General features: G+C 42.4%; 1 protein-coding gene across 2 annotated transcripts; it reads right to left on the reverse strand.

Annotated features, from left to right (window-relative positions):
• Positions 1-37738: 37738 nt before the first annotated feature.
• LOC136504153 (zinc finger CCCH domain-containing protein 65-like) lies at positions 37739-49305 on the reverse strand. Of its 2 annotated transcripts, XM_066499018.1 has the most exons (12): positions 48752-49305; positions 48466-48525; positions 43788-43838; positions 43297-43356; positions 43045-43086; positions 42884-42952; positions 42220-42279; positions 40442-40567; positions 39332-39634; positions 38475-38747; positions 38264-38389; positions 37739-38145 (listed from the first exon to the last, which is right to left on the reverse strand). In XM_066499018.1, the coding sequence occupies exons 1-12, from the start codon at positions 49157-49159 to the stop codon at positions 37990-37992; spliced, it is 1734 nt and encodes a 577-aa protein (XP_066355115.1). In that variant the 5' UTR covers positions 49160-49305; the 3' UTR covers positions 37739-37989. The 2 variants fall into 2 exon arrangements, with proteins under 2 accessions (XP_066355115.1, XP_066355116.1); XM_066499019.1 differs by lacking the exon at positions 38264-38389 and having other exon boundaries at positions 48752-49301.
• Positions 49306-72089: the final 22784 nt, after the last annotated feature.

Consider the following 72089-nt stretch of genomic DNA (forward strand, 5'->3'; position numbering starts at 1 on the left):
GAATCAGTGCATACTGTCAGTGGCCCTTAGTGGTTAATACAACTGTGGCTTAACCTGTTTATGCATAAGTTTGTGAGGCCTAATCTCAAAAACCTAACTTTCCCTTCCTCCAACTTTGATGAGGAATATAGAGGTGAAGAAGGAAGAACTCGGCAGTGCATGAGCCATGGTGAGGCAGCATCGGCCATAACAATTGATTTTCATATTGGCCATCTTTTCAAGAAGTTCTACAGAGGGTTTGATGTAGACATCCTAACTTGGCTACCATATGATGATGAGAATGATGAGCTGATCTTCCCATTCAAGTTTCGATTTGAGTTAGGTTGTTCAGAAGATGCGGCATCCACAATCTTCAATTCTTTCATCAAGCCCTATGTTCTTCCAGCTGAGTTTTGTTATGGCCGTGGCAAAATGGCTATAGGCTCTTTCCTTCTAGGCAACCTTCCAACTTATGAGTTTTACAACCCATCCTTTGTAGCTTGCCAGTTTGGTTTCGGTCAATTGCCTCCTCAGCTATTCTTCAAGAACATACTAAAGCCACAGGAAGATATCAGCGAAGTACTAGAAGCCTCCAGAGTTTTTCAACTGGGATCAAATCGTCCTTCCCTCTACTTGCATGACTAGATTAGAGTCAGCCTCTCTTCGACTCCTGGTGGCAAGAGTGGTGCTCCCATCTTTTCTGTGGATCGGTCCGTCCTTTGTGTATAGCCTTGGATGGAGAATTTGCTTCTGGTGGAGAGGTAATTTGCTATTTCTTTTCAAGAAAACTGCTCAACGAATTCCTCTACCAACCGTTCTAATCGACCTTTTTAGGATGTTGAATTTGATCCTCCAAGCTTGGATAGGAAGGGGCGTCCTATAGATTACCAGCCATCATGCCTGATTTCAAGAATGGGATCGGTCGTGCCTTCAATAAAAAAATTAATGAAAACTCATGCTGCCTCTACTATCGTGACATATCAATCTTCAAAGCGCAAGGCAGCTCAAGGGACAACCCAGAAAACTACTACTGGGAAGAGACTCCGTAGAACGAGGCCATCATCTGCTCAGGTAAACAATTCATCTTCTTCTCGAACTGATGTTCACCTTTCTGATCATGTTCCTTTATAGTTATCAAGTATTGCGTCCCAATCTGTGGAACTGCTATCCCAAGCATTTGATTCAACGCCAACCGAGCCACCATCGGTTGATCCTCAAAAGGTGCTGATTTCAGTTGAAATGACCAATGCTTCCACAATAGCAGAAAATGTGAGTTCTCTTCTTGCTGCTTGTCGGAGTATTTTCTCTAACTTTCTATTTATTCAGTTTTTCATCCTCTATCTGACTTCTTATCATGCTAGATACTTCATGAGGAAACACCTATGCAAGAGCAGGAGCCTGATAGTCCACTCAGTGATCCTATTGGCGTTGAAGGTGATCCAGTTGTTGTCGACACTCAGACTATTGATTCCCTAGTTCAGCATACAACTGATGGTAAGAAAATCATACATCCATTTTATCCTTCTGTAATGATTATGAACTAAAAATTTTCCTTGATACTTGTAGAAACCAATGTTGAAAGTTCAAAGTCAATTCAACTAGTCATCACTGGTGCATCATCAGTCGTCCCTTCTCTTCAGATGGAGGCTATCAAAGAAAAGGTATTGTATCCACTTCGCCATCCATTTTGTCATGAACTAATCAAAACCTTCTAATCAAGATTTATATATAGGCACTTGATCTCCCAGCTTTGAGCTATTCATTCAATCTTGGGGAATATTTGGATGAAGATGAGGTTAGTTCGTCAGCCACCTCTTCTAAGGAAGCTTTGTCAGAGGAGACCAGAAATCGACTAAGAGACGTATTACCAATGTTCGAGAAGAATATAGCCGATTTGGTCTAAGACACCAATTAAATATAGAGAGTCCTCTTGGCCATCAAGAGCAATCCATCCTTAGTTCTCTCTAGAGTCTTATCATCTTTATCCATCTTTGAGGTTTAGGCCCTGAAGGTGAAAAAGGCTCAGAGGAATGTGTCCGATCGTGAAACTTTACTAGCCAAGAGGAACTTCAACAAGCAAGAGGCTAAAGAGCTAACATAGTTGATTGATGATCTGAAGAACTCCTCCCTCAGGACCGATCTAGAATTGTCCTAACTAGAAATCAAGCGTGCAGAACTTGAGAGGGAGCTGGAAAACATGAAGGCTGCCATTGATCATCACAAGTCCACCCTGGCCCAAATACCTGATGCCATGAAATAGAAGAAGCAAGAACTACTGGCCAAAGTTAGAGAAGGTAGGGTTATCCGTAGCAGCCTTGAGGACATTCCTGGATGAGCCGAAGAAGATAAGCAATGAATTGCAGAAGCTGATGCTATTCGACTAGAAGTACTGAATGCAATCCAGGATGTTCTAGCCTTGTAATCTATATGTTAATGTGTGCCTTGTGTAGGATCGATCATACTCTCCATCGCCTAATTGTACTTCTTGTTTCGGCTAAAGAGCCAATTTGAAACAGTCGATCCTAGACTTCTAATCTGAATCCAATTAAGTCTAAAAACATGGCCTTCATTAAGCGAACCCCTCGATCTTCTGTCCTTAATCACCTAGCGCTGTATTATCTTCGGCGTTGGTGAAGTGGCGCTTTGCCTTCTATTAATTGTGGTTGCCCTTTGCGTGTCCTAAGGTGTCTGCCTCTTCGCTTCATGTCTTCAAATACTAGACAAGGGTTCTGGCCTCGAACACATCCGCACTCACAACCGTTCCTATTCCTTTGCATTTCTCCATCCTCATAGAACACTATAGCAGGCTTCCTCCCTTCTCATAGATCCGATCAACTTCATGGCCGGTGAGGAGAACCATGGCAAGCGTGCGGCGGAGGAGGTTTCGGAGGAGAACATGCCAGTGAATCAGCGCCTCCGGCGTATGAGGTGAGATCGACATCTTCTGCTTGCAACGATGAACTGTTCTAATTTGTCTATAGATTCATTTTGAATGATAGCCTCCATCCTCTTCCTAGGGCCACTGAGCCCTCTGACGCTGCATCTTTCATGCCAACCTCATCATCGGACTCCTCCAACTCGTACAACGGCGACGACACCTGGCATTTTCTCTCAGAGTGGAGGGTGGCTCAGAACTGCTATTCTGAGGCGACTCAGGAGAATGGCTAGCTCAAGCTCCGCCTTGGGGTTTCTCAGGCCACTCTTCATGCGACCAAGGAAGAGGCCAGCATCGTTTGAGCTCGGCTGGCCGAGTCTGACGCCATGGTGGCGGATAAGACAAATTCTAGGAACACTTTACTCTGATTTCCATTGTCTTTTATGTTGACAACTCTCATGTTTCTGCGATCGTCAGCCCTGATAGTGCAATTGGAGTCTCTCCAACTGGTGGTGAACGCAGCCATGGATGTCATCAATGCTCGGGGTTCCCTCATCAATGCTCGCCTCAATGATGTTCTAGCCCACGTTCAGGAGATCGCCCTCCATGGTGTTCGTCGTGGTGCGGCGGTGACGCTGACCGTGGCACAAGTCCAGACTGGGTACAAGCTCCACGCCATGGAGACTGGTTTTCCAATGGACAATGGCCCTAAGGAGCATGAGGATTTGCTTGAGGAGTTTGTCATCGTGGTGGAGGCCATTGTCGACATCACATCTTCTCAAGATGTGGTGAACAAGGTCTTCGATTAGCTTGTACTTAGCATAAACCAATGAATAAAGACTCATGTTCTTTCATGAATGTGTCTTAGTGCAATGCCCTTGTGTATGACTGTTTTTGTTTTTATTTCTTGCTCTGGAGGCGATACGTATCGTATAGGCTTTTATGTCTTTGTAGATTTTTATTTTTTTGAACTAGAGGCGATACCTTTCTGGTACCGGCTATTAGAGCCGATGACTAAATGAATCGGCTATCAAGTGTTGATCAAATGCTAGGATAACATCCCTTTAAATATTTTTGTCATAGAACTTTTCATACCAAAGGTTAAACGATTAATCAACCCAGGTCAAGCATCCTATTAAGAAAAATAGAACTTCCTTTAATAGATCTATTACTTAGCGTTCAGATATGTTGTCTTAAGCCCATCTCTAGGACCAATGCTTACTTTTTCCTTAATCCAATGGCTGACGTGATGCCATGATTATTTATCAAAATAAACCCTCAGAGCCGATTGCTTGCATTGGCTATTGGCTTTCATTGCTGATTTTAATGAAGCCTCCTTCCCATAACTTGCCAGAAAAGCATTCGAAGTCTCCTAGTTCCTAGAAGACTAGATCAGCTGTTGCAATGCTCACAGACTCATCAGCGCGAACCAGTTCGACATCATCTCCATGCCATTGAATCAAACATTGATGCATGGTCGATGGTACACAACAGTTCGCATGAATCCAATCACGACCAAGGAGCAAACTATATGACCCTTTTCCATCGATGACGAAGAATGTGGTGAGCAAAGTCTTACTCCCGATTGTTAGTTCGACGTTTATTGCCCCCGGGTCTTAGACGCATTACCTCCAAAATCCTTAAGCATCATGTCAGTCTCTATCAGATCTCCTAGTCCCTTGCCAAGTTTGTGAAAAGTGGTGTAAGGCATGAGATTAACAGAACCACCTCCGTCCACCAACATCTTGTTCATCGGCTTCCCATCAACCAACCCTTTTACATATAAAGCCTTTAAGTGCCGATGCTTAACTAGTTTGTCAAATATTGCTTGCTGTATAACCATCAACTTGGCAACTATCTCCTAATACTCGGATCCATCGAAATCTGAATAAACTTCTTGATCTGCTGGAGCTCTGAATTTAGACAACAATAAAAAAGCCATTTGAATATTAGCCGACGGTTGCTTTCTATCGGCTATTTGCTTAGCACGCCATACTTGAGGTTTGCTGGATGCCTGAGCTTGTTCCAACTCTTTATTCCTTAGGCGTTGCACCCTTCTCTTCTGGCTTCTTGTCAAACCTCCTAGACACCATTGGCCTTCCTGCCAAACATATTCTCTCTCATTGCCTTCTTCTTCATAATCAGTCCAGTCTTGGTAAACAACTCGTTTTCCAAGCCGATCATTAACACTTTTATTTTTTAAGCATCGATCCATGTTATTATGATGATATGCATCTTGAGCATGGATAGACCGGTGGTTGGTTTGAGATTGCCTAAACTCCCAATATTGATTGTTGCATTCTAGACAGTCATGTCTGGTAGGCAACTTCAAACCTTCATTCCAGCAATGTCTGAAGAAAGGACAATTCCAATGTGATTTGGCTTGTTTCCTTTCATACCTATGTGTTTCCAGTTGACGCTAGTATTCTTGATCCTCTAACCAATGCTGATAAACCTTTTCCTTCTACCGCTACCACTTATTTAACAGAATCTGAGATGTAACTCGCGGCTTTGTCGCCCCATCTTTTGACATTTCCCCTACTTATATCGGCTCTTTTGCTTATCGTGACATCTTCTAATTTCTCTATACTCGTCAGCCGATATTTGCATCTTGGGATCGACTGTTCTAGCTTCTCTTGATTTGGTTGATGTTAGGACCTTAGTATTTCCTTTGAGCAGCCTAGCATCAACCATGTTTTGATCTCCTGGGAAAGGATTATCATCAACTTTCATTTTCTGTGGCATATCAAATTTGAGCCTTTCTTGCTGAATAGCCCTCTGTATATGTTGTCGAAAAATTCTGCATTCAATAGTAGAATGAGAAGTAGCGTTATGGAACTTGCAGAACTTCTTATTCTTCAACTAGTCAGGGGGCAACATAACATGATTATCGGGCAACTTGATCCACCCCTTCTCAAGTAAGAAGTCGAAGAGCTTGCCTGATTTGGTGACATCAAAGTCATAACTCTCCTCGACTCCTCTTACCCAAGGATTTGGCACCATTACTGTCTTCTTGCCCCAATTCCATTCAGCTGCAGCAACCTCTTCTTCTTCCTCTTCATAGTCGTCATCGACTGAGTATGGATTATAAGCTTTGGCCATTGTGGTATTCTTCTGAAATCAGGTATCTCTGCACATACTCTGGAATTAGCTATTGAGCACTACCACTTATTGAGCCAATTGACCCAAGTTGTTAAATTCTTGTCCCAGTAATTTTTCTATCCATATTGGTAGCATTCCCTAAATGTCTAAAGCAGCTAGCTGATCATCAGCCAAGTTTAATGAGAAGCATAAGTTCCTAGTTTCTCGGAACCTCTGAAGAAACTCAGTGTCTGATTCATTAGTCTTCTACCTTATAGTTGTTAGATCGGTAATCTTCTTTTCTCCAGTCCCAGTGTAAAAATATGTATGAAATTTCTTTTCTAGATTGGCCCAATTGGTAATGGAGTTGACCGATAGCGATGAAAACCAAGTGAAGGTTGGTCCTAACAAGGACAAGGAGAAGAAATGCACTCGATGGGCCTCCTCAACTGATGCCTCACCCAAATGTGTAAGATATCGACTGACATGTTCTATTGTGCGCGTACTGTCTTGGCCAGTGAACTTAGCAAACTCTAGAAGCCTATAATTTGTAGAAAGAGCGACCAAATCATACCATTCTAGATATGGGCGTTTCTATGAAAAGGTCAGCCCTTTTGGCTTTAGACCGAACTAATTCTTCATCATCTCGGTCACCCTCAGCAACAACTCATTAGCATTTGAATTTAGATTTCTCTACACCTGCTGACCCATCTGTGGATTGAAATCCTGTGTGCCTTGATACCCTGGATTTAGAATCATGTGAAGGGTGCTATAATCTATGCCATAGTGATACCCTTATGGAATCTCTATCTATTGGGTCCTTTGCTGGTTTGCTGCTTAAAGTCTCTGATTATAGACATGAGGATCTATATCTCTACGAATCCTTTGAATCGGTGGTGCTATTTTTTGAGCCAACGATGGTATGTGGCCCAATGTGCTAAAATTAATCATTTGGTTCTAACCTTGCCCCACCGGCTGTTGCACATGCTACACTAACGATCCAGGATTATATTGTGTCTAATTTGTAGTAGTACCTTGAGCTTGTTCAGATGAACCCTGAACTACCTGGACATCATCATTACCAGCTAGTGCTACTTCTTGATGGCTGGTACTGACTTGATTAGTCCCTTGGGTCGATGGATGTGGAATGTTGTAATTAGCTAGCCCAACTTGACCAACTAGAAACCCATGAATCGCCTCTTTCATGGCGTTGTGGAATGTGTCCAAGAAAGCTTCATTATGGCTTGATATGGCATCACGAACAGATTTGCCTACAATTTCCATAAAGAAACACCTGTCTTTAGCTTCAACTGTATATGTCTGCCCGTGTAATAGAACTCATGGTAGTGGAAATTTCTGAACAATTGTGTTGTCACGTGTTTTGGTGTAGGACACCAAACATTTGTTCTAAAATTCTTCTATAGCTTTGTCGATGACATCTTTATCTCCATCAGGTAGATATTCATAATGTACCATAAGGATGTCGTTGTTGTTGTGAACCACCATGACGATTGTGGGTCCCACCGGGTGTGTCAGAAACGTGTGTCGGCATGAAATTTTGTCCCATGCCGAGGGCACACGAGCAAGCCAGAAGGGTTCGCTCGATGGAGCTAGAGATTCGCCTAGCTTCAGCGCAGGGATGGTCGATCCTACACACTCCTCCCAAGACATGTTGCTAGACAATCCCAAATGTGTAGCTCTGAGAGCTGATATGAAAGGAGATCGACTAAATAGTCGATTCCAGCATATTCATTAGAATAAATCAGTTAAAGCTCGTGGGGTTGTGTAAGAAGAATAGATTATCGTTCAAGATGAATATTATTATTTAGACAAATGTTGGTCAATGGCAATAAGATGTCAACAATCATTAGTTTATGCTAAGCCAATGACTACAAGTAACCAAACCCCTTTTTTATATAAAAGAAATAGTTCATCATCATTCAACCATTTAATAAAGATAAATCTAATGAACATATTAGATCTCATCTATCGCTATGACTAGTGGGGCATGAGACAGAATCATGCAGGCCGTGGAAACAACAATAGACTCGACCACCCTAACTTGTTACTAATATCAGTGGGGCATGAGGTAGAATCATGCAGGCCTTAATACAATAATAAGATCATGGGGCTAACACATCTTTCAACATATCCCTACTTCAACGATCTCGTGAAGCGAACTGTTCGTGAAAGCACTCGATATCAGCCAAAACAGCCGATTCAGGCATAGCGCATAGTTGAGGTCATGCCCTATTAGGAACAAATCTACCAAATAATGATCCCCACTCCACGGTGCTAACAGTGGGGTGTGAGGCAGAATCACATAAGCCATGATAACGGGCCATGGAATGGTTTTCGCTAGCCAATAGATCCACTCAAGATCAGACATGCCTTAACCGCACGCTATGCACGATCAAGATTGATATAAAACAGCCGATAAAACATAACTCATCGTTTAAAGTGCAGATTAGATCAGTTTAGATCAACAAATGATGGGTTAAACAAGATATAAGGCCAATCTAGATCAATCCCAATCGAGCGAAGTGATATTATTGTAATTAAATAAATAATGGAAGCAATAAGCAATATCGGTAATTTAATGAATCTTATCCAAAGGAACGCCACCCTTAGATAGAGCCGATAACTTGACCTTAATCTAGTTCGAGCAGTGGAGGTCGGCCGGATCAATGTAGCCTTACTTGAACTAGATAAGAATCAATAACTAACTTATACCAGAGTCATAGTGGAGGTCAACCAGATCGATGCAGCCATACGAATAGAAGTATAAGCCATGACGGTACTTACAGACAAGCAGTGGAGGTCGACCGGATTGATGCAGCCATACTCGCTGAAGAACTCGCCGAGATCTACTCTACTCCTACTCCTAATTGGTGGCCAGAGCCAAAAAAAGTAAGTAACTTGTATTGGATTGATTGTGTGTCCTTTACAATAGTCGGGGCTCATAATTTATACCCAAAGCCTAAACACGAATCCTACTCAAGTATGACTCGGTACAATCTTTGGTACGAAGAAAACATTCCTATCTTAAGATAACTTGGACCCTAATCTTTCCCCTTTTGTAGAGTCTAACATGTATCTTCCTGACGCCAATCATATCTCATCATTGTTATCTGCTGACGTCATTCAAAGAGAATCGATCCCAGTGTTGCATCCGAACCGGCTGATATCAATCCTTTTGCAATTGACTCCTTGATTGGCACAATCTTGGAAGCCTGCAAGTTCCCATGCTCTTCTCCCAAATTTTGGTGTAAACAAATCCCTGTCAAGTTGTTGACACTGCCTCATTGGAGCCACATTATCCATTAATCCAAAGCTCTAATGTCTGTGCACTCTTAATAGAAGTGGGAGAGTGGTCTAAGGTCAACAACTTCCATAATTGCTCCAAGGACTGAATATGCTTTGAAGGTGCTAAAAAAGGGGATCCAAAGCGCATACTCCAGTGCCCGTCACTTGTTTGGCGTATTGTCCACACGCCCTCCATGCGTCGATCATGCCCCCACCATTGTCGAGCACCGCTGTCGCGTGCGCCGGTGTCCCGGTCGTGCCTCTATGCCCTCCAAAAGTGGACACCTGAGCTCCCCCTATCCCTCACTCAGTCGCCCTCGCCTTTGCTTGCTCCCTTCCTTGCTCCGTGCTAGAGCGCGGACGCGCCCACCATTGCCTACAAGCCAAGCTCCATGGCTGCCGCTCATCAAGCCTCCTTGTCCTTAGTCGAGCCCCCTTGCACCCTATAAGGAAAATGGACCCTAGGCCCATTTACTTTGGATTTTGGTGTTTGATGACCAACATAACCAAATTGGACTAATGCATTTGCAAGTGATTGTTTTGTAGTTCAATAGGATGCAAGATGTGACTTGGACGAAGGCAACGTGATGATCTGATGATCAACACCATAAGCAAGACCTTAGAAGCACAAGAGAAGACCCAAGATATCAAGCAAAGTCCAAGCACGAAGATAGGAACCAAGCTGGATGCTAGATCACGAAGAAATGAGCTCACAGAACTGATCGGACGCTGGACCGGACGATGGTAGCATAGTGACCGGACGCTCCAATCAAGAGGCTCGACAGAAGTAGTGACCGGACACTAAACGAGCAAATCGACCAGACACAGAACAGCAGAGTCTGGTCGAGTACAGAGAGGTTCTAGAGCAGTGAAACTACGACTGGACGCGTTCGGTGGTAGGTGACCGGACGTGTCCGGTGGTAGGTGACCGAACGCTGGCAGCGTCCAATTAGTTGTTCGCGGCTTCAATGGTTGCGACGACTGGACGCGTTCGGTCAGGACGTGATCAACGTACGGTCAGTAGCAGAAAAGCAGGATTTCATCCCAACGGCTACTTTCTCAGTGGGGCTTATAAATAGACTCCCCAACCAGCCATTTGATGTGTGTGGAGCTGAGGAAACATATCAAGGGTGTTGATACACCATTTTAGTGATCTCCACTTGCATAGTGCTTAGTGTTTTATTAGGTGATTAGCGTAGGTGCCTTGCGAAGTGCTTAGGTTGATTAGACCACTGCTTATGCACTTGCTCTAGGTTTAGGCCTAGTGTTTAGTGAGGTTTGCATACCTCTTACCACTCGGTGCTTGTGCCCATTGTTGTACATCGAAGGGGCTTGTAGTCCTGTGAGATCACACCAACTGCATTTGTGGTGTGGGCACCACCGTGTAAGGAAGGAAACAAGGCCCATGGCATTTCGGCTAGAAGCTTGATAGTGAAGACGGTGGGGAGCATCCGGGAGAGGCTTGCTGGAAGGCACATCGGAGACCCACTTGCGTGTGTGGAAGGCCCAAGGCTATCCACGGAGTTACCTAACTAGGAGCTTGGCCCTTGCGAGGGGCTCCAACGAGGACTAGGGGGAAGCTTGTGCGCTTCTCGATACCTTGGTAAAAATACCAAAGTCATCGATGGGAGTTTGCATATGTCTACCTTGCTCTTTAGCTTCCGCATTTACATTGATTACTTTACTACTTTTGCGGTAGAGATAGCAACAGACTAGCAAAACTGTAGTTGCACATCCATATAGTTTATCTTTTGCATAGGTTTTGCTAGGGATAAAAAAAGAGGCCATAGTTTAGAGTTAGAATTTTAGGTTGCCTAATTCACCCCCCCCCCCCTCTTAGGCATCACGGTCCCCTACAATTGGTATCAGAGTCGGTTGGCTCAATTTGGACCTTTAGCTTAACCGTCGTTGAGCCGATGCTTTTTAGAGTGGTTGGGATGGATACCTCTAGGCCTCCACACTTTGGTGGCACTAACTTCCCCTATTATAAAGCTAGAATGGCTTGCTACCTTGAGGCGGTTGATTTGGGTGCTTGAAGAGTCACTCATGATGGGATGAAACCCATTAAGAATCTCGATAAACCCATGAACAGTGAAGAAAAGGAAATTCATTTCAATGCTAGAGCTAAAAATTGCTTATTTTAATCATTTAGTATGGATGTGTTTAACCAAGTGTTCACTTTAAATACGGCACATGAAATTTGTCTAAAACTCCAAGAGCTCCATGATGGCACAAGTAATGTCTGTGAGCAAAAACATTGTCTAGCTAAGAAAAATTATGATTCCTTTATGATGAATGATGATGAGCCTGTTTGTGATATATATTCTCATTTGAATCGAATTATCAATGAGCTCCATTCAATAAGATTAACAAAGCTAGATGATGTGGACATCGTGAGGAAGATCATCTTAGTGCTACCACAATAGAAATATGCAAGCATCATCATCATCCTTCACAACATGGAGGACTTGAGCACCATGACCTCGGGCATAGTCATTGGCAAGATAGTAGCATTTGAAATGTCATGTAAGATGGGTCAAGAAGAAGCCTCTTCATCGAGCAAAGGCAAAGCTCTCGCATGTAGTGAGAAAATGAAGATGAAGGGCAAACAAGTTGAGACAAGCTCAAGCTCCTCAAATGAAGATGACGAAGAAGATGAGGATGATGATGATGAAGAAGATTCAAGTGATGATGATCAATCTTCCTCCTCCACCTCCGACCTTGATAAAGAATCAATCAAACTTATCAACAAGGTGGAGAAGATGATCCAAAGGCTCAATGTAAGGGTGTGCCCATCCAAATTCAAGATATCATCTTCACTAATCAAAGAAATGAGCAAAGAAAGAGAGGATGCTATGGATGCGGTGAATTAGGGCACTTTGTGCAAGTGTGTCCAAACAAGCCTACACCCAAGACAAAGAAGAAGGCATGCAAGAACCAAGCCCTCACATCAATAAGGTCATGGGATGATTCTTCAAGTAAAGAAGAACACCATCACAAGAGGCAAGGGCGCAAGCATTCATCATCAAGCTCTTCTCGTATGTGCCTTATGGCATGAGGTAATGAAAGCTCATCCTCTAGTGAGAGTGATGGTGATGATGAAATGCCTTCTTATGATGAAATTGTGCAATAAAATCTTAATTATGCTAAAGTTTGCACTAGTCAACAAAAGAAGCTCGAAAATTAAAAGGGAAGCTAGATAGTTCACAAGAAGCATATAAAACTTTGCTTAAACAATTTGAGAACTTTTCTAATCTCAATGTTGAACTATCTACTAAAATTGAGAAACTTGAGGCTAGTGCAACAACAAATGCATGCACAATCAATGATGAGCAACTTGTAAAGAAAAATGAAAAATTAAAAGAAAAGCTAGCTAGCTCACAAGATGCTTATAAAAGTTTGCTTGCTAAAATGGAAACTATGTGCAAACATTGTGATGTGCAAACTAATAAAGTTGTTAATCTTGAAGCCGTTAGTACAACTCCCACCAAGGCATCTAAAAGGAAAAGTTCTATCTTTAACATCTCTAAAAGGGATGCCTCTACTTCTTGTAATGATTTATGTTTAGACTCATCTTCGTGCAACCAAGTTTGTGTTGAGAAAGTTGTTGTAGACACATGCACACAAGAGGTTGCAAAGGAGAATGAGCAACTCAAGAAAGAAGTAGCTCACCTCACCAAGGACTTGACTCAAGTGAAAGGCAAGGCAAAGCAAGCCCAACTTCATCAAGATAACACCATCAAGGGAGTGAAGAAGCTTGATGAAGGACAAACCATGGTTTGCTACATGTGCCACAAGGAAGGTCACAAGTCGTATGAGTGCAAGGTGAAGAATGGGGGAGGAGCAAAGAAGAAAGAGAAGAAGCAAACAAGCAAGCTCTCCAACACCTACACCAACAAGGTGGACAAGAAGGCCTCCACACCATACTTGTTAAAGAAGAAGAAAAATGACAAGGTGGTGGCCATCAAGGTGAACAAGCAAGCCAACAATGGGGTCAAACGCTTTTGGGTGCCAAAGAAAATCATTTCCAACATGAAGAGCACCAAGAAGGTTTGGATCCCGAAAGGGAAGTGAGAAGTCCAATGGACATCGGGGAATTTGGAGACTTGGCAAAGTATGGATGCATTTCATGGGGTGCATCATGATGGACAAAATCATTGCCAAGTGGGTTAGTGAATACTATGGACCCAAATTTCCCTTCCCATGTTAGGTAACTAGATTAAATTTCCTTCAAGTAGTATCAATTTGCATTTCCTATAAGTGGTATTTCTTACAAATTGGTATCTTTAAGCATCTAGTTACTTTTTATGCCTATGTTTGCATTTGCATGCTTATATCTTTTGTCATGCATACACTAGGTATATCTTATGGTAGGCTTGCTCGGTTTCATTCTTAACCCTTCGAGCAAACGTACATGGTTTAAAATTGTTTAGAAGCATTGCACATAGCTTATCTTTTGATTGTTCATCTAATATGTGCCAAAGTCCAAATTGTAGATAATTTCTCCTGAATATCATCTTCGAAAATGATTCTCACATTCATGAGATATCATCTTTCAAGTGATATTAGTGATTCTAAAAACAATGTGCATGACTTCTACAAGTATCCCACACTTGTATGCACAAATTTAGGGGGAGGTTACTCTACAAGTTGGATGCTTTGAGACTAACACCTTTTCAAGCTTATCATGTGTGTAGTCTCATTGCAAGGAAAATGGAGTCCCCGGAGTTAAGCATCATACTTCAAATATCCACCACCTATTTGTAAGTGGTAGAAATCAAATTGGTTTCCACATGTGGTATTTCTAAACTGATATCATCATGCTGATTTTATTTTGATATTTATATGCTTTCTCCATGCATTATATAGATTAAATTCCCTTGAGCAATAATTTGCCAAATATGCATATGCCTTGCTTTCTACCATATGTATGCATATATTTAGGGGGAGCTTAATCTATATAATGTGAGAGTCAAATTTTGTGATCTATTCCACTCTACACACAAAGGATCACAAAGTTTGACCCTCCCTTGTGCTACTAATGTCTTCCTTTTTGGTGTTTGATTCCAAAGGGGGAGAATTTAGAGAACCAAAAGCAAGAACTAATCTGTAGGACCAAAAGCTAGATCATAATAATTTACAAGTGGTAATGGTCTACAAGTGGTGTCTACAAGTGGTAATGGTCCGAGAAAGGGAAGATAGTGGATTATGGATTAGCCTATGTAACGGGGAGAATTTGTGGCTTAAATCCATAATACCACATGGGGATTTTTGCAAAGGCAAGATAAGTGTTCAAGTGGTATCTTCTAGTCTTACAAATAGTATATTTAAGCATCATATAACCTTGCCCCTTGCATTGCATCCTAGCTAGTAGATAGTTTTTAAAATTCCAAATTTTTAATATTTGCTTGCTTTGGTCGTGTTGTCATCAATCACCAAAAAGGGGGAGATTGTAAGGAAAATGGACCCTAGGCCCATTTACTTTGAATTTTGGTGTTTGATGACCAACACAACCAAATTGGACTAATGCATTTGCAAGTGATTGTTTTGTAGTTCAATAGGATGCAAGATGTGACTTGGACGAAGGTAACATGATGATCCGATGATCAACACCATAAGAAGACCTTAGAAGCACAAGAGAAGACCCAAGATATCAAGCAAAGTCCATGCACGAAGATAGGAACCAAGCTAGACGCAAGATCGCGAAGAAATGAGCTCACAGAAGTGACCGAACACTAGACCGGACGCTGGTAGCATAGTGACCGGACTCTCCGATCAAGAGGCTCGGTAGAAGCAGGGACCAGATGCTGAAAGAGCAAATCAACTGGTCGTAGGACAACAGAGTCTGGTCAAGTACAGAGAGGTTCCAGAGCGGCGAAACTATGACCGGACATGTCTGGTGGCAGGTGACCAGACACTGGCAACGTCCGATCAGTTGTTTGTGGCTTCAATAGTTGGGACGACCAGACACGTATGATCAGGACGTGATCAACGTCCAGTCAGTAGCAGAAAAGTGGGATTTCGTCCCAACGGCTACTTTCTCAGTGGGGCTTATAAATAGACTCCCCAACCGGCCATTTGATGTGTGTGGAGCTGAGGAAACATATCAAGGGTGTTGATATGCCATTTTAGTGATCTCCACTTGCATAGTGCTTAGTGTTTTATCAAGTGATTAGCGTAGGTGCTTTGCGAAGTGCTTAGGTTGATTAGACCACTGCTTATGTGCTTGCCCTAGGTTTAGGCCTAGTGTTTAGTGAGGTTTGCATACCTCTTACCACTCGGTGCTTGCACACACCATTATTGTATATTAGAGGGGCTTGTAGTCTTGCGAGATCACACCAACCACGTTTGTGGTGTGGCTGCCACCATGTACCGGAGGGAACATGGCTCGCAGCGTTTTGGCCAAAAGCTTGATAGTGAAGATGGCGGGAAGCATCCGAGAGAGGCTTGCTAGAATGCACGTCAGAGACCCACTTGTGCGTGGGGAAGGCCTGAGGCTATCCACGGAGTTACACGACCGGGAGCTTGGCCGTTGTGAGGGATTCCTTGTGAGGGGCTCCAACGAACACTAGGGGAAAGCTTGTGCGCTTCTCGATACCTCAGTGAAAATACCAGAGTCGTCAACAGGAGTTTGCATATCTCTACCTTGCTCTTTAGCTTGCACATTTACATTGATTACTTTACTACTTTTGCGGTAGAGATAGCAACACACTAGCAAAACTATAGTTGCACATCTAGATAGTTTATCTTTTGCATAGGTTTTGCTAGGGATAGAAAAAGAGGCCATAGTTTAGAGTTAGAATTTTAAGTTGCCTAGTTCACCCCCCCCCCCCTCTTAGGCATCATGGTCCCCTACGCACCCCACCTCGCCATCCTCCATCCACGTTGCCCCTCCTCCACCGTCTGTCACCGAGCAGTCGCTACCGCTGGAGCTGTGTCGCTGGTGCCATGTGGCTAGGCTATTTTGGCCAGCCTCAGGACGAGCCAAGTAGCCCTGCAGGTGTGCTCAGGCCCTTGGGTGCTCCCTGCCACTACTGGCCCCTGCTGGCCAAGGCCAGCCGACCCCGAGCCGTCCTCGCCGCCATCCCCTCTACTCTGCTCGTGAAGAGGAAGACGAGGGGCCTCGCGCTCAAATAGGAAGAAATGGAAGGGCCTAATTGTGAACTCTAGACTCAATTGAATAGTACCTATAAGGACCTTTTCGCTGGAATTCATTTTCGTGGAAGTTCAGGGGCCTCGTTGCAAATGTGTTTTCCTTTATTGCATTTATTTGGCTGAAACTTTGAAACAACATAATAAATCATAGAAAAACATAAAATAGCAAATGAAGACTTTTTGGAATCCTTGAGAGCAGATATATGCAGTGGAGTCATAATATGACACGTGTTAGTAGAAGGTTTTTGTTGTTTTTATTTATCTATGTTAATTAGGGTTTTCTAGGGATAAATTCATATCTAAAGTTTTTGTGCTCCAATTGCTATTAAATTTTTATGGTATGCTACTATTGCTATGTGTGTGCCGTGGTAAAAATTTCATGTCCATTGGAGGCAGTATGATTGAGTTATTGATTTAACTTGTTTATTGTTTGATAAATGGTTTTAACTAAGTTATTATTTTTATGTAGGTGTAAGATGGAAAATGTGGTTCCACTACCTTTGTATGATGTTGTGCTACCATAATAACATATAATATGGCCATATGTTTGCAGAAAGTGGTGTGTTTTAGATTTATCTTGCTCTCACATGTTTTCTTGCAATAGCAATTTGTCTTTTTTGTAATAATTAATCAATAAAACCTGAGCATATGAAATTTGTGTAGTAGCCATGTTTTGATGACATCTGCGACTCATAAAATTCTCATCCCCAAACTATTTGTTCTCATATATCACTAAAATTATATATATGTTTATTGGAAAAAAGGATTAATAAAAAGCATAATTGTAGATAAAGCTTGTAATTGTATTTGGTGATGCTTTGAATGATTGGGGTTCAATAAAGTGTTGCTAAGTATGTTATTGGTGGTTGAAGTTCTTGAATGGCTCATGTGTGCATGCTCTTTGTTAGCAAAACAAGTGAAACATCAAATTGTTACATTCTAAAATGGCTCCATGTGCATTTTCTATTGTGATGATAACTTCGTGGATCAAATAATGTTTTTTGTAAATATGGTGAATACAAAAGTTGTAGATAATTTCCTTATGTTGCTTTTCCTAAAATTTCATGATTTTAGGCCTGATGGTTTAGGAGTTATAGATGTCTTTGATAAAATTTGTTGAACTTGAAAGAACTATGCGGTGATGAGTTCATCTGAACAAGTCTCGCCTTGATCTAACATAGAACAGAGGAGCCAAAGCTGTTGAGTTTTACTATGAACGCAAGAAAGTCCAACCACTGCGTATTTGATCTTATAGGGTAGTAGAGTGTCGTAGCAATTAGTCTACCCCTCGACTGTCGTGACTGCTTGGATTGGAGTGAAATAAGTATAGAAAAGACCTATCACAACCGCACCAGACATTCAAGTCTCAAATGTGTCACGGTGGTCAAAAGCTCTTTTTCTCGATTCACTTATTATGTCCAGCTTTCCTACCTCACTCGCTTCATTCTTATATTTTAATGCGCTTGCAAGAAAGTCCAAATGCAGCACATTTGATCTCGTCGGACACTATATAGTACAGAGCTATGAGTAAAACTATTGCATACGGAGTGCACTCTGTCACAACATTCGTATCAGTAGTAGTAGTAGTCATGAGTGGCTTTCCTCTTTCGTCGATTGACACTAACCAAAATCATGCTTACAGATGGCAACTAGTTACCATACCATGGATGTGTACTCTACAACAAATGATCACAACTTTTCCCATGACCATGTCCCTCTAGTATATTCGATGAAATGACGTTTACCTATTTCTTGTAAAACGTTTGCTCGCCTGATAGTTCGAGCAGCATAAATTTGAATGGGTCGGACATGTAACTAGTTTCAATTTTATTTGTTTCATTTAGGGATTCAACGAATGTATTCGTATCAAATAGGTTTCCCTGTATAACATGAGATGTGTCTGGCCCGGTCAGATTTACGATGCTCAAACTTTCTTGTGTGTGTTGTTAAATTTGAATAGCTATGTGGCTCCTCCGTTAGGCATTACATCGATGCGAGACTTGATCAGATGAATTTCGTTATGCATGTTTACCATACTATAGATGAGAAAGAGTACCGGAAAGAAACTTGTAGGCAAAACCAACCAACAGGGGCTAGAAACCAGCTACCAATTGACCAAAGGACCTGATCTACACCATGGTCAATAGTTTAACCCACCTAATACAAAGTTCAACAAAAGTAAACATAGACATGCAAATCAGACTTCACAAATCAAAACCTCTATACATTTGAACGCGTCTGACATAAAATGCAAGGAAAGATACATAAGGAAGAGTAACAACATAAGGAAAGAGTAACAACATGTACTCCATCTATACTCCAACATAAGGAAGATATATCAAATGCATCGTGAGATACATCAAATGGAACTTTATTTACTCCTCTACTCATCATCGGTATCACTGTCCTTGTCCTCATCCTCGTCGTTGGTATCAACATCATCATCATCCTCCTCTATAGCCATCAGACCCTTTTGCTAGTCAGCGATGATGTAGTTGGCCACCTGCTTAGCATCGGCATGAACCAGGTTGCGCTAGTGCTTCTCGATGTTGTGGATGGTGTTGATTCCCTACATCGCGACGCTAGTGTCGAAGCCATCTATTCGGCTATGGTAGCAAGCGAGGATGTACTCCGTGTTGTCCACATAATTCTTGTTCAGGTAGGCTTGCAGTTCTTCTAGGACATCGGCGAGTTGGTGAAAAATGAAGACGTAACTGCTCATGTTTTCCTCCCAAGGCGGGTTGAGGGTTCCCACCCTGATGTTCTGTAGCACATGCCTGGTCTTCAAGAAAGCCTTACTCATGATGCCAATGGCCTAATCGTCTCTATCTCCAAAGGGATCCACTAGAGCTTCGTCTTGATTCACCATGGGCATAGTGTCATCCTCCTTCACCATGGGCACGGTGTCATCCTCCTTCACCACGGGCATGGCATCAAACCCCTCATGTGCGTGGTTCATAGAATGCTCACCCTTCACCATGGCGGTGGCTAAGAGTGAAGTAGGTTTGGAGAAGGCAACCACACATTCCTGGCGATTTTAGATCTATAGTGGGGATGGGAGGGCTCGGGGAAGGAAGGAAAACAAGTAGAGTTGCGAAAGAGATCGCGGCGGTTAATATATCACTACTATAGCCATTGGTGTTTTTTGGTGGAACAAAGAGGAGCCATTGGTGTTGAAATGCACTACACACGCAAGAAAGTCCGATCTGTGTCATTTGAACGCGTTTGACACACTACACAGACATTAGCTTACATTACAAACAAGTTAAAGTTGCTGCAAAATAATGAGAACATCCATCCAAGAGGAAATTAACATGTCCATAGTCAATCAAATTACATTGATCCATTTAAACATGTCATGACAGAGAGATACATCAAATGTAGCTTTATTTACTACTTTGCTAATGACTCCAACTCCGAGAACAAGGGAACATAGGGAAGATAGTAAGGTATGCCGATGATTTCTGGCAAGAGGTCACGTCTACCATATGGAATGGAATGTGTAGGGATGACATGAACTTTTCTGTTGTCCATGTTATATGTGATGATGGCTCTTTCCACCCCAACCCCAACAAAGAAAACCAAATCCCATTCTGGGTGAACTATAACCGTTGTGTAGCATGACTCAAAATCAAAGTAACCCATTTGTTTCTTAGTCTTTCCAAACAACTTACGCAGGCTGATAGTATGCTTCAATGTCTATTTATTATTAGTACCATAGTCTTCAAGGATCCAAATCGAAAGCTTGGACATATTGCGACCACCAATAGTACATTGACACAAGTGACCCTGAGCTTGATGGATGGAGCATGAAAAACCACACGGCCAGTTAGGAATTTTCCTCCATATCCACAGCAAGTATATGATGGTAACCCTCACAGAACCCAATATAGTGCAGACAACAGTTAAGAAACACAGTTGCTGATTTTGACAATGTCCACTCAGCCTCCTCGCCCCATTTAAATTCCTTAAAGATCCTTGCTGTAGTTTTAGATGAGTAGATATCCACACCCATGCACTAACCATCCTCCTCCATATATTTAAACACATGGAAGTGCGAGGAGGCTGTCGGATCGAACCACAATCGATCATCACCAATAGAATGGATTCTAGGTTACAGTACCTTCAACTCATGGGTTGTTGGATTATAGACGACATAGCAGTATCCTTCAGTCCCAAGCCACTAGCATAGGATGAGGCCGTTGCAGCAATCTGAGACAGCTACATTGTTCATGGTGAAGGGCAAGAAGGGTAAGGAGGGTAAACATTGGTGATGCTGGTGAAGTTTCTTTGGCCATAGATTCCATCGAAGAAGAAGCTAGCCATAGTCTGGGGCATCAACTTATGGTTGTCCGAGATGAGGCGTCTTTAGGAGCGACAGAAAAATTTGCAGCAGAACAAGGAGCGGGCAGGGAGGCGGTGGACGATCTCAACAAAGACATCATCCATGAGGTTGCCCAGTGCGTTCCTCTTGTTGGGGGCCTCCTCCATTTTGTCATGCGCATGCAGTAAGATGAGAGCTTGCTCAGTAATGAGATCACTAAAAAGGAAAATAATCCAACAAAGATCCATCAGTGAAATCCACAACTCATACCAAAGTGCAGCTTTAACAACCATTAACAATTTTCATAGTACGACCTCATCTAAATTTAGAGTAGCACCACATAGATATATATAAGTCAAACTAGAGTAGTAGTTATTGGAGTTATAACCATTACAATTCTAGCTAAATCAAGTCTAACCATCACACTTACAATCAGTAAATGAGCTCAGAGCTTCTTCCATAGGAGATAGACAAAGATTAAGAGGACTACAATTACAATAGTTTTGAAGGATGACGAGGGTGGAGAAGCTATTGGGTTTTGAAGATAGAAGTCATCATCATGAGCTAAGGTTGGATTTGAGTTGGTCCTTGACTTGAAGGTAGCAATTCCTTCTTCATAGAAGTTGTACTTTTTATAACAAGCACCATGAAACCTATGAACTTGTCTATGGTAGTCAGGCCAGTTGTAGTAAACTCCTGGCTCATGGCCATCAAACACAACATAGCAGGGATGACTCATCTCAAATCTGCACAACCCGAATAGGCTGCATCAGTTTTCACAAGTAGAATATCAGTGAACAAGTCATAGTGATCATCATTGGCATTAGTAGAAACATGTGCAGCTTAGACATTAATTAGTGGCCTCAGTCATGTGAATGATGGACACAAAGCACTGATTTGCTTTTGATGCCTTCATCTTGTTTGGAACCAAATGGATAACTTGGTTGTGAACAAGGAGAAGACACATAAAGCAAACATATGAGATGCATCCTAATACATCCAATAGCCATGTAGACATCATTGGCATAGAAATGTGGCCTCAGATATGTTATAAGTTCAAAATACCATAAGGACTCACTGGTGGCACTAGAGCATACGAAACTGAAATGCAGAATCAAGCAAGCACTGGACAAAAAAAATAGTTTAAGGCAAAAGCGAAGGGTCTGTTTGTTTGCCTAGATAGATCTACAAGTGACACGCACTGGCAGAAAACCAACTAGTGCCACCTCCTAGTTCTTTTCATCATCATTGGCCTAACTAGATCTAAAACGCTACAATGTTTTTTTGTATACATCATGTTCAAGCAAGGACCGAAATAGTGAAGCAAACAGGAAAAGGCAAGAAAGGAGACCTACGGATCGAATCTGTCGCCTTTGCCATGGCACACGACGGACATGGATGCCAATGTCACCATGCTCCATCAGGAAGACCTACCACCTAGCCTCCAAAAGGATTCCTAAGCCACCATAGCACACTGGGGATCCCCCATTGCCGCCGCCGTCGCCGCAAGTCCAACGGGTACAGATTTGTTTCCACTTGCAGGAGATAGGGATATATCCAGTATATAAGTCAACTTGTCCACACAGATAACATATACTACTCCAAACACATGTAAACATAACCAGGCATCTAGCGCAATGGTGAAGACAGTCTATTCCTTGCTCTAGGTCCTGGGTTTGACTCCCAGGTCTCATGGTTTTTTTGAGTTTGAATTTATTAAACCCCGGCGGCAACAAGTGACATGCAAGCCATTGGGTCCCACAAGTTAGATGGAGATAGAGAAAGGTCCCATAGGTACACGTGACACATAAGCCATTGGGTCCCAAAAGTCAAATGGTCCCACAGGTACACGTGACACGCAAACTATCGGGTCCCATAGGTCGGATGGAGATGGAGAAAGGTGTCGTTGGGTCCCACAAGTCAGATGGAGAAGGGTCCACAAGCACAAGTGACACGCAAGCCATCGGGTCCCATAGGTCGGATGGAGAAAGGGTCCCACAGGTACACGTCGCATGGAGAAAGGATCGAGTGGAGACTTCTATAATGAATTGCAAGAGTCGCGGATGAGTAACTATAGGTTCCAAAGGTACACATTGGATGGAGAAGGTACTGTGTGGAGATCTATGATGAAGCGTCATCGTTACATATCAAATATTGTTCATCATAGATTAGTAATTAATTCAATGACGAAGCCCTGTTCGTCACAGTTCTAAATAAGGTCATCACAGACAAGTAGGAACAGTCACACGAGTGATCTATGATGAAATGTTGTGCTGTTCTATGACATTTTTTTGTGATGATACCCGATTTCATCATAGATAGGGGGGTTTGAGGTTCATCATGGTGATCTATGACGAAACCAAAATTTTTGTCATAAAAAGCGATTTTTATGACGGTTTTGGATTCATCATTAAAATTTTCATCATAGAAGTGGATATTCCTAGTAGTGAACACCATTGATCATCATGTCGGTCCTAATCATCTCCTCATCCATGCTACCAAGCTTCTTATAAAGCGAATATGGCATTAAATTCACAATTGATTCACTATCCACCAACATGTTATGAACTAGTGTGCCATTGATGTGGCCCTTCACATGTAGTGGCTTGAGATGATTCATGGAATCTTCTAGTTTCTCAAAGATGACACTTTGTGTAGCAAAATTAAATCAGTCGTCCTTGCATCATCTCCAAGAAAATCACCATCGGCAGATGTAAGGAAAATGGACCCTAGGCCCATCTACTTTGGATTTTGGTGTTTGATGACCAACACAACCAAATTGGACTAATGAATTTGCAAGTGTTTGTTTTGTAGTCCAACAGGGTGCAAGACATGACTTGGACAAAGGTGACATGATGATCCGATGATCAACACCTTAAGAAAGACCTTAGGAGCACAAGAAAAGACCCAAGATATCAAGCAAAGTCCAAGCATGAAGATAGGAACCAAGCCGTACGCAAGATCATGAAGAAACGAGCTCGCAGAAGCGACCAGACGCTAGACCGGACGCTGGAAGCGCGACCGAACGCTGGACCGGTGGCTCGACAGACAGGCGACCGGACGCGAGGACCGGACGCTGGTGGCAACCGACCGGACGTAGAAACGCAGCGTCCGATTGAGTACAGAGAGGTTCCAGGCGCGCGAAACTGCAACCGGACGCATCCGGTGGTAGGCGACCGGACACTGGCAGCATCTGATCGGTGGTTCGCGGCTACAACAGTCGGGACGACCGGACGCGTTCGGTCAGGACGATTCAGCGTCCGGTCAGTAGCTGTTTCGTGGGAATTCGACCCCAACAGCTATTTTCTCAGTGGGGCTTATAAATACAACCCCCAACCGGCCATTTGAGTGGTGTGGAGCTGAGGAAACATACCAAGGGTGTTGATGCACCATTTTAGTGATCTCCACATACATAGTGCTTAGTGTTTTATTAGATGATTAGCATAAGTGCTTTGTGAAGTGCTTAGGTTGATTAGACCACCGCTCACGCGCTTGCTCTAGGTGTTTGCCTAGTGTTTAGTGAGGTTTGCATACCTCTTGCCACCCCGTGCTTGCGAGCACAAGTGTTGTACATCGGAGGGGCTTGAAGTCTTGCGAGATCACACCAACCGCGTTTGTGGTGTGGCCGCCACCGTGTACCAGAGGGAACAAGGCCCGTGGTGTTTTGGCCAGAAGCTTGATAGTGAAGACGGCAGGGAGCATCCAGGAGAGGCTTGCCGAGAGGCACATCGGAGACCCACTTGCGCGTGGGGAAGGCCCAAGGCTATCCATGGAGTTACCCGACCGGGAGCTTGGCCCTTGTGAGGGATTCCTTGCGAGGGGCTCCAACGAGGACTAGGGGAAAGCTTGCGCGCTTCTCGATACCTCGGTAAAAATACCAGAGTCATCGATGGGAGTTTGCATATCTATACCTTGCTCTTTAAGCTTCCGCATTTACATTGATCATATTATCATCATTTGCGGTAGAGATAGCAACACACTAGCAAAACCATAGTTGCACATCTAGATAGATTATCTTTTGCATAGGTTTTGCTAAAGGTTGAAAAAGAGGCCATAGTTTAGAGTTAGATTTTTTAAGTTGCCTAATTCACCCCCCCCCCCCTCTTAGGCATCACGGTCCCTTCAATTGGTATCAGAGCCGGTTGGCTCATATTTGGACCTTTGGCTTAACCGTCGTTGAGCCGACGCTATTGTAGAGTGGTTGGGATGGATACCGCTAGGCCTCCACAATTTGATGGGACTAACTTCCTCTACTATAAGGGTAGAATGGCTTGCCACCTTGAGGCGGTTGATTTAGGTGTATGGAGAGTCACTCGTGATGGGATGAAACCCATTAAGAATCCCGAAAAGCCCACAAAGAGTGACGAAAAAGAAATGCATTTTAATGCTAGAGCTAAGAATTGCTTGTTTGAATCTTTTAGCATGGATGTTTTTAACCAAGTGTTTACTTTAAATACCGCTCATGAAATTTGGTTAAAACTCCAAGAGCTCCATGACGGCACAAGTAATGTCCGTGAGCAAAAACATTGTCTAGCTAAGCAAAATTATGATTCCTTTGCTATGAATGATGATGAGCTTGTTCGTGATATGTATTCTCGATTGAATCTAATTATCAATGAGCTCCATTCTATAGGATTATTAAAGCTAGATGATGCGGACATCGTGAGGAAGATCATCTCCGTGCTACCACAAAAGAAATATGCAAGCATCATCACCATTCTTCACAACATGGAGAACTTGAGCAACATGACCCCAGGCATTGTCATTGGCAAACTAGTGGCATTTGAAATGTCACGTAAGATGGGTCAAGAAGAAGCATCTTCATCAAGCAAAGGCAAAGCTCTCGCTTGTAGCGAGAAGAAAAAGATGAAGGGCAAAAAAGTTGAGTCAAGCTCAAGCTCAAGCTCCTCAAGTGAAGAAGAAGAAGATGAGGATGATGATGATGACGAACAAGAATCAAGTGATGATGATCAATCTTCCTCCACCTCCGATCTTGATGAAGAATCAATCAAACTTATCAAAAAGGTGGAGAAGATGATCGTAAGGCTCAATGTCAAGGGTGTGCCCATCCAAATTCAAGACCTCGTTTTCACTAATCAAAGAAACGAGCAAAGAAAGAGGGGATGCTATGGATGCGGCGAGTTGGGGCACTTTGTGGAAGTTTGTCCAAACAAGCCCACACCCAAGACAAAGAAGAAGGCGTGCAAGAACAAAGCCCTCACAATAATAAGGTCATGGGATGATTCTTCAAGTGAAGAAGAAAACCATCACAAGAGGCAAGGCCACAAGCACTCATCATTAAGCTCTTCTCGTGTGTGCCTTATGGCATGAGATAACGAAAGCTCATCCTCTAGTGAGAGTGATAGTGATGATGACTTGCCTTCTTACAATACAATTGTGCAACAGAATCTTAAATATGCTAAAGTTTGCACTAGTCAATAAAAGAAGCTCAAAACTTTAAAAGAAGAGCTAGGTAGTTCACAAGAAGCATACAAGAATTTGCTTGAACAATATGAAAACTTTGCAAATCTCAATATTGAACTATCTACTAAAATTGAGCAACTTGAGGCTAGTGCAACAACAAATGCATGCACAATTAATGATAAGCAACTTGAAAAGAAAAATGAAAAATTAAAAGAAAAGTTAGCTAGCTCACAAAATGATTATCAAAGTTTGCTTGCTAAAATGGAAATCATGTGCAAACATTGTGATGAGCTAACAAATAAAGTTGCTAATCTTGAGGCCGTCAAAAATACCCACATCAAGGCATCTAAAAGAAATGACATAATTAAAAAGGATGCATCTACCTCTTGCAATGATTTATGTTTAGACTCACCTTTGTGCAACCAAGCTTGTGTTGAGAAAGTGATTGTAGATATATGCACACAAGAGGTTGCAAAAGAGAATGAGCAACTCAAGCAAGAAGTAGCTCACCTCACCAAGGACTTGACTCAAGTGAAAGGCAAGGCGAAGCAAACCCAACTTCATCAAGATAACACCGTCAAGGGAGTGAAGAAGCTTGATGAAGGACAAACCATGGTTTGTTACGTGTGCCACAAGGAAGGTCACAAGTCCTATGAGTGCAAGGTGAAGAATGGGGGAGGAGCAAAGAAGAAGGAGAAAAAGCAAACAAGCAAGCTCTCCAACACCTACACCAACAAGGTGGACAAAAAGGCCTCCACACCTTATCTCTTGAAGAAGAAGAAAAATGACAAGGTGGTGGCCATCAAGGTGAACAAGCAAGCCAACAATGGGGTCAAACGCTTTTGGGTGCCAAAGGAAATCATTTCAAACATGAAGAGCACCAAGAAGGTTTGGATCCCGAAAGGGAAGTGAGAAGTCCATCGGACTACGGGGAATTTGGAGACTTGGCAAAGTATGGGTGCATTTCATGGGGTGCATCATAATGGACAAAATCATTGCCAAGTAGGTTAGTGAATACAATGGACCCAAATTCCCCTTCCCATGTTAGGTAACTACATGTCATTACTTTCAATTAGCATTTATTTCAATTGGTATTGTCATTCAATTGGTATACTCTTAAAGCATCTAGTTATCTTTTATGCCTAATGTTTGCATTTACATGCTTAAATATTTTGTCATGCATACAATAGGTATATCATATGGTAGGCTGGCTCGGTTTCATTATCAACCCTTGGAGCAAACCTACATGGTTTAAAATTGTTTAGGAGCATGGCACATAGCTTGTTGTACAATTAATTATCTAATATGTGCCAAAGTCTAAATTCTAGATAATCTCTCCCAAATATCATCTTTCAAGTGGTATTTTGATACTTAAATCCATGTGCACAAATTTTTTCAAGTACTCAACACTTGTGTGCACAAATTTAGGGGGAGCTTAATCTACAACTTGGTTGCTTTGATACTAACACTTTTTCAAATGGTATCTATTTTTCAAACATATGTGTAGTAGTCTCATTATAAGGAAATTGGAGTCCCCGGAGTTAAGCATCATTCTTTAATTGGCATCATCATGTTGATTTCATTTCAGATTTATATGCTTTCTCCATGCATTATATAGATTAAACTCTCTTGTGCAATAAATTGCTGATTATGCATATGCTTTGCTTTCTACCATATGTATGCATATATTTAGGGGGAGCTTAGTCTATATAATGTGAGAGTCAAATTTTGTGATCCATTTCACTCTATACACAAAGGATCATGAAATTTGACCCTCCCTTGAGCTACTAATGTCTTCCTTTTCGGTGTTTGATGCCAAAGGGGGAGAATTTGAAGGACCAAAGGCAAGCATCAAGTTGATGTCTACAAGTAGTAATGGTCCAAGAAAGGGAGGAAAGTGGATTATGGATTAAACTAAGTAATGGTAAAATTTGTAGGAATCCATAATGACACATAGGGACTTTTGTAAGGGCAAGACGGTCTTCGTTTGGTATCTAAATAGGATTTTCTAGCATCATATAACCTTGCCCTTTGCATTGCATCCTAGCAAGTAGGGACTTTTTAAATTTCAAAATCTCTATCATTTGCTTGCTTTGGTCGTGTTGTCATCAATCACCAAAAAGGGGGAGATTGTAAGGAAAATGGACCCTAGGCCCATCTACTTTGGATTTTGGTGTTTGATGACCAACACAACCAAATTGGACTAAGGAATTTGCAAGTGTTTGTTTTGTAGTCCAACAGGGTGCAAGACATAACTTGGATGAAGGCGACGTGATGATCCGATGATCAACACCTTAAGAAAGACCTTAGGAGCACAAGAAAAGACCCAAGATATCAAGCAAAGTCCAAGCATGAAGATAGGAACCAAGCCGTACGTAAGATTGTGAAGAAACGAGCTCGCAGAAGCGACCGGATGCTAGAAGCGTGACCAGACGCTGGACCGGTGGCTCGGCAGACAGGCGACCGGATGCGAGGACCGGACACTGGCGGCAACCGACCGGACGCAGAAACGCAGCATCCGATCGAGTACAGAGAGGTTCCAGGCGCGCGAAACTGCGACCGGACGCGTCCGGTGGCAGGCGACCGGACGCTGGCAGCATCCGATCGGTGGTTCGCGGCTACAATGGTCGGGATGACCAGACGCGTCCGGTCAGGACGATTCAGCGTCCGGTCAGTAGCTGTTTCGCGGGAATTCGACCCCAACGGCTACTTTCTCAGTGGGGCTTATAAATACAACCCCAACCGGCCATTTGAGTGGTGTGGAGCTGAGAAAACATACCAAGGGTGTTGATGCACCATTTTAGTGATCTCCACATACATAGTGCTTAGTGTTTTATTAGGTGATTAGCATAAGTGCTTTGCAAAGTGCTTAGGTTGATTAGACCACCGCTCATGCGCTTGCCCTAGGTGTTTGCCTAGTGTTTAGTGAGGTTTGCATACCTCTTGCCACCCCGTGCTTGCGAGCACAAGTGTTGTACATCGGAGGGGCTTGAAGTCTTGCGAGATCACACCAACCGCGTTTGTGGTGTGGCCGCCACCGTGTACCGGAGGGAACAAGGCCCGCGGCGTTTTGGCCGGAAGCTTGATAGTGAAGACGGCGGAGAGCATCCGGGAGAGGCTTGTCGAGAGGCACATCGGAGACCCACTTGCGTGTGGGGAAGGCCCGAGGCTATCCACGGAGTTACCCGACCGGGAGCTTGGCCCTTGTGAGGGATTCCTTGCGAGGGGCTCCAACGAGGACTAGGGGGAAGCTTGCGCGCTTCTCGATACCTCAGTAAAAATACCGGAGTCGTCGACGGGAGTTTGCATATCTCTACCTTGCTCTTTAAGCTTCCTCATTTACATTGATCATATTATCATCATTTGCGGTAGAGATAGCAACACACTAGCAAAACCATAGTTGCACATCTAGATAGATTATCTCTTGCATAGGTTTTGCTAAAGGTTGAAAAAGAGGCCATAGTTTAGAGTTAGATTTTTTAAGTTGCCTAATTCACCGCCCCCCCCCCCCCCTCTTAGGCGTCACGGTCCCTTCAGCAGAGAAATATACAACATTAATATCCACACGCTCTGGAGATGGTTCATAATCCACCAATTCTTCATCTTGACCCCCTAGAGATCCTTGGACTTTGCAGCAATAGTTGGAGCAATAAAATCAAGAGCCAAATCACTGGAAGATGTATCGGCTTGCATAGGAGGTAGAGGAACCGGCCTAGCCGGTTCTAAACCAGCTTGGCTGGTTTTGGGTCTAAAACTAGCAGCAAAACCAACTTGGTTGGTTTCAGAACTGGCCTAGCCAATTGGACTGGGAAGCTATGCTGTAGAACTAGCCTGGCCAGTTTGCCTAGTCCTGGCCGCCACCGCTATGTCTTGCGATGCTTTTCTTGCTGGTGGAGGAAAAATTGATGTGTGGAATTGACATTGTCTTCCTTCAACTTCTCCATCCTTTCTTTCTTTTGCTTGTGATGTCGAGCGTGTTGCAATTTCTGCCTCTTGGTTTTTGATAATCTCGACGGGCACCACTTGGGTTGGCAATATTTGGAGTCCCTCTTACTACTCTTGGCTTCTTGATCATTTGTAGCAGTACCCATGGGGACTTCCTTCATCACCTCTGTAGTTGGCTCCTCAATCATGATCTGCTCATTAATTTCAATAATGGGCACTCTAGCAGAGCCGATTGTAAAGGAAGTAGGAGGATCAATTCTTTGTGTAGGAACAGAAGGCATCTTCTTCTTCTTAGGGACATATACTTGCTTGATTTGTGCCTTCCCTTTGACATGAGCCTGAATCTCATGAGCCGGCAATACCTTCGGTGGTTGTGGAAGTTGTTTCTCATGACTTGAGCTCAATCGACCGAAGTTCAATCGGCTACATACCGAAGGATGTGAAGGACTAGCAGCAATTCCTTAGATTTGTTGTATCATAGGCGCCATTGGTGGATATGGCACCCACACACCATAGGGACCCACATAGGAAGAGTAGGAGGTTGCACTGAAGGACCCCAACGAGACACATGAGGAGCTTTTCTCTACTAATCAGGAGCTGAAGCTAATCACAATTTGCTTTGACTCGTCTTTCTTGGGTAGTGACCGCTCTCTTTTTTAAGGGCCGATTCAAAGAATCAGCCTTTTCTTCTTAAATTTATCCATGAGTTTATCAAAAGTACAGCGAGATTTCACCACCTGCATTTTTTGGCACATTGGATTTCCATGTGCCAATCTCCAGATATTGGGGCTTGTATGTGCGCAAATGCCCCCCGGAACCACCTGAGCCTGTAGAACCAGCCTGGCCAGTTTCCAAACTGGCCAGGCCAGTTTGGGGAGCCTCCAGCACCGCTCCGCAGCCTTTTGCTTGCTCTTGATGATTGTTTCTTGTTGATTTTTTCTGAGAAGATGGCCCAATGGTTATTGTAAGCTTGTTCTTGCCCATCTCATCTTTCTCAAGAGCAACTTGACAGTGATGATACTTCTTCTCATCTCTTCTTGGCTCACCAATCACCATGTTCTTCCCGGCGGTTGATTTTGCTTGCTCTAGCCGATCCAAGACAGCTAGGTTGTTGCATTCAAGCACATTCACCGGAAAAGGATCTTTATCAACCTGCATCTCACCCAAACTCAATCGTCTGATCTACCAACAAAAAACATTACAATCATTAGTGGTGTGAGATCTATAATCATGCCATTTACACCAAGCTCTTCTTTTTAATTATTCGGGTGATGGTAGAGCATGAGATAATTTAATATATCTATTTCTAAGAAATTCATCAAAAATTCTATCACACTTAGCTAGATCAAAGGTAAACTTCATGGCATCCGTCCGATTCTTCTGAATTGGCTTAAGAGATGGCATGGTGACATTTTTTGAAGTAGGAGGCCATGCAAATTCAGCAACATAACTATTGACGGTCACTAACACCTGTTTTGACCATCAACATTCCACCCAAAAGCATGATAAAGTGAGGTAAAACATCATCATATGTATTGAATTTTATTTATAATTCAGCTAGTTCCACTTGTACTTGTAGAATTATTTGTATGCAGCAATTATAGCAAAATTTGTGCAACATGGTGAAAAATAGACAAAGGAGGCAAGTGGACGTGGCAGGGGGCCTTGGGCCCACTTGGCCATGCTGGCTGGCCCCACAAGGGCATCGCCCGGTGTCCCACCTGCCCCTGCAATGTTACTGATCCATGGGAGAGGTCCTCTAAGGCTTCTCCACCACTGATCTCAAGTCGGTTCAACATTAAAGGCTCAAATGAAGCATCACGCGGATCGCTGACGTGTCATGGCAACATAACCAACGTGACAAACATCTACAACCATCCACACCCATCATGAAATGTGGGCCAAGCTTTTAGAAGAAGGAGGAGGCCCCACCTATCATAGGGTGGTCGGCCAGCACCACTCCCACCACCCGGCGCCCCTTAGTGGCTCCACCGCCATTTGCATGCCTCCATGCAAAGAAGCACATGCTCAATCATCCTCCACCCTTGATTATATGATGGTTTGATCCAATGGAGGAGATGGAGAGCATGTGGATTGATGACATGGCAATGGAGTAGCCCCTACTCCACCTAGCACTATAAATAGGACCCTCACCCTCACTTGTAACACACACCTACACTACACAAGAGTTGTAGCTCTCTCTCTACTCTCTCAAGATGTAGCTCTCCTAGTAGTAGTTAGTCTTGGTGAGAGCTCTGGAGCAGTCTTCAGGAGTCTAGTATAGCTTTGTCTTTCTTTTGTAAGTACTTCATTTATTTCATTATGTTACTTTCTATGTGAGTATTATTTCAAGTCTTTTACTTTAAGTATTAGTCTTGTTCTCTAGTTATACTTTGGTTATGCTTATAATTCCTATGATAAGTGGGCTCTCAGTAGCATGGGTTTTTCATCACTAGTTGATGCTTTAGTCTTAACGTGAGGCTAGGGTAGTATCAAATAATGTAAGCATGGTGCTTATACTATTGGGTACCTTGCAACAAGGCTAGGTCTCCGGATAGATTGGGGTAGTTGGTAGGTGGTGACAGCCCTGTCCATCCTATGTATTCCCCCACGATAGATCTAGTTGTTAAATCATAGGGCAAAGGTGCTTTGTGCCCAATCAACCCTCTGGGTGAGTTTGGGGCGAGTACGTCTGAAATGTTATTCTATCCTACCTTGTATTATCTTAGTTTATCTGTATAGCCACAGTCACTAGCTAGAGTAGTGCTTGAATAGAATTAACTTTGGATTCTTGTGTTCTCTTTATTATTGTCCGTCTACTTAGTTATGTTTCCAATTTACCTTTCCATGATTGGATCCTTATGTGTCACCCCATTTGATTGTATATCACTTACCCCCACTTTAGTCTAGTCGGTATACTAGTTAGTAGATACGTGATGGTTAACTATCACCATCTTTAACCATTACTTCCCTGTGGTAAAATATAAATAACGATACCCTAAAATACTCCTAGGTGAAATGCTACAATGATATTATGTGCGCTTGCGGAATTATCTACTTGAGCATAAGAAATATCAACAAACATTTCTAGCACCGTTGCCGGGGACACAAACCTGGTAGCGATGTTAAGAAATGTCAACAATAACAATCACCACAATCATCATTCGAAGCATCTGAATGATATTTTATAACATATGTATTAGGACGATGTTGTTTATGATGCTCCTAGCCTCTTTACTTCGGCTCTCAATGGCCAAAGCACGCTGCATAACTTGGTTTACAGTAAAGAAATTAAAACCATCAAGCTTCTCTTAAAAATAAGAGTGCAAACCATTATAAGCCAAGTCAGCCAAATCTTTCTTAGCAATAAAAACATTGAAGCATCGGTTTTTGGTGTCTCTAAACCTTCTAAAGTAATCAACAATGGACTCATCACGTTGTTGCTTAACCGATATCAAGTGAGAAAGCTTAAGCTCATTAGAACCATAGAAGAAGTGCTCATGAAATTTCTTCTCCAAATCAAGCCATGAATTAATTGAGCCAGGAGCTAATGAGGCAAACCAAGAAAAAGTTGTTCCAGTTAAAGATAAAGGAAACATGTGAACTGCTAAAGCTTCACTAGAACTTGCTTCTCCTAATTGATCCAAATATTGGCTCTTGCTCTCTAGTGCTCCTACTATCTTCTCCACTAAACTTGATAAAGTTAGGCAATCGAAAATTAGTAGGAGAAGGAGCCCAATCAAAACGAGAGGGGTAGGGCTTTTGATAAACCGTTGTATGACCCCTAATATCAACACCGAGTTATCTTTTATCTTTCTAATAATAGAAACTTCATGTTCTGCGAGAACATGTTTTACTTCTAGCAAATGAGTTCTACCATGTTGATGATTGGCATGTCTGACTTGAAAAGTCGGTCTAGCCGATGAACCAACATTAGTATGGCCGATGTCATGAACCGACCTCTCACGGCTTTGTTTGTTTTGCTAGGAATTAAATCGTTGATTAAAAATATAAGGAGGCACAGGATTTGGCTCAACAGTGCCCTCAGGAGGAATACCAGGGCCGTAGGCAATAGTGATAAAAGGATCTTTAAAACCGGCTAATTCACTCATATTATCATCAACCCAATCATTAATTTTAGTCGTTTGAGGAACACTAGTAATAGGGGCAGTATATATAGGATGACTAATCATAGCAGTAGTGCCCACAAAAGCCGAAGAGCCAATTTGTCCTTTAGAAGCATTCATTGGCATGCCATAAAGATAATCTATGGGCTTAGAAGCTGATGGTGCTGGTAAAGAATAACTAGGAATGACAATTTTAGATTCAATCGGTTTCTTAAGACTAGCATTATGCTCAATAGTATTCATCCGATTGATAGTTTTAGCTTCCCGTGCCTCTAGTTGTTCTTCCATCCACTTGAATTGCTCTGAAGTAAATAGACCAGCGGGGGGTTCACTTACAAGTGGAGGTACCTTAGTTGATGTGGTAGATGTTCCGTCGAAGGTATGAGTGAGGATCCTGTTGGGACCCCCCCCCCCCCCCCCCCCCCCCATTTTTATTCTCTATAATACAATGAAACGTAGCTCTCCTGTGTTTTAAAAAAAATACTTGTACATTGATTTGCTTGTCTTGCTCAGCCACCTTACTTGAACAGGTCTTGAACGAGCATCCTGCCATTGCAGCCACTACATTGGCAGCATTCTTGGCCTCCACATCTTTGCGAAGATCCTCTGGAAGTTGATCCAAAGTAGTAGGACGGATGATGTTATCCTCACCGGACGACTTGGTGATTTCACCATCCTTGGGCTTATCTTCTGCCATATGGGCTTCTTGATCGACAAAAAGTGTGTTGACGTTAGATTGTGATCTAAGCTACACACCAGCAAGGGCTAGCTCGACCTAGGTTGCACACGACTTGAAACACGTAGCAAACAACTCCAAGAACGACTAAACCGGTCTAGAGAACAGTTAAGCCGATCTAGAGCTCGTCCAATGCCGCAAAAGCTCGGGAACGCCTCCCAGGAGGACCCGTCAGGGAGGAGTATGCCTAGGGTTGTTCTAGGACCAGCAAGACCACCTAGAATGCCGATAAATCTCTTGGAGAGATGCAACGAATAGCAAGAGGGTTGGAAAAGGGTAAAGCTAGGTAATAGATGTATTTTTTTTACGATTGAGTGTTGAATCCTTCAATCGACCATGATCATCTCGTATATATATAGAAGAGGTGTCATATTCTAATAGGAAACATCTTCAGATTGTGATCTTCAAGTTTCCTATGCGAAAACACGTCCAAAAATCAATTTGGAAAGTGTTTGGTTCAGACTTGCACATGTAAACTGGCCTAGCCGGTTCCCGAACCAGCCTATCCGGTTTTTGCGGGGCTGCGTAGCCCTACAGCCAGGCAAACTGGCCTAGCCGATTCTGGAACCGGCCTGGCTGGTTCTACTGTAGCCAAACCGGCCTAGCCGGTCTGCTATGCGTCCGGGGCAGAACGACTTCTAAAAATCACAATTAATTCGTCCGAACTTCAAACGGGGCGAACCATATATGTTTTTCGATCAGCTCGATGAGAGGAATGCAATGGTCCAGTAAAATCTTGCATTTGAAGAACTTGTCCAACCCGGCCTGGCTGGTTTAGGAACTGGCCTGGCCGGTTCTGGCTGGGCCAGCACTCGCGAATCGTTGTTTCTTCGTCCGGGCTCCGAATAAGATGATTCAAATATATTTTCTAACCATCTTGATGATAGAAACATGATAGTGGAGTCTATTATAAACTTTAACCACTTTTGGTTGTCAACAATAAGTCAAGTATCATTTTCTTCTTGTTCATGCAAAGCAAGCCATTATTGAGACCAATCCAAAATTATCAACTCATGTCTCATTTACCATTTGCCAAATATGGTCGCTTTCATATGATGCTATAATGTCCCACAACATAGAAGCTATTTCATCAATTTTGTTTGCACTGATGTCTTTTACATGAACTAGATTGTTCCCATAATCTTTCAATACAATAATACAGTTTTGGCCTTCATTTGGATACTTTGTGGAATACCATCAAGCTTGCCTTCTTGTTGAAGCTTTGGTACACATCTTGTTATGCAATCTTCATGTGTATGTAATATACTCAATTTTTTGTTAACTTGTTAGACCTTTAATTGCGCCGTCATTCAATCCACCAAAACCCACTAAAAGACTAGATGCACTTTCAAAAACCTTGTTTGACTTGTAACATGGTCAAAAACTGAGTCAATATACTACTATCCAGAACATCGTTAAAATAGCAACATCCACACTCAAAAAATCATAACTCTTAAAATATAGAGCCTAAAATCATGAAATTTCATGAGCAAAAGGATACAAAAATATCTATGACTTTTTGTATTCAAGTGTTTGGCTAATTAACCTTTAACTTAGAGAAAAGACACGACATAACGGGACTGCTCAATCTGAAAATTCAGAATTGTGTGCAGCGATCATCCAACCTAACGGTGACTTAGATCTTCAGTTATCTAGACTTAAACATGACAAAAACCATGGATCAGCACGAGAAAAGGTTGGGGATACTCACCTAGGGTTTCCTCACGGATGAACAACAAGAAAAACAGAGGGGAAACGAGATCTAGCACCACTAGTTGATCATCTCCAGATAGCCGTTCCATTTTGCATCTCCTTTTGTTAATCATAAGATTTTTTTCTCCCTTCACTATTTTTGCCCAACTTCTTGATCCGACCTCTAAATAGCGTGTATGAGTAGTCAAACGAAATATGCGTCCCACGAATTCTACGGTCTTTAGTTATCAATCCGAACAACGTGTAAAGTACTAGTTTTTCCCGATATGCTATTTAACCCTTTGCGCTCCCAACAAGCAAAACGTATTTGCTACAAAATTCATTCCATTAAACCACATCAAGAATCAATTTAGAGTATGAAACCACACCTTTTCTACATAAACACAAAAGGCTATGGTCAAATTTCTAGCCATCCATCCTGCGTCTGTACGATGCTATCCGTTCATCAAGTCTATTCGCTCTGTATGAATATGTAACATAGATCATTCTTTCGCTTAATCTTGTGTTCATTCTTGTCTCTCCATTTACATTGTGAACGCATGGATTCAAACAAGGACAATATGTGCCAGGTTACTATGTTCAGAAAATCGTAGAAATTTTAGCACAAAACCAAATAGCACTAAAATTGAGGGTTAAAATTATACAAACCCAAGAATTGAGGAGACAAATATAAACCTATTCCTCAAATAAAACTCATTTTGTATTTACTCCATTTTAAATTATAAGACATTTTAACTTTTCTAGAAACACTATTTTAACTATGTATCTAGACAGTAAGTACATAACAAAAGCTATATTATACCTAGAAAAGTCAAAACATCATATAATTTATAATACAAAGCAAAGGAGATATTCTCCCTGGTTTTGGGCCCTTTCTCAATTATTAGTTCACTTGACATTCAATATTAAATGACAGTTTGTTATATTCTGCCACTCAACCCTGAAACGATTTGAGCACGGAGACGATATAATTCCACAAAACCCTTGCCCACGTATGACCAAACTTGTTACTACTAATGGGACTTTGATACCATCTTATTACGCAACCAAAACATGCATGTAGCAATTCAGGATTTTAAATGCAACGGCAGTTTATGTACGAACTGTAACTTGCTGTACAGCGTAAAGTTTGCAATACTATCACAGGTTCGATCGGTTTCCATGAATACCAACTGTAATGTACCCAGCTCCATGCAACTTCGTTGCGCCTAAATGCTGGATCTCTACCGTCAACCACCTACAGCCTTTGTCTACGCTATTTTACAGGTGGAAATTATTACAAGCATTCGTGGCGACCTCAGAAAAATCGCTCATCCCATGCCTGCTAGACAGTGAAGTTTCCAGGTGTAGTGTATTGCCCAGGGAGGGCTGGTCCTGCTGCCGGCACGGGAGGGCCGAAGTTGAAGGGGTGGTTGAACATGCAAGCTGGCCCATACTTGCAAAAACCATAGCGGCCATAATGCGTGCACACAGGTTGATCCTGTAACACAAGGCAAAAATAAAATAAACTTAACCAGAATCATATTTTTAAAGCGGTTTGCCAAGCCTGGCAGAAGTTAATAGTAGTAACAAATAAATCATTTGCAATAAGCTTATACATTTCTTTTGTAGAATGCAAATCTTTTGTCTAATCGTCTAACAAAAGCGAACTGTCCTATGAAGGTGACGAATGTCCCCAAGCAAAATATGGAGACCATCTGTTCTTTCCTCTCCATGCAAGTGATCTATGTACTAAAATATTAGTGAATTCCAGTGCAGTCAAAGGGGCAGCCTTAATGGGGAATGTAAAACGATTGGATAGAAACTCACAGGTTTGATAGGCAAGCCAATGGGGCTAAGACCTGTTAGTGGTGCAGACTGGCGTGACCTTGGATGGTGAAATCTGCATTTCATCCTGTATTTACAGAAACCGCTCTTAATAAAATGCTGGCATTCAGGTTGGCCAGGTCTCTCGGGATACTCATCAGAAGGTGGTGGTTGATTTCCTGGTATATCTGCAGCCTTGTACATCGGGTGATTCATATGGGCAGCTGGAAAATGCGGAAAAGGGACACCAGGAGGGTAATATGGATTCAAAGGTACCTGAAACCAATATTCACACATCATATAGTTATCCAAGAAAAAATATGAATATCAAGCATACCAGGAAATTACTAAATGTGTCGAACAGAATATTTCCACTTGGCATCACTATTCTCTTGGCATGATACTGAGAAATCACAATGGAAGTCAATACGAATAAATAAAATGGCTGCACCCTTTTGGGTTCAGATAGTATCACTTGGTAGTTGAACTGAAAAAATCTTACCGATAGGAATGAAACAACATAGAAAACTATGTTAAATAATTTCGCTCAAAAGAACTGTGTGCTTTTTCCCAAGCTAAGAAACCTAGGTATTTGAAAGAATAATCATAAAGACCAAACATGATATCAACTAACTTACACAGTATTTAACTTTAAAGCAGTTTGTAAAAATAGTAAAATTATGTAAAAAGACATAGTTAAAGAGCAACTCAAAAGAACTACAAACACACGCCAGCAAATGAACTAGCATGTTCGGTTCTTAATTTACCAAAAAGTAAATTAAGGACAACAAATACTAATATTATCCAATTCATGGCAAATGCGTAAGTGAAAGGCATTATTTTAATATGTGTACAAGTACCTGATGATACCCACTCCAATCAGGAGATGGATACATTCCTTGAGGTGGAACCATCCCTCCACCGTATGACGGTGCTGGAGCTAGAAAAGGAACATGCTGTTCATTCAATGTTCTCTGGTCAGGCCATATCTGAAGGTTAGGCTGAGAGGATCCTTGGACATTTTGCAGTGGTGTATCCACATTCTCATGTTCCAACCCTGGTTCTTTTGAAGGCGCGTTAGTAGGATCTGGGTGGTGAAACTTGCAGTTAGTCGCAAATTTGCAGCTCCCAGTGCGCATATAGTATGGGCACTCCTTTTCACCCTGCAACATTAAAACAACAGCTTATGCCTTCCATAATTCCATACAAACAATATTATCAAGTCGTCTGGTCGATCCTAGTCACCATGGGACCGACCAGGCGACTAATCACAATTAGTCGTTGACCAGGGTGACTAGTCGACCCTGGTCGGTCCTAGTCATACCAAATATATACTAATATAATCAAGCATGAAGATAACTCTAGGGCGGTGGCTGCATGTAGGGTTCCAAATTGGGCTGAAAAACATGAAAGCCCAGATGCAGCACATGTCCTAAGCTCCCAGCAATTGCATTCCATTTCTGGTCATCCACCCCGTAGTCGTCCGACTAATCACGATTAGCCAACAACTAATTGGACGACCAGGAAACTAATTGGACTAATCGAGTCATAGCCCATAGTCCAGGATACCGACTAGGACAACTAATCGTGATTAATCGGACGATTAATCGTGATTAATGGATGACTTGATAACACTGCATACAAAGGTAAACTGAGTTGATAAGTGCATCCAAAGCTTTCAGTTTCATGTTAACTTGTGCCTGAATCAATTATCATGATTACACCTAGATATGATTTTGCACCTTGCAGTGGTATACTATTGTCAGGACAAAACAAAAATTGAAAATTTTGTATTTCAGCCAAATAAAAAACAAGATAGCTCAACTAAGTACCCACAATCTCCGCCACAGCTCCAGCACCAAGAATTTTAGAAGCTAAAGATGTTCTTTGAACCAAATCTCTGCCAAACAGGCCCTTAATTACACTGAAATGAACAAGTATATAAGCTGCACAAGTAATGAAAGACTTACTGGTCGCAGTGGAAGACCTAGAAAGTTCAGCTCAGCTTTTTCAATCTCTGTTTTCCCTTCTTTTCCCTCACGGTGGAGGTATTTGCAAGCTTTACCGAATTTGCATCCTCCAGGTGTTGAATAATACTGCAAGGAATATTGTGTTATGCGTCAGACAGGTGAAGAATAGCATTACCATGAAAGATCTAATACCTAGCTCATGCCTTAGATTTTACATATAAGATACATAAGCATCAATTTATGCTATTCAATACTATCAGCTGATACAGTGATACTGGTCACCTATGTTACCCAGCAGGTAAGGGTCGAATCCCGTATCGGATACAGGTGCGTGGTGGATTACTTGCAGTGATATGTACCGTATGTGTACGATACAGCCCTGTGTGCAGGGAGCCAGAGAAGATAGAGCACGAACTAGGCCACTGCTTCACGGCACCCGCCGCCGCTAACCAATCTGCTATGTGAGTGAGGAGAGCAAAAAGAAGATGCTGCTGCTGAGGATTAGTGTGGGTGAGCCATGGGGATGCTCTGCTGCTGCAGAGGGAGAGTCATCGGCGGCGGCGGCTGTGGCTGGTAGTCGTGGGGAGCTGGAGAAGACTGCTAGGCTGCTAGCTTATGTTCTCGTGGGGGTAATTGGCTGAGGGCTAGTTGCCTAGGCTCAAGGGAGAGGGTTGGTGGGCCTTTAGTTCATTTATGAGCTGAGAATGTAAGTGTGGCATGGCGCAGTGTATTCACATGTGTATTTTCTATGATATATACTTTGTCCAGATTAACATCTTTATTAGCATGTGTACATTGTGTTTGTCTTTACAAATTACAATGAGGCATTGACCTGAAGGCATCTTTTTTGATGATCCTGTCTCCAATTAAACTGATGCTGCTTGTTTTTTGCAGCCTACATGCAAACATAAAATCACAATATAATTTGTTGTTCCTGCTATTATATGTCAATTATTATTTTCTTTTAAAAAATAATAAAACATATCCATGTATTTTTTTTTATAATGGCATATCCATGTATCCACAACAGTCTGATACCTGTGCTCCATTGCTGATCACAACTAATTTTGCAACAAAAAAGAAGTGCATAACAGGAAAAAAATGCTCAACTAGAACAAGCATTTCATCAAAGTACACATAACAGAAAAATTGATGTACAAAACAAGGAAGTTCCTGAAATTAATACAAAAAAAAACAGGTGGGGGAATTTCCCCACTGAGCCCTCAAAAAAAAAAGGAAGTTCCTGAAAGCCACTGTAGTTACACCAGTGTGGACTGTGGAGGATAAGCTAGTCTGAGATGAAGCCATGAAGTTGGTTTTCAGCAGTGTTACCTGGACAACAGTGTCTTACATTTTTTTGCCAAGTCAGACAATCCTGCACCTGTGTCAGATTCCAACACCCATGTCGGACACCAAGTGCAATTTGGCGTGTCTCCAAAATATCTCTGAATCAGACACCCGCACCCGAAATGGACACCAACACCCACACGGTGTCCATGTAACCCTGGTTTTCAGACAGAAATGTGCAAAGAGATGGAATGGTATCCACCTACTCGATTTGGTTCAAGATTGCTCATGGTTCAAGACAGAGGACACCACTGGCTTGACCTCAGGGAGCTGGTTCTCAGCACCAATACCAATTGAATCTTAACATATGTTATCATTAAGGCATTAATGGTTTTTTTAGAGCAAAGAAAAGAGAAAACATTCAAAAGCTTTTCAGTGCAAGTTAATCACAGAAAATCAACAAACTATCACCGTGATGAAAGGTCACAAACCTTGCATTCCTCCTGAGCGTTGCCTTCTGCAAAGGTTTCCTTTCTTTTATCTTTAGCACCCTTCAGAATCTCAAAAGTTGGTAGGGAACAATCAGGTGGCAGTAGAACAAAGGATTTACATAAAATAAAATAGATAAAAAATTATCGATTTATAAACCTTCCATTTACAGGGTTTTGGTTAAGAATGAATGTGTATACATATCATCATGCGAATGGAGTTGCTCTAAGGGCATGTACAATGCAAGATGCTTAGACACAGGTGCTTAGGGAGACAGCATTGTCATATCACTAAGCATTGGTATAGAAGTTCATTCCTACAATGCTAACAGGTTCTTAGATAAGTTTAAACCAATATGTTAACACACATTAAGCATTGATGCTAACTTAAGCATTTTATCCATCTTTTAAGAATCAGGTGCTAATGGTTGAAGAAAAAGGTTTTTTTTCGAGCACCTCCATTGTACATGCTTCAATATATCCTCACTGAGAGAACATGAACTAACATGTTTTCTGGGAATGCAGGATGTCACAATACACTAGATAGTTGATATAAGGCCCTCCATCCTAACAAAAGATGCTAAGAACTAACTGTATGCACCTTGTGTCACACTGGCCTGTGGAAGACCAAGAAATTGCTAAAGGGATTGAATGCATAATCCCTAACCTTTTGGGTTGTGACATTTGTCTCGTCTAACTTCATAAAATAAATTCCCTTTTCAGGTTCTTCACAAATCTGCCAACATAAGATATGAGAATTTAAGTACCAAAACGTAATTACATCTACTAAGCAATCTCGAGCAGTATTCATAATATACATGACATAACCTTTTCCTTTGGCTCTAGTTTCCCCCTTTTCATATCAATAACCTGCAACAGGTAAAGACATAGTTAAACGTAAAAAGTGGAGTTCAACAAATGCGGAAGAAGTGTGGCCTTTTAAAGTTAGTAATGAAAGCAAAGCAACAGGCATTTCACTGGTTCATCAGCATGTACAGTGCAATAAAGCTGGTAAAGAACACAGCTCACAAAGATCAATAACTTAATAATTAAATTAATATGCTAAAAGAAAATACTGACTTCATATGACATCTTCCTATGATTTTCCGAGGTAGATGAGCTCCCCTTGTCATCAATGCCCTGCAGAAAAATCCAGCATTTTAAAATTCTACAACACAAACTCAAAAAGGCAAAAGAATAACTATCGACTAGTAAATCAATAACAAGTCCAAGAACTGATGAATCAATAAGTTTGATACATGACTACACAAAAATGATTGCATCCTATGTTTTCAACAGCAATAGACTCAGACATGCCTATGCAGTTGCTTGAAAGCAAACCCGTACATTAATTGTCACAAGGAAAACAAAAACAAAAACAAAAACAAAAACAAAAGAAAATTGGAGGAAGTTGGCATCATTTGTCATACAATGCTGATAATCTCAAACCTGGACATTTCATTGGGCAAAGTGGGGATAGATGCCTATTAACTTGGAATGCACCCACTGCATTGACTCTTTGTTTCTTTATCTTTTCACAACGTCGTGTACAAAGCAAAAGGTTAACTCACCATGGAATCCGAAATGTCTGGAACAAGGCCTTCGTATTCTTCTCTAGGAGCCTGGTTGAAAATTAAATAGATAATAAGAAAGAACAATCAAAGTTTATTCAAAGGCTAGAAATGTAGAATTATAAATGCAGATATGGCCATAGTTTTTACGGCGGCGTGGGGAGGCGCGGCGACCCACCACCTTCACACCTTTACAGCGTCTATGGCGCGCGGCGTGGCGACGCCATACACACATCGGCGTGGCGAATACATACATTATAGTCTAGGATATTAGGAAATTATATTGACAAATGGTAATGCAAATGTAGCTTAAAAGGTATAGTCTACAATATTAGCAAATCAAAATAGCAATGTAAATGTAGCAAGGAAATTATATTGTCAAAATATGTAAGAAAGAAAAAAGAAATGAAAAAGAAAAGAGATGGTATGGGCTTTTATTTAGTGGCCCATCTAAAAAAGCCCACGCACCGCCGCATAGTCTTTACCCTAGCACTAAGGCACACAGCCTGATAGCCGCCGCCGTTTCATATCTTCCTCGCAGCGCCGCCGCTCCATCTTCTGCTCCCTCCCCCACTCGCGCTCGGCATGAAGGCGACGCTCCATCTTCTGCTCCGTCCCCCACTCACGCTCGGCATGAAGGCGATGGAGGCGGCGCTCAGGCTCGGGCTCTCAACGACGGCGGGGCAGTCCTAGGCTCGGCGGCGACGTCAGCGGCTCCTCCTCCCGCCTCTCGCCAGTCACCTAGCGCCCTCGCCTCCGTCCTCCGCACACTGGCTGGCGACCCTGCGTACGCACCTCCCTCTCCCCTCCCGCCTCCGCTGGACCGTCGACGGCGCACGGCCCCTACAGGTACCCTCACGGCCTCACCCTCACCCTCACCGTCTATTGCGCCCGCCACAGCGCACAAAGGCGCCACAGGACGCCCAATCGGCGCCACGGGGATGCCACGGCGCTATGGCGGACGCCATACACGCCGGAGCCGTGGCGTCGCCGTGGCGAGAGCCAGAAAAACGCCACGGCGATATGGCGACGACATGGCGTCGGTATAGCGACGCCTTAACAACTATGGATATGGCCAGTTTATTACAAAGAACTATGATCATCAAAGTGGAAACTGAACATGTCACTGATCATCAGCGCATTGTTTGACAAACATCCATGAAAATTTCAAAATATAAACATTGAACCTTACAAAAGTGGACTATAATTTGTATCTACAAGTTATAACTCCAATTATGGCCATGCAGCACTGATCACGAAGCGCATAAACTGTTTCAGATGCTGAATAAGCATATTATAATTAGAAGATTAAAACAAAAACACACCAAACAATAACCTATAGGATACAACCCAAGTCCCAAGCATATAAGAAATATAACAGGAAATAAGAGATAAATTAACAGTGGGAAAGTAGCAATGACCACATTTTTGTGAACATTTGTTTTAAAGTCAGGTTAGGTTATATTGAATTTGTTGGCAATTCTTGAAACAAGTAAAATGTCCATAAATTGTTGGTAATTCATAGTTTGGGATTTGGTTGAAGAATTAGTATATCACATACTTTAACTCATGGTTCGATTCCCTAACGATTCATGAGTCTCAAACAGTCCCTACAATACTACCCTGTGAAGATAGAACCAGAACAGCTACTTACGAGAATACCTAATAATCGATGAAGGCAGCATGGAAGAAGGCATCTTAAATTAAAGAAAGCACAGAAAAATATTTAACAGGCGACCACATGTAGACTCAGTGCTATTAGACTTCATTTGCATAGAATCAATCCTACTTTTCACTTGTCTGTAATGAATTGGCTCAATAGTTTATAGTCTGGTTCTTCTACTTAGTTTTTGTGTAGTGGCGCTGCTTAGTTAGCTCTTGGTTAACTGCTGTGTAAGTGTCCCTCTGTACCCCCCTTTTGTTTTAATATATTTGGTGCTTTGCTGGGGAGCTTTTGCTCCACACTTTCTTTTCAAAAAAAAGAATAAGTGGAAAACCAGAAATCAGTAGTCAATGACACATACTAAGAATTGGAAACAACAACAAAGCCTTTAAGTCCCAAACATACAAAGAATTGGAAACATTATTAAAAAAATCTCTCACGGCATCACGCTACCAAAAAAACATGTTCATCAAGCAGATATCCAATTTGAGTTACATAATGTTTTCTTATTCCGGTACAGTCAGCAATTTGATTTTGTTTGGTAGGTTGTAAAGGGAGATAAGGACACTAGGTCCAAGGCGTACATCTTCAAATGAAAGAACATATATGAAGACCCTGTGTTTCTTCAGATCGAATGCAGTAATGGCGTGGAGTTCCATGCCCTGAGATCGTCATCCGAAAACATGGACCAGGGATGTGAAGACCCTGTGTTTCTTCAGAGCGAATGCAATAGTGGCGTGGAGTTTCAATTCCTGAGATCGTCATCCCAAAACGTGGATCAGGGATGAAGCGAGTCAATGCCTGGGTCGATGCTTGGGAAGGCAGTTGGGACATTGTCGTGATGACAACCGGGACATTAGGAGCTATGAGGGCAAGTGGGTTGGTGAAGTTGACAAGGCTGCCAATGCAGAAGCTGAAGACAACCATTGCCATGGCAGCGCAACAGCAGTGGCAGCCATTTCAGAGGTCAAGAGCTAGTGCCACAGGAATGAGGACAGAGGTGACTGATTTTGCCGTTCTCTGGTGCTAGATGATGACTGGTGGCAAGAGATTTCAGGCAGCGGAGACAGTGCGCTTCAGGTAAGGAGAGAGAACCGAGGGAAGAGAGGTGGTGGCGGCTGGTTGGGTCTACATGTGGAGTAGTCAAGGCTCAGGATTAGGGCCGTTTTTTGGGCTGAATGGGCCAGGAAATGAAAGCACAATAGTGGTGTTGCCGTAAACGGCTGTAGTCTGTTTACATGCCATTTAAACGCTACACGCTGAGCAGCTGTTCCATTTAATCGGCCGTTTATCCCGTTTAATTGACCATGTAGTCCGTTTAACTAGCCATGTAGCCCAAATAAAAACACTAAACAATAGGTGTCCAACTGCGTTTTCGAGAAAAATAGGTGTCCAACTGTGTACCATTTAGTATTTAGGTGAACATTGCTCAATAGTTCGTCTATCCTTCAGTGCCTTTCAGGCTTTCCCATACTTTTATTTCATTATTCTAAAGCTGTGATGCAATAAAGAACTACTTAATTGTTGTATCCATGATTAACTAATGAATGAGGATCGTTCAGGACTACAGTCCCAAAAGTAATTGGTTCACGTTACCAGCATCCCAAAGAGATACTCCCCCCTCGAACCAGGAATTTGGAAGGTCTCAATCCATGTCAGTACCCATTCCTCAACCCCCATCATACCAGGAACCTCATGGCACTGGTTGTGCTCAGATTTCAGGACTAGAAGCCTTTTCATGTCAGTTTGTTTGTTACAGATTCAACTGAACTATCTTCAATTAAAAGGAAAAGAACTATGGTGCACAAGACAACAAAATGGCATAGCACATCCAAACATCACATTGGACCAATGCCAAAGAATCCTGAGACAATCAAAGCACAATTATGCCAATTGGGCAATTACTCAACTTTTTTAGATGAATTGCGACCTGGCTGAACTTGGGGGTAAGAACAAAGGAAGGTGGTACAAAAGATTTTGTATCCTATTCGAGGCACTTGTTTATCACACTAGGTGATGAGTGTACATCGTGTGAGTTCAATACTGGTTACTATACATCAGAATTGAATGAATGGGTGGAAAATCTAGCCTCTAAGTGCAAGGATATACATATCACTAAAACACCATCATATAAGCTGCAAAAATGGAATTAAAGATGCATTGGCCAATATATAAAACCTAACATCCAACCTGATCTCTAAACAACATAAGGAAGTCGAATTAGAAATGCATCCATATGCCTTGAGCAGGGGAGGAACTTCCTTGACTTGAGGCAAACATGAGCAGTACACTCCCCCTCACCTTTGTAACGTCCATTATGTTCCTGGCTCGACGGGGGTCGAGAAACCAGGTTGAGGACACTACTTGCTAGAGGTTTTCACAAGGCAGGATCGAAAACAACCCTGTGTACCCAGGTCTGGGTCGACGTTTTGGGTCAAGTATGCTTGAAAGTTTAAACTATGTAGCGCTTTCCTACTTGGGGCATGTCGGATTGTCCCCTTAGTTTGCCACACCGTAGTTGCGGCAAGCCAAAAATACAGAGAGCATTTTGTTCGCCAGAGATTTGGCACAGATTACTGCTAAAAGCAGAAGGAAAATCTGTGGTGTGCCAGACTTATGGCGAGCTTAGGAAAGCCATCCAAACACAAAGCGAAGCTTTTGTAGCAACCTGTGGTCAGTTGTGGAAGCAATCCAGACCCTCAATCCATTGAATTTTTTGTTCTGTCTGACCTGTGCCGAGTTTACTGCTAAGCTCAGCCACTACTCGCCAAGGAACAACTACATGGGTACAGCATACTCTAACTGACTCCCTAACCGGCCTGCATTCACCCACTCCCGACATAACAACCAAACCACAAAAAATCGTGCATTCGCAACAAGCACAAGAAAATACAAGTCTCCATTCAGACGTCTTCCACAGTATGAGGGAGTTACCAAATTTAGATAAACATGCACGCACAAAAAGCAGCAGGAACACATCACACATGCAGCAGCAAGAGTAGAAGGGCCAGTCACCTGATCATCATCAGGAGACGATGCTTTATTGCTGCTGCTGTTGCTCCCACTGCCTCTCACCTGCATACACATCCGCGAGGGTCACAACCACACGGAGCAAACAAAAATAAAACAAAATTTGCCTATTTTCTAAGTACCCTTGCCACAAGCACAAACGACCAAACCCCAACTCGCCATCACAAGAACCACACCAACCCCCCAGAAAAAAAAAACCCAACAATCCCACCGAAAACAGGAAAAGAGCTTTATTACTAGGCCAGCCCAAATCCAAGGCACCGGCGCATACCCTACTACTCTTCTTCCTCCTCGCAGGGTGGTTGAACTTGCACTTGATCCCGAAGCGGCAGGTGCCGAACTTGAGGTAGTAGCTGCAGTCCGGCTCTCCGGGCCGGCGCGGGAACCGCACCTTCACATCCACTGCCCCCGTCGGCGCCGGCGCCTTCTCGTCGGCACCCTCATCACCGCCGACAAGGACGGCGGCCGTGATGGGGACTGGCACGGGGCCATCGTCCCAGCCCGATGGCTCGGGGAACCCGCCGCCGTTGCCGGCGACGGCGATGCCCAGGCCGGCGAGCTGCTTCTCGATCGCGTCTGCGTCGGCCGCGTCCCCGGCGCCTACGGAGGAGGGGGAGATCGAGGGAACCGGGGACGCCGCGGCGTCGGGGGGCGGGGGCTTGGCGTCGGCGTCCGCCATTGGAGCCGGTGAGAGAGGAGAGAGGGGTGGTGATGGCGACGGTGATGGGGACGAGTGAGAGATAGAGCAGGTGGGGAAGCAAAGCGAAGTGGGGAAAAAAAAAACCTAGAGAGAGAGGAGCCTCGGACCGGGGACTGGGAGCGCGTCGGGGGACAGGTAAAACGGTAAAAGAGAGAGAGGCACTCCTCTTTTACAGCGCTCTGAATATATACGAAAGCAGGGCTTTGTTAGATTGTAAGTTTTTTTACATTAAATTTTTAGACATATGAAATATTAAATATAGATAAAAAATAATTAATTACACAATTTAATTATAAATTAGGGATAAATCTTTTAAGTCTAGTTAGATCATGATTGAACAATAATTATTAAATACAAACAAAAATACTATAATGCCAAATACTAATTTCTAACCTCAACATAAACTAAGCCTCCAAAGGTGGTTTTGATATTTCGAGGACAGTCGAGTAGTGAGGTGTAGAGATAAAAAAAAAATAAGTAGTGAGGTGTAAAAGCCCAGGAATGGGGAGCGGAGTAGCGCGCATGTGACGGAAGCCCAGTGCGTCTGACTAGCGTGCGACTGCTAGCACTGGGCCCACGCGGCGGTCAGACGAGGGGGAGACCGGAAGAGTGACGGTGGGAGACTTGAAATCAGAGTCTAAAAATGAGATATGAACGGATTTTTGAAATGCGGGTTAGAATTTAGGTGATGTTTAAATAGAGGGAGGAAAGTTTAGAAATGTCACGTCAGATGTTATATTGGAGTGTTACATAGGAGTATTCGGATAGTAATAATAAAACAAATTATAGAAGTTTGAAGTAATACGCGAGATAAATTTATTAAGCCTAATTAATCCATCATTAGCATATATTTACTATAGCACCACATTATCAAATCATGGACTAATTAGGTTTAAAAAATTCATTTCGTAAATTACTCGCAATCTGTACAATTAGTTATTTTTTAGTCTATATTTAATACTCAATGCATGTGTCGAAACATCTGATTTGATAAGTAGTAAATTTTAGCGAAAGAAATTAAACGAGGCTTAATAAAAACGATGAAAAAAGTACGAGAGTTCAAACACCGTGACTTGTATTCACGGGTGATTTGCGCGCGTTCATGCGGAGCAATCATCAAAGTTGATTCTGTAAAGCAAGCATTGGATGATAAGACATTCGGCCTGTTCGCTGGTTGGTTTCTGAGCTGGTTTAGGCTGACTGATGCTGGTTTATTATGAGAGAAAAACACTGTTGGCTGGCTGGTTTAGGCTGGCTGAACCCAACAAGCGAACAGGCCGATTATATACATCATCTAAACATGACACGAGCCAGTTCTCTGATAGTTTAATAGTCATCCAGGTTGTACATAATTATACACAAAAGATCTTAGGGATAAGTCGCCACGAAGGCATGGTTTCTGAGATGGTCCACTAGTACACTGCAGACTTCTCTTGGAGTCACGCTTTTTTTTTTACTGACGGTTGGGAAAGAAGTGGCACAAGTAGAGAAAAATATCTAGGCAGCACAAAGGACTGCCTGTGTAAAATAATTTACATTGGCGGTTCCTGTAATAAACTGTCAGTGCTAATGGTTTATTTACACTAGCGGTTTGCATTACCCAACCGCTAGTATAAAGGCCATTTACACTGGCACCTTGCTTACATAAACGACCGATGTAAATGAACATTTATACCGGTGGTTCTCTTATATGAACCGCCCGTGATTATCATTTACAGTGGTGGGTTTTTATGTCACCCGCCTGTAAGACATCTGCTATAAATGCTGCTTCTTCCTCCTCCGACTAGCACTGTTCAGCCAAGGCACCTTCCATTTGTGGCGAACTTGGAGGTCCAAAATATAAGGGGGAGGTTTTGCTCTTCATTTCTTCGGAGGAGGTGGCTTAAGAAGATTAGTTAATGCCTCTCATAGCTCTTTTTGCATTAGTGCTTCTCACTTTGAGCTAAAACTAGATCTAGCTAGAGAGAGAGTTTCATGCTTGTGTTTTGAGAGAGAGAGAATGGTAGTAGATTTTTGTCTAGGATTTCAATGCATGATGTCTTAGAAGGTTTGGATTAGTGGTGTGCCTCTCATAGTTGATTCTCCATTATAAATTTGATTCAAAATTAGACCTAGGGTTTCATGGGGAGAGAGAGAAATGACAGTATTATAGAGAGATAATTGGTATTATCTCATGAATCATGGTTGTTATAAATAATGCAGGAGTTAAAATATGTTATAAAAAATATTAAATATTGTTAAAAGTACATCTAGCTAGAGAAATATTGTTTAAAAAATTTAAACAATCTAGTTTATTCACTAAATTAGATTATTTGAAATTACAATAATTTTTAGTTTATTCAAATAATTACAATAACTTTAATTTAAATCCAATAATTTTAGATATACCCATTTAATTACACATTACCATTATAATTTTTGTATAGCTGAAGATGGAAAGATCGCTATGTATGTACAACTTATCAAGATTAGACCCATCATACCGTTTGGAGGTTCGTAAGTTTATTGATGCCGCTAGGAGGCATGCATGCAGACAGAAAGATGAAGTACATATGTTGTCCGTGCATGGAATGCAAAAATGTTGTTGTATTTAAGGATGTGGAAGAAATCGGTTCTCATTTGGTTCGCCGAGGTTTTATGAAGGATTAACTGATTTGGATAAAACATGGAGAGGGTAGTTCCGCGCCTTCTGCAGACGCCAACCCAGTGCATGCAGATGGACTGAATATGGATGACGGGACATGACACCGGAGGCCCTAGACTGATCATGTTATGGCAAATCTTAGTGATGATGATGTCGGCATCCAAAATGCATGTGAAGACGTTGACGAAGTTCAAGTCGATGAAAGTGAACAAGTAGAGTTTTTTGAGGCATTGTTGCACCGTTATTCCGATCCTTCTATGTTTCTTATCAAAGGAATGGAGGCCTTAAAGAAGGCAGCTACAGAGCATTTGTACGAAGAGTCTAAGGGTTGTACCGATGAATTCACCACACTCAGAGTTGTTCTTCAGTTTTTTATGCTAAAATATCGGTATGGTTGGTCTGATGCTAGCTTCAATGAGTTTTTGCATGTTCTTGCAAAACTCCTTCCAAAGGGGGGACAAAGTGCCTGCTAACACATACTATGCAAAGAAACTAATCAGTCCACTGACTATGGGTGTTGAAAAGATCAACGCGTGTAGGAATCATTGTATCCTATATCGAGGTGATTACAAAGACTTAGAAAGTTATCCGAATTGTGGTGCGAGTAGGTATAAGACAAATAAAGACTATCGGAAGGAAGAGAACGGAGCTTGTGTAAAGACAGGGAAGAAGCAAAAGAAGACCTAAAAGAAGACCAAAGAGAGTTTAAAAACCACTAGCAATGAAGAAGTAGACTATTACGAGCAGAGAAGGATTCCTGCTTTGGTGATGTAGTACCTCCCCGTGGTTGATCGGTTGAGGTGTTTGTTCGCAAACCCTGAGGATACAGAACTTATGTGATGTCATGCTTCTAATGAGCGCAAACATGATGGAAACTTCGGCATCCATCCGATGCCAAGCAGTGGCAAAAATTCAATGACACATACAAGGAATTTGTTGATGAACCAAGGAACATAAGGTTCACACTGAGTACCGATGGAATGAATCCATTTGCTGAGAGGAGCAGCAAGCACAACACATGCCCAGTGATCCTGACCATCTACAACCTTCCTCCATGGCTGTGCCAGAAGCGAAAATACCTTTTGCTAACCATTCTTATTTCTGGACCTATACAACCTGGTGCCGATATGGATGTGTTCTTAGAGCCCTTAATGGATAAAATAAAAAACTATGGAAAGAGGGTGTGGCCATGTGGGATGAGTTTTGCAAGGAGGCATTCACACTAAAAGCAATTATTTTTGTTACCATAAATGATTACCTAGGTCTGTTTACATTATCGGGGCAGTTCAAAGGAAAAGTTGGTTGTGTAGTATGCCTTGACGAAACCTCACACGTGTACCTTACTACATCTAATGAGCTAGTGTACATGAGGCATAGATGCTTCTTACCAAGAGGACACAAGTACCGCTTGAAAAGGATGGACAAGTACTTCGACAATAAGGATGAAGCAAAATCTACTGCTCCATTAGGTATAAGTGTAGGTAAAAGAGTGTTCCTAATTGTCAGCAAAGTCACATTTGTTTTTGGGAAGAAGACCAAATATGGAAAGAAAAGAAAGGAGGTCAAGTCATCGAAAGGGGACACATTCAAGAAGATGTCAATTTTTTCAAGTATTTGCCATACTGGAAAGACTTAGACATACGACACGCGATCGATGGTATGCACGTCCAGAAGAACGATTTCGATAGCTTAATTAGGATCTTGCTTGACGTAAAGGAACAAAGGAAGGACTCAATTCACGTTTGGACCTGGTCAATTTAGGCATTAGACAAAAACTTCACCCTATACCTCAACCAAATGCGAAGTACCTGCTCCCGACAGCAAGCTACAACCTCAACCTAGAAGAGAAACATGCGATTTGTGTGTGGCTGAAGACTTTGAAAGTTCTATCTGGATTTTGCTCCAACATCAGGAGTCTTGTCTCAATGAAAGACCTTACACTCACCAACTACAACTCCCATGATTGTCATGTCATGCTGACAACTTTTCTCCCTATTGCCATTAGGGCTATAAAGCCAGTGTTTGTAAAGATGGCAATCACAAGATTGTGCTACTTCTTCAACAAGATCTCACAGAAAGGTAATTGACCATGATGAATTGGAGTCGCTGCACGAATTTGCCATGGAGACATTATCACAGTTCGAGATGTGCTTCCCTCCATCATTCTTTGACATCATGGTACACCTGGTTGTTCACTTGGTGGCTTAAATAGAGGCATGGGTCCCATGTATTTGCATGAAATGTAGATGTATGAGCGTTTCATGTCAATTCTGAATGTCTATGTATCAAATCGTGCTCACCTAGAGGGGTCCATGATAGAGGCCTACACTACCGAAGAGGCCATTGAGTCTAGAGGTCCATTCTGCAATAAATGCCTAAAAGACCAGATTGCAATTGGTTTGCTTCCGCCCCGACATGAGGGTAGGTTGTATGGAAAAGGGCGAATGGGATGGAAGTCATTCATCCTATCGGATTACAACACAGTCCTAGAGGCACACCACAACATCCTACATTAACTCTTGATAATGGAGCCATTGATTGAGCAACACATGAATGAGCTTTGCGAACAAAACAATGGGCACTGAGAAGATTGGGTCATGAAGAAGCACAAGCATACGTTCACCACATGGTTGTAGGATCAGGACATTCCATATGGGGAAATAATGGAGGAACATACCATCAAGAAGCTAGCATCTGGACCATCACGCCAGATCACTACATGGCAGATGTATGACATTAATGGCTTCACGTTTTGTGTCAATTTGAAGGACAAAAAGAGTGTGGCACAAAACAGTGGGATTCATTGTGATGCTTTAGATGAAAATGGTGAATATACTACATATTATGGCTTTGGTCATGAAATATGGGAACTAGAGTATGGTGCCAATTTTCAGATTCCTGTCTTTCGATGCCAATGGGTTGAAGGCCAACGAGGTGTCAGTCTGGACAACTATGGGTTGAGAATTGTTGACCTCAGTAAAGTAGGTTACAAGGATGACCCATGGGTCCTTGGTAACCATGTTGCCCATGTCTTCTATGCACAGGACCTAAGCATTGAGAACAAAAAGCAGGAAAGGAAAAGCATGTAGTTGTCTCTAGAAAACAACAAATTATAGGAGTTCATGGTGTGCTTGATCCTGAGGATTTTAACTAGTTCAGTGAAATGCCTCTCTTTATAGACCTACCAGAGAAGATAATTAATGTAGAACAATGTATCCTAGCAAATTCATTGCCCTAGTTATGGCCCGATGGACATGCAAGAATAGTCACTGGCTAAACTCTGTGCTTGACGTCATTTATCATGTAATTCATGTATCAGATTGTATGAATTTGTTTATCATGTAAACTCTGTGTTTGACGTCATTTATCATGTATCATGTATCTAACAATGTACTCGCTCCTTCCATGGTGATTGTGCTCACGCTTGCATAGTTTCCACAATCGATTATATGAATTATTTAGTACAAAACATAATAATTTGGATCAGTTCATTACAAACCAATAATAATTTAAATTTGTTCATTACAAATCATAATAATCTAGATCAGTTCATTATAAACCCATAATAATTTAAATTTATTCATTACAACCAACAAGTATTTAAATTCCTAGAACTTCATGGCGTCGTACCACGTAATCAGAGAAGTGCAGGTCATTCATTTCATATGCAAAAATGCCACTGATGTAGCGCAATGTATTGACTAGTGTACTCTCCCTTGCTTCATAAGATCGTTCACAAGGTCTACTGACCACGATCAACAATGGTCCAAAACGTCCCCTAGTCATAATATTTTTTCCTGGATTCCCTCTAAAGTGAAAACTAAGCCAGCATATTCCTATTCATAACGACCTATTCGATACATGGCCTGGTTTATAATGGCTTCAAAGCTACAACTTGCGTATGTTACGTTATACTGCTCAACCTGCAAGTGTTGAGAAAAATGTGGTTACCAGAACCATGCATATATATAGACATAACAATTAATTTGGATATAAGTTATGAGACTAACCATATTATTTATGTTGTTCTTAGCAAGCTGTGCACAATAGTGCCCAATATCGTAGTGGAGGCCCACATTAAAGCTCCTATCCTCATAGAGGAGTATGTAGGAATATTGTGCCCAGTATTTTGAAATGCCCTTAGACATTCTAGCATAGTATATTTTTGCACACTAATATAGTGAGGTTGACCGCTGTCGTCTCCTAAATTGGTACAACCTAACCTTGTTGGTTACCCAACCTAGCGACAATAGAAAAGCCAATTTAACATTGCATGCATCCACCCTCTATAGGGAATGTATCAACACTGATGTCATCAACCCCAAAATTTGAGAGTGTATCTCTAAACCATGGTATAGGTTGAATTATCAACATTTAAGAATTATATATCAGAACAAAATATCTATAGAGGTGTCTTTAAAACATATTACTTACTATGCTTGGATATGGGTGGTCTGCCATCCCCAATCTTGGTTTGAAACCCAGATTATATGCATAATTGCCAGAACTTGGAATATCCGGCGAAGGTAGTCCGGCCATCTCTTCTCCTAAATTTATGTCAAGGAAAAAAGTTATTAATAACTTTATAACTTATGCACGAACAAGGTGTGTTGACCCATACTTTGCTATGAGCCATACAACTACTAAATTCAAAGTCAAAGTGTAGACAAATATTCCTCACATGCATTGAAGAGTTAACAAATATTCCAACAATTGTTTGGAAAATACAATTACAAGCATAATCTTGAAAAATAAACCTAGACTAATCTATCAACCGTAGTACCATGTAGCAGAGAACAATAATGATAACAAACTGAATAGCAATGACAATCATGCTGGGCATTATTAGATTTCCACCCTTGTCCCACTTCAAAACCTCGGCCTCCTACTTGCAAACCCCATGCTCAACCTTTTGCTCATATATGCCACCTTTCATGTATGCACCAAATGCCATGATGGCTTCATCTTTGGTCTCATATATCTTATAACAATTGTCACAAAATCCTGAGATTTGTTTGTGGCAGTGTTGTTATTTCTTAACGTCTACATAAATTAATTCGCAAGCATATGGAATTACCATTGTAGCTTTCACCCAAAAGTATTTAGGGTATCATATTGTTCACAGGGAATGGAGGTATTTCTTCTAGCTAATTCGTCTAAGGACAACACAAGGGTAGCTAATAAGGGTAGAGATGGATTCCTAAGGTTTAGGGTCTAGGATAGTTAAACTATACTTCTACTTGCTTACTTTGGACACCGAATCGCGCCTGGTCTACCAAGTGATGTCGGTCTGTAGCTCTACGCCATACCCAGATGTGGGGGATTACAAGGGATGGATAGGGCTATCACCACCTAGCGCCTACCCCTTCAACCATGGAGTACGAGGCAAATGAAGGTAGCCTCTGGCCTAGACACCATGTCTATGCTATCGACTACTACTCTAGCGCGATCAGGGTTATCCATCTTTATTAGGGCCCTCTACTAGAGCATTCGCCATGGGGACGGACAACAAACCCGCAAGCAAATAAAAGTATAGCTTAACTAATCAAAAGACTTTTATAACCAAAGGAACCATGAACACTTACTAAGATACCTGTCAAGGTACAAAAGTGCGTGTTAGTCGAGGTACAAGTGGGAAGGTTACCGACAAGCCCGACACTTCTTCCCTAAACTCTCCCTCACATCTCTCCCTACTACTTTGCTAGAGCTAGCTACTAGGGCCTAAGCCCATTGGAGTGGTGTTGCTCTTGCTCTTCTTGGTTCTCTTCTTCTCTTGTGTGTTGTTGAAATGAGGAGGGGGAGGCCTCCATCTATAGGTAGAGAGGGGAAGGCTCCTAGGGAATATTCCCCTATTCTCTTATGGAAAGTGCAAGCTGACATTTAGGTGCATTGATCCTAGACAAAACCCTATGAACCATCCTTGGAACATCGATTAGTGGCAGCCAAGCGAAATGGGGCCATTTGGGCCAGCTGACACTTTCGAGGCTTGGCCTCGATCCGTACTCGCGAGCTTGGCCCTGAGTTAACTGACAATGGCCACTAACACCTCAACGGCACCGACTCGCTGCACGATGGAATAGATAGGATATACAGATAATCTTAATTATACATCTAGAGATACGAAAACCTATGAAAGCAAGCAATTAGGTACAAAATTGAAACATAGGGCTTGCTACCTGATGAACCGGTGATCCGAAGAAAAGAGAAGCGACACATGGGGAACCACCGAATCGGCTTGGGTTAGGGTTTGCAGCTCGATGAAAATTGACAACCGAGATGATGAAAGGCAAGTGCTCAGTGGCTAGGGCAATTTCACAGGTAGTGCTGCTGTGGTGGAGCTTGGCGGCGGCTCTGCTACGGTGGAAGCTCATCGGTGTGCGGTTGCTGCTATGGTGGCTTCGGTGGCGGGCGCAGGCAGGGCACGGCGGCGGCGCTAGAGTGGGTCGCTAGCGTGGTGGCACACGGGAGCAGAGAGTATGGGCTGGCGTGGTGGCTCTAGAGAGGGTCACGGCATGAGCGACTGGAGTAGATGGCACGGGCGTGGCTGTGTGGAGGTGGGGGCAAGCTCGGCGTGTGCGGAGGCAGGACGGTGATTTGGGCGATGTCGGCGTGGCGAAGGTGCGGATTAGGTCAAGGTACAGCGTGCTGAGACTAAATAGGGTGGCCCCCTAAGTCAGTAAAGGAAACAGAGAAAGAAACCTGATGCCACACAATTTCTACTAACCGGATGCTCCGGTGGCAACGACCGGACGCTGCCACCCAGCGTCTAGTCAATTATAGAGAGGTCCAATTCCTCTAAAATCGCAACCGGATGCGTCCGATGGACACCGACCAGACGTAGCCAGAGTTCGGTCAATACAACCTTCGTCTTCTTCCACATGACCGGACGTTGAAAGCCTTCTGACCGGACGTTGAAAGCCAGAGTCCGGTCACTCCTTCGCAGCAAGTTCACCTCCTGTGAACTGACCGGACGCTGGACTCTAGAGTCCGGTGCAGCGTCCGGTCACTCTTTCTTCAGCAAATCTTCAAAGTCCTTCATGCTACATGTTCCCAATCAAGTCCCAACTCCAATAAGATCCAAATAAACACCAATTGGGACTGATGTAAGTGACCTCTCTCAAATCCTCAAGTTTTTCAAAATATTTTGCCTTAGGCTATAATTCTTTTTAAGAAAATAGGCAATAAGGGGGCAATTTGAAGACAAATGACAAAATAACACTCATGCATATGCAATGCAATACTTGTAAGTAAATCTAGTTGCTTGTCAAGTTTGATCCAAGGTTAAGCTTCTTCATACGCTTTTCGGCGGTTATCTTAACCATGTTAGACAAGCCCTATATGCATTACCAAAGATTAAACATGTTGTATATTACAATGCAATGCAAGGGACAACACAAGCTCATCTTTTAGTAAAGTTGCTAAAATCAAGCACATTGAGCTCATTCCGCAATCTACAAAATGTTGCCTCATCTAGCGGTTTAGTGAAGATACCTGCCAATTGATCCTCGGTCCTTACACCTTCTAGTGATATATCATTTTTAGCAACATAATCTCTAAGAAAATGATGGCGGATATATATGTGCTTTGTGCGAGAGTGTTGAACCGGATTATTTGCAAGTTTTACCGCACTTTCATTATCATACAAAAGAGGTACTTTATCTAGAACTACACCATAGTCTAGCAAAGTTTGTTTCATGTAAAGTATTTGTGCACAACAAGCACCCGTGGCAATGTATTCTGCTTCGGTGGTGGACAAAGCCACACTATTTTGCTTCTTAGAGGACCAAGACACAAGTGATCTACCAAGCAAATGGCACCCTCCGGATGTGCTTTTTCTATCAACTTTACAACCGGCATAATCCGAATCGGAATAGCCAACTAATTTAATTATAGCTCCTTTGGGATACCAAAGGCCAAGGATTCTTTTTACGGCAATTAAATGAGTTTCCTTAGGATTAGCTTGAAACCTAGCACACATACACACACTAAACATGATGTCGGGCCTAGATGTGGTCAAATATAACAAGCTACCAATCATAGAGAGGTAGAGAGTTTGATCAACCGGGTTACCTCCCTCATCTAGGTCGAGATGTCCATTGGTTGGCATTGGTGTCTTGATTGACTTACATTCATCCATCTTGAATCTCTTGAGAAGATCATTAGTATATTTCTCTTGAGAGATAAAAATCCCTTCTCTTATTTGCTTGACTTGAAACCAAGAAAGAATGTAAGCTCTCCAATCATTGACATCTTGAACTTCTTCGACATCAATTCACCAAACTCTTTGCATGAATCTTCATTTGATGATCCAAAGATGATATCATCAACATACACTTGACAAATGAAGATATGCCCATCAAGCTTCTTGGTGAATAGTATGGTGTCGACCTTCCCAATGGTGAAGCCCTTCTCAATAAGGAAGTCCCGAAGGCGCTCATACCAAGCTCTTGGGGCTTGCTTAAGCCCATATAATGCCTTGGACAACCTATAAACATGATTAGGATATCTAGGGTCTTCAAACCTGAGAGGTTGATCAACATAGACTAGTTCATTAATAAAGCCATTTAAAAATGCACTTTTCACATCCATTTGATAAAGTTTTATTTCATGATGTGATGCATATGCAAGGAGGATACGGATGGCTTCTAATCTTGCAACTGGGGCAAAGGTCTCTCCAAAATCCAAACCTTCAACTTGAGAGAACCCCTTTGCAACTAGTCTTGCCTTGTTCCTCACAACAACACCTTGATCATCTTGTTTGTTTCGAAACACCCACTTTGTTCCAATGACTCTTGCACCTTTTGGCCGCTCTTCAAGAGTCCAAACTTCATTGCGAGTGAAGTTGTTCAACTCTTCATGCAAGGCATTTATCCAATCCAGATGTTGAAGAGCTTCTTCTACCTTAGTAGGCTCAAAGCAAGAGACAAAAGAGTGATGAGCAATAAATAAAGCAAGTTTTTGAGATCAAGTCATTACACCCTTTGATGCACTCCCTATGATGAGATTGTGTGGATGATCTTGAAGTAGAGGTGTATTTCTTCTATTGACCACTTGAGGGGGAGGTTGTGGAGCATCAACATCTTATGCTTGTACCACCATTTGTTCATAGGAGACATGAGTATCTTCACTTTCTACTCTCCCATCTTTTTCACCATCTTGTGGAACACTTGATGACGAAGGTGGATCAATCACTTGTACATCATCTTCATCATCTTTAGGCTTGATGTCTCCAACCAGAATGTTCTTCATAGCCTCCCTTAATGGTTCATCACCTACATCATCAAGATTCTCATGTGCTCCTTGGGAGCCATTAGATTCATCAAATTCCATATCATATGTTTCTTCAACCAAGCCAGTGGCATGATTAAATACTCTATATGCTTTGGACTTTGATGAGTAACCAACAAGAAAACCAACATCATAATGTCTTTGAAACTTTCCTAGGTGTTGCCGCTTCTTGTAGATGTAGCATTTGCAACCAAACACCCTAAAGAAGGAGACATCCAGCTTCTTCCCATTGAGCAACTCATAAGGTGTCTTGCCAAGGAACTTTTGAAGGAATATGCGGTTGGATGTATAGCATGCGGTGTTGATTGCTTCCACCCATAGAGCTTCGGGGGTGTTGTACTCATCAAGCATTGTTCTTGCAAGAGTGATCAATGTCTGCTTCTTCTTCTCAACTACATCATTTTGTTGAGGAGTATATGTTGCGGAGACCTCATATTTGATTCCAACTTCATCACAATAAGCTTCTATGTTTGTGTTGTCAAACTCTTTCCCATTGTCACTTCTTATCTTCTTGAGCTTCACTTCAAATTCATTTTGTGCTCTCTTGGCAAACTTCTTGAAGCAAGATGCAACTTCAGATTTGTCATGAAGGAAGAATACCCATGTATACCTTGAATAATCATCAACAATCACAAGACAATAAAGATTTCCTCCTAAACTCTTGTATGTTGTTGGTCCAAATAAATTCATGTGAAGGAGTTCTAGCACTCTTGCGGTTGACATGAAAGCTTTTATTGGATGGGTATTTGCAACTTGCTTGCTGGCTTGACATGCACTACAAAGCTTATCCTTCTCAAACTTCACATCCTTCAACCATCTCACCAAATCATTCTTCATTAGCTTCTTGAGTGAGCTCATCCCAACATGAGCAAGTCTTCTATGCCATAGCCACCCAAGTGTTGTTTTGGTGAATAGGCATGTCTTCAAGTTTGCATCTTTGGAGGTGAAGTCCACTAGATATAGGTTGTTATATCTAAATCCTTTGAATATCACATGATCATCATCCTTCTTGGATACAACAACCTCCTTCTCGGTAAACAAGCATTGGAAGCCAAGATCACACAATTATCCAACGAATAGCAAGTTGAAACTCAATGAAGCAACATATAGCACATTAGAGATGGAATGATCATTTGATATTGCCACTTTGCCCAATCCTTTGACCTTGCCCTTTGAGTTATCTCCAAATGTGATTCTTTCTTGTCCATCTACTTCTTCATCTAGTGAGGTGAATATACGAGGATCACTGGTCATATGTTGTGTGTGACCACTATCAATAACCCAACAACTTCCACCGGTCTTGTAGTTCACCTACACACAAGAAATCAAGCTTTAGGAACCCAAACTTGTTGAGGGCCCTTTACCTTCTCAACAAGTGACTTTACAACCCAAATTTTCTTAGGCCTATTCTTGTTGGGAGGACCTAAGAACATCACTTTCATCTTTCCACTAGAATCCTTTCTAAGCATGTAGTGAGCATTAAAGGCAAAAGGTCTAGCATGCTTGGGCAAGGGTTGTGGTGGTGGAGTTTGGCACTCATGAGCAAAGTGGCCTTCTTGTCCATACTCAAAACATCTCTTTGGCTTTGGCTTGGACTTATGTTGTTGTTGAGCTTGAGCCTTCTTCTCTTGATTTGCCAAGTACCCAATGCCACTTCTATCCATCTTTATGACGGTGTTCATAAGTAGCTCACTTTGAAGATGCTTGCCTCTAGTAAACTTGCTCAATCCAATCTTAAGATGCTCTTTCTCCAACTTAAGCTTCTTGTTTTCTTCCTTAAGAGCATCATTGTTCTTCTCTTCCTTGAGCTTCTTGTTTTCTTCTTTGAGCTTCTCATTTTCAAGCATCAACTCACAATCATGATCAAGGGTTTCTAGCACAATGGTGTTGTGGCTTTTGATCTCTTCAAGATCTTTCTTGAGCTTTGCATTGTCATTCTTGAGCTTGACAAACTCATCATAATCATCAGCCTCAACCACTTGCTTGCCCTTGCTACTAGAACTTTGCTCAATGCTCTCAATAATCAAGTCATCACATGATGTAGCTATATCAATCTTAACAACATTGTTAGTAGCATCATGTGGCTCATTGGATAAGAATTCTTGAGCAATAACAAGAGTATCATGATTAACCTTAAGAGTGGTATATTCTTCTCTTAGCTTGTTGTGGCTAGTGATGAGCTCATTATATGTCCTCTCAAGTTTATCATGTTTATCTTTAAGCTCTTTCTTAGAAGATTTGAGCTCCTTGAGTTTGGACGTTATATCATTGTTTGCTTCTCTAAGCTCAACACTAGCATTTTCGGCTATATCACATTTTGCTAAAAGTGAATCATTCTTAGCTTCTAGCTTTTCATTCTTAGCTCTAGTCTTTATAATGATCTTAGTGTATTGTTTAAGCAATCTAGCAAGATCATCATAAGTAGGGGACTCATATTCATCATCATCACTATCACTATCATTATTACTAGCATGTTCATCACCACTACTATCATCATCATTTGATACCTTGCGTTCACCCTTGGCCATAAGGCATAGGTGTGTAGAGGATGATGGCGATGAAGATGATGAGTCAATAGCAATGGCGGCTACCTTCTCGTTGTCACTATCATCATCAGATGATCCACTAGATGAATCAATGTTCATGAGCCAATCACCGACGATATAAGCCTTTCCACTCTTCTTCTTCTTATGGAAGTCCTTCTTTTTGCCATCTCTCTTCTTGTATGGCTTGTTCTTTTTCTTCTCATCTCATCTTCATTACTTGAGTCATCTTTCTTGCCCTTGTTCTTGTTCTTGAACTTGTCTTTCTTGGGCTTTGTGCATTGGTGAGCTAGATGACCAAGTTTTCCACAATTGTAGCAATCCATCTCAGAGATTGGCTTCCTTCTAGAACTAGTGAAGAACTTCTTCTTCTTGCCATCAAACTTGATGCCACTCTTGTTGAGCTTCTTTAGCATCTTGGCAGTTTTCTTCAACATGAGAGCAAGACTTTCATCATCAACTTCATCATCACTTGAGCTCTCATACTCAAATCTTGCTTTGCCCTTCTCTTGGCTAGCCTTGAATGCTAAATCTTTTTCTTTCTTCTTTGTAGAGGATGAGCCATCTTGGGCAGCACATCTAGGGTCTTGATACATGCATGTCAGACGATGTCGGCAAGCTTTCAGACTTCTTTGACCCTGCTACAAGATTCATTCTTCATCTTCTAGCAGGCTCGGGGATTAAGTAGGCACACTTCACCTTGCGATGAATGTGCTTGTTCTCATCTCGAGGCTATGCCTAGGGACTGGCTGCCTGCTCGGCTAGTCTTCTACTTTATGACCCTGGCACAACGTGACTGCGTCACCTACTATCAGGCTCAGGGACTAACTGTGGGGGTATGGCCCCCAAGACATGGGCCGCACCATCAGAGGTGGCCTAGCCCACAAGATCAAGCGTGCATGACGCTGCTCGGCGTGCACCGCAAGATATTATATAGTACCAAATAGGATACTTTACTTGTAACCCTACCCCTCTAGAGTATATAAGGAGAGGTAGGGGTCCTCTACTCGACATCATGTATTCAATACAATACACCAAAGACATAGGATGTAGGGTATTACATCAATTAGATGGCCTGAACCTATCTAAATCGCTGTCTCTGCGCCTTGTGTCACCATTTGGTTCCTGATTACGCGTATCCCCACCGACAAATCTACCATCGCGGGATACCCCTCGGTGGACTGCTGAGCATATTCTGTCGACACCGAGGTTTTGGGAAGCCTTGTGAGGCAGCTCTAAGTATACCAACATCTAGAGCCTCTAGATACGCCTCCATACGAATTTTCCAATAAGGAAAGTCATCTCCCTCAAAGATAGGAGGAGGTCCATCCCCATGAGACATCTTGCTCTAGGCGGTTAAGCCTAAATACATGAGCATGAGGCTCTGATACCAATTGAAAGGATCAAGATGCCCAAGAGGGGGGGTGAATTGGGCTAATTCTAAATTTCTTTACAATAATTAAATCCTATGGTTAGCCCAATTAACCCCTTGTGCCTAGAAAGTGTTTCTAATTGTTCTACCACACAAAAGACTTGCAACCTAAGTTCCAATCCTACTCTAGCATGGCAATTCTAAGAATGTAAAGACATGAATTGAATTGCTCAAAGTAAATAGAGAGGGAGGAACGTGGCGATGTTTTGCCGAAGTATCGGAGAGTCGCCACTCCCCACTATTCCTCGTTGGAGCACCTGCGTAAGGGTGTGGCTCCCCCTTGATCCGTGCAAGGATCAAGTGCTCTCTACGGGTTGATTCTTCGACACTCCGTCGCGGTGAATCACCCACAACCGCTCATAACTTGAGTTGGGTCACCCACAAGCTCCGTCGGGTAATCACCAAACTCCCAATCACCACCAAGCCATCTAGGTGATGGCGATCACCAAGAGTAACAAGCACAAACTCTCACTTGACCATGACAAGCCTAATAAGAAGGTGGATGCACACTTTGCTACTCTTGATCTTCACTAATGAGGGCTCTCTTTGGGATTCTCAAATCTCAATCACCTCACTAGGACCTTGCTCTTCTTGGCACTCTCTAAGGTGTTTCTTAGCTGTTGGAATGAGCAAAAGTACCCCCACACATGAGCGGAGGTTGTATTTATAACACCGGCTAAAAAACGAACCATTATGTGCATCTGCGGGTGACCGAACACTCCGGTCATATTGACCAGACGAACTGGTCAGTACACCCGAACTCTAGTGGTTAAGAGTTGACCGGACGCTGGCAGCGTCCGATCAACACTGACTGGACACGTCCGGTCATGTTTTCCCCTCACTAGAACCTTACTGATGTCGATCAGACTCTAGACCACCAGTGTCCGGTCACTTGCTGAGCAGCGTCCGGTCAGTAGCCAGAACCTAATTAGCATTCGGTCAGCATTGATCGGACGCGTCCGATCAGGATTCTCCCTCTTTGGGACCTTACTGGAGTCGACCAGACGCTGGCCCTCAGTGTCCGGTGCCATGACCTCATAGCATCCGATCACTCCTAGACAATTTCACCTTGGTCAAATGAACTGACCGGACCTTGAGCCAGCGTTCGGTCATATCGGAGCCAGTGTCTGGTCAGTATTTGACCCTCCATTCACTTCCAATTCTCGAACATATGTGAATGAAGTTTGCTCCATTAGATCATAGGGCTATTTTGGAGCTACCTAGTGCTAGCTTTAACAAGTGTGCACCACACCTAACTCACTAGACTCACCTAGGTCAAGCTACCCATTCATACCCCCCTTAATAGTATGGCCAAAGGAAAAACAAAGTCCAAAACTACTCTAAGTGTCTCTCCAACTCCAATTGACACTTAGAACTAGTCCATCCTTAACCTTGTCGTCCATCCTTTGAAAACTGAAATGATTTCCATCGTAGGGGCATGACAACCATGATTGCCCAATCGATCTCCATTACCGTGACCTAACTCAATTGTTTCTACAAAACACACATTAGTCACAGTAATCATGTATTGTCATTAATCACCGAAACCTAACTAGGGGCCTAGATGCTTTCAGTCATCTTCCCAATTTCACATCTTAGCAACTTGGAGTTTTGAATGTTTTTTCTCAAGTAAAAGCATAGTTCACTTTATACTCCTCAAATGACACTCTTAAATCACTCAGTGGTGTATAAATCCTTACAAAGGCAAAACATTGTTTTGCCTTCTTTTGTTTTCTCCTACTTCTAAAAAGGTTTATGTGGATCTTTAGGTAGGGATAAACAAAATAGCATACTTGTATTGCATATGTTGTAAAGTGAAATCGAGAATCCAAGGAGAGAAGTGCCATACTCTTAGATCAAGATGTGCATGTATGTGTGGAAAAAAGTGAACTAAAACTATACTCCTTTTATAGAAATGATCTCTCTCTAACTTATTGTTTTGAAACATGACTATCTTTCTCTTTCTCTTTTTTTCAATACATGAGCCTTCATGTGCTCATCATTTTTTTTTCTTTTGTACTTGGACCTTCATGTGTCCATATTTTTTATATTTATAATTTTTTTGCATAGCCCATGTCTCTTCTTCTAAACCACATATTTAGAGAGAGATCATTATCTTTTTAGAACATGGAGTATTTGCCTAGCAAACATATTTTTTCTCTACTCCCAGTGTAGGAGCAAAATTTTTGTGGTGGATGAAAGCATGTTTGTGCATGCTCCCAGTATAGGAGCAACATGTGTATGTGAAGTGTACATGATCTTGATATTGGGAGAATGATAAATCTCTCAACAAGGGTCAACAAAACTTGACCAAACTCAATGCAATAACAAGCAGCGTATGTAGAAGGCGTTGAAACTTGCAAGATGTCATATTTGGCTTTGGTAGGAATTTCTCACCAATTGAGGAGTATGTGATACTATGGTTTTGTATCATTTTTTTCAAAACAAATTCTCCAAGCACTTTGAATGGAAATGGTTTTGTATCATTTGGTTTTGGGCTTTTCCTCCCCATGACTAGGCCCTGATTCTTCAGAGAAGTGGGCCTTCTCCCCTTGGGCTCATGTTGGATGCTTGTTTTGTTGTTTTGTTTGTATAATTTTGGTATATTTTCTGTGTTATTCCGACATGTCCTCCTGCAAAACATGAATCACAAAACTTGTAGAAAAGTGTTAGTTCTAAAGCCCTATTTCTAGGTTTGGTGTCTATGTGCTAGGATTTTATGCAAGTGTTGGCGGTTCAAAGTGTGAGTTAAGGACCACCAATAGGCAGTCAACCCATTCATGGTAAACGCCTATTGATGTTTCACCACCGATAGCCTACCACGGGGGGTACCCGGGGCAGTATGTTCGGGCTTCAGCATATGTGGAACTCGACGGTTAACGCAAGAGACAGTCGATTTATCCTGGTTCGAACCCTTGATCTTTGATTGAGTAATAGCCCTATGTCCAATCGGCGTTAGCCTTTGCATTGGATTGATTGTAAAGTGTTGTGTCATAAAAGTTGTGTCTCTAGGAACCCTGCCCTCCTTTATATAGTTAGGAGCTCAGAATCCTAGTCGGTTTACAATGAGAGTTTCTAGTAGGATTACAGAATACTACTACTACTACTAAGATTACATGGGAAGAATCCTAGTTAGACTAGATCTTCTCCCTCCCTTGTGGGGTATCCCATGGGTCCCGTACCAACAAGCCCCCAAGCACTTCATGGTTGAGCTCTGGAAGCCTCGTCTTGTTCCTTCAGGTCTTATCAAGCAGGAACAAGCGTCGTTCGAGTGCTTTCTTGAGCGAAATCATGTAGCGCTTCGTGAGATCTTTGCATGGTGTGTACCTTTTTGAAGAAAAAGTACTCCCATTTTGGCGTAGCCCCCGAGCCTCTTGCTGTTTGGCACAAGGAGCTAGAGGGTCTTCTCTTGAAATCGCTTTGATTCTTCGTCGAAGGGCTCCTGAGCATATACTCGGGTTCTTTGTCAAAAAGAGCTCGGATATAGCTATGGCCGGGTTCTTTTTGTCGTGTGGCCTTGAAGTGGTCTGTCTTGAAGAAGTCTTCTGAGTGATGTGTGCTTTTTTTGAAGGAAAAAGTGCACTCACTAAGTGTAGCCCCCGAGCCTCTTGCTATTTGGAACAAAAAGTTGGAGGGTCTTGAATCTTATGTTTTTTGAAAAACTGCTGTCTTGAGGAAGTCTTCTGAGTGATGTGCGCTTTTTTGAAGGAAAAAGTGCACTCACTGAGTGTAGCCCCCGAGCCTCTTACTAAGTTCTTTTATCCGAAAAGAACTTAGATACAGGTTCTTGGCATGTTCTCTGGTAGTCTGCTGTTATCAGATGTAGTTGTATGGTGGTGGTTGATAATAAATGCTGTTTGTTTATGAGTTGCACAGTGTTGGTATATTCTTCTGAATATGCTCGTTCTTGAGTACTGCTCCTTCACGCCTGAGTCCTCTTTCATTGAATTCTATCTTTTCACTGTGTCCTTTGTTAGGTTTGTTCCATTGGTGCTCCCGGTCCATGTGCACCGCTTCTTTGGCCTATAAATATCCTTCTTATGTGCTGTTTTGATTCATCGATCATTTTGTTGCGTGGTCTGAAATCTCTGTAGTCATGAATATGGTAGTTTGTGAAGTAGAGCAGCCTCTGGGCGTATTTTGTAGTTCTTGTGTATCTTGCCGTAGCTGGAGGGAGTCTTGTGATAGGGATTAGAGGTAGACTAATCCCACAGCAGTATTGTACTTGGAAGTACATGGTGGTAGTCAGAGGGAGTCTTATGATGTGGGATACGTTCCTTCATCTGGCAGTTCTAGGTTGATCCTGGTCACCTGCCCTAAGACTGTCCGGTGCAGATCAACACCATATCCAGCATCACATCGGACTTGGGTAGACAGATGCCTGCTGGCCTTCTCTGCTCCATGTTGTCCCGTCGTGCTGCTGATTTCCACCTTGGATGCACTGCGTTCGTCCTTTGAAGAAAATAGTGTAGCCGAGTGCGGTTTGTTCTACCGAGTAGCAATTTGGAACACGTAGTTGTTCCAGAGCCTAGCTGTGTCCGGGTTCCTCTTTGCTACCTTGCTTGTCTTAGTACCGAGTTTGTTGGATCTTGTAAGATATGTAATCTTCTATTTTTTGAAACCATTTATAATGGAAAGAATCTTGTCTTCTGAGTTGTCATTCTTTATTCTCCTGATGTCCCAGTTATTTATGAGATTCCTGAGTTCTTTCTATAAAGACCGGGTTGTTGCGTTCCTTGTGAGGTAACCCTTCTTTGCTTCATGGTTGATGAGTTCTTTTTGTAGCAATATGATAACTCTACCGTGTTGCTGGATGGATAAGTCTGAAATCTGCCCATTGAACTGTACTGTTGTGTGGATTTGTGTCGTCCATAATTTTAGCTGTGTCAGTAAATGGACCGTTGCGTCCTCATGTTGTGTTTAAATGGGCCTGGTGGGCCGCATTTTTACTGGTGTAAAATCTATTTAAGGGCCTTTCCTCTTCTTTTTCTTTACTGCCCTGATTTTCCCTTGAAACCCTAGTCTTCAGACTTCCACCGCTGCCATTGTTGCCGTCATCTGAGTGCCGCCGTCTGAATCATCATTGCCTCCTAGTTCTTTATTGCTCCCGCTAGTATATGGGTAGGAAGAAATCAGTGAGCAAGTCCCAAGTAGCCTTTGTAGACGAGCAGGCATCACTTTCCATGATTGAGAATCAAGAGTTTATGGCCATGAGGGCTGCTTAGAAGATTTGGCTGGCTTTGACAATGACTGAAGATTAGCTTCACGAGCTTGTTAGCGATGGTCTGATTCAGAGCAAGGACATTGCTGATTAGAGAGCTCTAGGCATCGGGTCCCTACTCTAGGTCCTGGTGAGATTATTCTTTTCGTCTCCTTTATCCATGCTAGACTCTGCCTTCCTGCTTCTGCTTTCCTTCACTGATTTCTCAACTATTTTGGGATTAGCCTGAACCATCTTGCTCCCAATGCTGTCCTTCATCTTTCTATTTTCGTTCATCTTTGTGAAACTTTCCTTGGAGTTCCTCCTTCTCTTTCTCTCTTTCGTTACTTCTTTTGTCTGAAGCCACAACCCCGCCGCGATGACACCAATGTTCTTGGTGGCTGTGGGATTCAGTTTCGCCAGGGTCTTAAGAGCAAATTCTTTAACTATGACCTAGTTGATTCTATGAGGGATTGGCGTGCCGACTGGTTTTATGCCACCAATTTGATTCCTCCTCTTTCCGTTCATTCTAGATCTGGTCCCTTAGTTAATGACCGATGGGAAAAGAAACCCCTGATGATGGATGAGAGCCAAGCGATCAAGTCGTTTCTTGAGAGGATATGTACTCTAAAGCAGCAGGGCTTGACCAGCTTCGGTATCGTCTCTAGTTTTCTTCGTCGCCGTATTCAGCCTCTGAAGGAGCAGGAGAATTTTGGGTTTGAGTACTCTGGGGTAGAGGACCCTTCTTGTATGGTCGCTGCCCTTGAGCGCTGCCCTTGAGTTGACTGATGAGGAGGTGCTCAAGCGTCTTTAGAAGATGCTGAAAGGAGTAAGCATCGTCCCACTTGCTGTCCTTGAGTATAGTGCTAACAACCCACCTCCTGCTGTGAGTTGTTTTTTCTTATGCGGGTACTTTTTGTATTTCTTTTGTTGTCTCCACTTTTTGCTTTGTCTTCCTTGTCTTGTTGTTTTACTCTTTTATAGGAATTGGGGCGTAATTTCGCCGATCCAATTCCCCTTGATGATTGCCCTACAAATGTGGAGGCTAGGGATAGTCTTGCTGGGGCATCCTTGACCAGTAAGTTTCAAACCACCATAATATTTCCTGGCGTTTCTTACGCAAACCTTGATGTATATGTAGAGTATGTTCCTCATCCAGTTCCTTGAGCTCCTCATACTATTAGAAAGAGGGGGCGAGCGGATAGTTCTTCTGCTCTATCTGCTGCCAAAAAGTCTCGCCAGTCGAGTACTCATCTAGGTACTCCAGTTGTAGCTAGCATGCTCTTAGGTGAGCATATTAATACACTCTGTCCTTTTGTTGTTTGTTTTTATCTTTGGCCGAGTACTTTTGTCCTTTTTTAGCTGGTGCTATGGTGGCCTTGGTCGAGAGTGAGGAAGAAGGGGATGATGATGCCGCCCTTGTTACTCGTCGGTGAGTTGTTTTCTTGTTTTCCTGTTGTTGAACCCCTCTTTTTGTTTTGACTTTGGTCTTGTTCTCTTGTAGTAAGCGGTCATCAGGTTTGAGTTCTTCTGGGGCTCCAGTACCGGCCACGCCGCTCCTGTCACAGGGTGGCGGTGATGTTTTTGCCGCTATAGTTCCCCCTCTTAGGTCCTCTATTGGTTTTCTGAAGAAGAGGGTAGCTGAGTGAGTGATTCCTTGTTATGCTTCTTTGCTTCTGTTTTCTTTTTCCTGACTCATATTCTTATCATTGAGTTTTCTTATCATCTTGCAGACCCTCGCCTTCTCTTACTCCTCAGCCGCCCTCTTGTCAGTCCTCTGGTGCGCCCCCACATACTGAGTC

This window comes from Miscanthus floridulus, chromosome 14 (assembly GCF_019320115.1).
Source record: "Miscanthus floridulus cultivar M001 chromosome 14, ASM1932011v1, whole genome shotgun sequence".
Taxonomy (NCBI): Eukaryota; Viridiplantae; Streptophyta; class Magnoliopsida; order Poales; family Poaceae; genus Miscanthus; species Miscanthus floridulus.

What these genes read in the sequence shown, in the direction of transcription:
- LOC136504153 (XM_066499018.1), bottom strand. Translation starts at nt 49,159, where the DNA reads ATGGCGGACGCCGACGCCAAGCCCCCGCCCCCCGACGCCGCGGCGTCC. An exon ending in ATTGGAGTGGGTATCATCAG is followed by an intron (nt 38,748 to 39,331) that starts GTACTTGTACAC and finishes TATTGGTTTCAG; the next exon opens with GTACCTTTGAATCCATATTA. An exon ending in TTGGCTTGCCTATCAAACCT is followed by an intron (nt 38,390 to 38,474) that starts GTGAGTTTCTAT and finishes TTTAGTACATAG; the next exon opens with ATCACTTGCATGGAGAGGAA.